The sequence below is a fragment of the Alternaria postmessia genome, assembly GCF_024291825.1.
Source record: "Alternaria postmessia strain BMP 2775 chromosome Unknown scaffold_58, whole genome shotgun sequence".
In the NCBI taxonomy this organism is placed as follows: Eukaryota; Fungi; Ascomycota; class Dothideomycetes; order Pleosporales; family Pleosporaceae; genus Alternaria; species Alternaria postmessia.
Window position 1 is genome coordinate 1 of NW_026260131.1, and position 67173 is coordinate 67173.

Below are 67173 nucleotides of genomic sequence, written 5' to 3' on the forward strand. Positions count from 1 at the left end.
CCTTCTTCTCTCTCTCTCTCTCTCTCTCTCTCTCTCTCTCTCTCTCTCTCTCTCTCTCTCTACCACGTCCAACTAACATCTCCACAGTCCTTTCTCCTCTCAACTCTCCCCTACACGACCCTTCTTCCTCCTCTCCTTCTAACCTTCGTCCTCCGCCCGTTGACTTTCGGCGCAATAAACTACCTCCCCGCTGGTCCTACACCCATCCTCTTCGCTCTCCTCGCAAACTACTACGCTGCGATTCCATATACATACCGGTATAAGATCTCGCCGTGGTCCGCGCCTACACCATCATCATCATCAACACAGTCGAATACCCAGTCCCTCTCAGCGCTCTGGTCACGCAGTCTAACGCTGACATCCAAGTCACTATCCTACCTCCCTCCCCTCCAACTTGCGCTCAGCCAATTTCCGGGCAGCTTGGTTGCGGCAGCTGTAGGGTGGGGCGTGGGCACGGCATACCGGAGGGATGTTCTGCCTGGAGCAAGCCGCTGGAGAGTTCCGGGGTGGATGGTTGGTGAGGAGAAGAAAGGGGGTTTCGAGGGGCTGAGGGCGAGGCTAGATGCTGAGAGGGAGAGGGAAGGTGGTGGAGCGGGGTTGGCGACGGGGATTCTGGCGGAAGACGGGCAGGCGAGGCAGAGGAGGACGTTGGGAGATATGGTTGCTGAGCAGTTTAGAGGGGATAGACGGGCGTAGATGGGTGACACACAAAGATGTATGGTTTACATGGAGGGTCTTTGTATACTAACAGCTTGGAATACATGTTGGCTTCACTTGTCATTGTGCGAGCTTTTAGTTCAGGGAGATGTGATGGTATTAAGTGATGTCGACGTATTCGACTAGTGATACAGGTTTTCTGCTATCCTGGCAGATGGATGTTGATGCGACAAAAGTCGCAGTCTCAAATGAACCGCCCACGCTGTTAATAGGTAAAGATAGTTCGGACAAGCCGGCATGACCTCCTTGTCGGGTATAATCCTCCGCTCTCTGATAGAACGCCGGAAAAAAAGTTAGGAGGAAAGAATCAGGGTCGTACAATCATTAGGAATTAACGGGAAAAAATATGGGAAGAAAAAAACAACAGGAGAAGGGGCAACTACTCAAGAAGCACCTTAACTTCTCCGTGAAGAAGATCCAACACTACCCCTGGTCTTTCGCAGAAAGTCGTCTTCGCTTTCTTTGACATTGAACAAGAAGTCCTTTTCGACAGGATGACTATTCAAAGCTGTCAGCGGCGTAGTCTCGCCTGGTTTCCGTCGGGAACCGCTGCTCCTCAGCGTATCGACGTAGGCATTTAGACCATTAGTTGTACGGACGGGATTGCCAGTGTCAATAGGAGGCGGAAGGGGAGCAACCGATCTCGACCTAGAATGAGGTTTAGAAGGTCGCGGTGTCTGTTGATCCCGTTGATCCTTTTGTTGTTGCTGTTGTTGTTGTTGCTGCTGAGCCAGTGCTTGAGGTAGAGTCAGACGATCTAAACTGCGCCACCATCCGTCCCTGTCTTCGCGTGGATCTACAACCGAGGTTAGATCGGTTGTGGAGGCATTGGAGACGGGAGGAGGGGAGGAATCGGAGGATATCATTTCCCACCCTGATGACATGAGGTCCGCGTTGGGGAGTGTATACATGGTGGATGGTCTGTCAGCATCGGTTGTTCGGCGGTGTGGTATGCGGCGTTGAAGGTGCTCGTCTGAATTTGTAGTACTCGCACGCTTGCTGGTGCTGCGTGAAGGGACCTGAGGGCAAGTCTCTTGCATGGACTGTTGGCGACCTGCAAAACTGGCGGAAGTGCTGGTGGTGTTTGGGACGTAACTTGATGACGGGCGGCGATCACTTGATTTCCTGCCTGACAAAGTCCTACGGGGGCGATATAAACCTCGCAGACCGTCCGGTTGGCGTTCGTGAGATTGTGGGGCAACTGTATGCGGCCGAGCTGGGGAGATCTCTGCTGCGTCCATCAGAGACCGTGAGGGCGGCTGGTAACCTTGGCGATGAGGTACGGGAGTCCTGGAGGGGGTGGCAGACCTGTCATCGGCGATGATTGTCGGAATCTCTTGTTGGTATGTAGTGGGAACCTGAGGAACTTCTGGAAGTGGGGAGGGAGACGCTTCGCGTAATGCCTTCAGAGAGACAGCAGACATACGCTCAGACAGGTCTCGAGCAGACTTCCGCCGCTCTTCGGTCAAGTCAAGAAACTTCTTTGACCGTTCTGAAGGCGTAAACGACCTTATCGATTCATGGCTCGGCTTGACTGACGGCGTGTCCTCTACCTGGCTGTAGTAATCCGAGTCGAAATGAGAAGTAGTGGGCCGTTCCTCGTCCACACTGTAGACGCTAGGCGGGTACTTTCCAGGAGTGTTGACGAGTGTGCTAGCGGGAGAATGGCTTTCTATCACCATGACGCGCTCTTTGAGCATCTTGAGTTCCTTGTCGAGTAAGGCCTTTTCCTCCTCCATCTTGATGATGCACTCGGCCGCTTCTGCAAGAGCAGTCTCGTGTTCTGTGAAGTGCGCGGCAGTCTCGCTTGCTATAGCGGTGAGCTCCACGTTGTTCATCCGCTGTTCTTCGTTGTCTTCTCGTAAGCTGGAGATTTCCTCACTCATCTTATCCAGTTTGAGTTTCAGTTGTTTGTTCTCCGCACGCAGCTCGTAGTTTTCATCCTCCAGTGGCTCAAGTCGCTCAACTTGTTCCTTTGTAGCCGTCAGTTGGTGCTGTAACTCTCTGTTGTCCTTCTTCAGCAGCTCCACCCGCATGTTGGAAGTCATTAACGACTCCTTTAGCTTCTGGATATCATTGGTGAGGTCTCGATTCGTCTTGGAGCGCGGCGTGCCAACATCGCTAGGTCTTCGTCGCCGGATGGGCGAAACGGGTGTTGTTTGCTCCTCGGTGAGGGCAAACTCGTCAAAGACATCGGGTGAGGTTTTGGGTGTGTGTATATCCAAGGGCATCGACGTTGGTGGCGGTGGCGCCTTGACTTCCTGAGGCGAAGGCGTTGGTGTGTTCTGTGCCCTCCGTGCTTCCAGCGCATGTCGTAGAAATTCTGATTTTGGCGCAACAGAGTAAGTGCTCGATCGCGAAAGCGTAGGTCTCATCTGGTCTGGCGTCGACGGCCTATAGGCAGTTCCCCGCGAAGAACTGTGTGGTGACGAAATGTTCGACATTTCGATGTAAGGTTCCGGACAAGAATTAGGCCCGGTAGAATTGCGCGTATGCTTTGTTCCTTTAAGAGAGGCAGTCGGTGGCAATACGTTGTGTACCGCGACTCGTATGCACGAACAATGATCCCCCCTAGTTTGATCGTTGGGCCGGGAGTAAGACAGGCGCCGTTGTGTAGTTGGTCGAGAAGGTTTAGGACGGCGGCGGGGTATTATATGGCGTATGTGAGAGTTGTTGATGGGAAAGAGACCTGGGTGACGTCGCGTGCGAAGATGGGTGGATAGTCGCTCGAGAGCGGGTCGTTCTTGGGGTCCATTCGCGCTATAGCAGGGAAAATGCTACCATGAGAACCGCTGCGTGATCTGTCGCGTCCTGGGTTGTCGCGGTAAAAGGGAGATGAGCGGTGAAAGTAGTAAATTTCGCGTTGCAGGTAGCGGTGAATCGCGTCAATCCTGACTTGACAGCAGGCAGGCGATGCGGGCAGCGAATTTCCAGAAAGTGGTGGTATGAAGAGCAACTCTGGCGACGCGGAGCAGAGTCGAAAATGCCAGATGTCTAGGGGATGGCGACGAACAGTCGCGTCGGGCAGCAATTAGAGATGGACGGTTGAGGGAGGGCCAGAAGGGAAGACTTGACTCGAAGAGGACAAGCGAGAAGGGGCACAGCGGGAGCCCTGGCCGGCGCGACCCAGCACAGCGGTCTGCAGGTGCCGTCAAGGCTTCCTATTTGCTGTTTCTGGTACGTGGGTGGGGGCGCCCTAGGAAGCCCCTGGCGTCGAAGAGTGCGGTTCCCGGGATTGCTGCATGAGCCCTCATGTCGTCACAAGAAACATCACGAACGAGACAATCGGGAATGCGGGGGATAGGTTCACCTTTGCCTTTGGGCGCGCTCTGCCTGTCCTTCGCCTCCAACAGGAACCACATCACACAGTGCGAACGCGCCTACGAACCCCAACGCAACGCCATGTGGCGCGTTCCCAGCCTATTTCGACTATGCTCAGTAGCGCTGCCTTCGCCGCAGGACAGTCCTGTCGCTCGTCACTCGTCGCCGAGGTGATTTGTGATGTGGCACGCGACTGTGTCCAGGCCTCCTAGTACCCGTCATGTTTCTTAATTTCTGCAAGTCGTTCAACTTAGTCGACGTGTTTCTCGCGATAACGAGTCTTGCACAGAACTGGTCCTGCAACTCGGCCTTGTCCTTGTTGCGGCGTGCATACTTCAGCTGTCAAGCTCAGGCCTCAACCTTCGCTATGCCCAAGCATTCGGGCTCCTCTCTGACAAGAGATCGCCCGGCATAATGTCGGTACTAGTGCTGTCAGTTCGGCTGTTTTTATTTTGTGTTTAGTCCAAAGTCTGAAGTTTCGCAATGTGGCAAGTAGAAGAGGGGGTGTCTTGGTCGCTCCATGGAACCACGTCTGTCTGCTGTGCATGTGTGGGGCCCAAGAAAGAATTATTGTGTGTTGTATCTTCAGATATTAAAAGTGTACAATGATGCCGGCGCCTGGGTGTGGGGTGCCGTAAAAGCCTCTGCGTGTGTTGGAAATCACTCCATCTCAACAGCGACTCCAGCCTGCCGCAGCCGATCTTCCCACTCGATGCGCAGTTTCTCCATCTCCTCCCAGCACCTCCTCCCCTTCTCCGTGAAGCGCTCTTGGCTCTCCTTGGTCAGGTCTGTCGCGTACGGATCCCTTCCCTTTCTCTTGTATTCGCCCATCTTGCCTCCCCAACCCCATCCCGTCACTTCTGTGCGGTCCACACGTTCTCGGCCCCAAACATCGGTCGCGCTTCCCCACTTGCCCACGCCTTCCTTTGCCTCCATGTTGTCCAGCGTGCTCTGACTAGCAAGTGCCAACCAGACCATTGCCGTTGCGCCCTTCTCGACATCAATCGTATGCCAGTCGCTGCCAAGCAATCGCCCAATGTAGAAGGAGATGACCATGCACCATTGAAGGATGAGGGGGAGAGGTACGATCGAGGTAGCGCAGATGCCAGGGTGAGAAACGTAGAGTCGCGGCTTCGTAGTCTTGTCCGAATCTTGGGCGTGATGGAGATATTCGTCAACAGGTTTTGTTGTTGAGGGCAGCGTAGAAGTAATGGCCAGGATATCGGTCAACCTCTTGGTGCCCTCGTACGGCATGTCTGACAGAATGCCTTGCATGTCTTGCAGGTCGAAGACATGGTCGTATGCTTCCAAGCTGCTGACCCAAATCATCCTCCCCCTTGTCTTCTCACTCTTGGGGTGTCTTGCCAACAAGGGTGCGAGGTAGTGACCGAGGAGGTAATGCCCAAAGACATTAGCACAGAAGACCTCGCCTAATGGAGGCTCTTCTTCCGTCTTCTTGTCCGCAGGTATTTGTGGGTTTTTTACTGTCCATCCAACTCCAGACATCTTGTATGTAGGCCAAGTGATGGCCGTTCTCCACTTTGTGAGGATTGCCCATATGGCACCGGGCCAATTGATGCCAGTCCATCCACCAATGCCAGCATTGCAGATGACTGCATCGAGCTTTGGTGTCGTTTCCCGGAGCTTCTTGCTCAGCTTCTGTACTGAGACCAAACTGAGAAGATCTAGTCTCTCCTGGCGGAAAGACACGCGATTCTGCAGCACCTGTGCGATGCCCGGTAGTTTTTGTTCATGGCTGCGGATGACTTTGCGAAGGTGCTGTTCTAGCTTCTCGATTGTCGCATCGCCTTTGCGTTGGTCGCGTGTGGTGATGATGAGGACGAGGGACTCGTTTTGGGGGCGAGTTTGCAGGAATTCGTCAATCAGGCGGGTTCCGATACCAAGTCCCAGGCCACTATAGGCGGGTCAATTGAGCGTCGCGCAGGCGGACAATGGGATACACGAACCTGTTGGCTCCAGTAACCACGACATAAAAGCCATTGTCGGGTGTGGGCGTGTCTTCACGGTGAGGCATCGTCGCTGATGTGAGGGATGATTCGCCTATGCACAGCGTTCCTGGTTCCTGACTCCATTTCGGAAAGGAGCGCGCATTGACCAATCACGGCATACACGACTTTCTAGCACGATTTCTGGTTGGACAACTTATGCATATCTGTTTCTGTCGTCTGAACACGCTCTTCCATCATCGTCAACTACAGACCCAGAAGCATAATGTCTGAGGGCATGTTTGTTTCTCCTTCTGGCGCTTCGTGACGGGACTACCTACCACACCGCACCATTGAAACCCAATATGCGACTAAGTCGGTCTGAAGACCGCCTAAACGGACTTGACGTTCCGAACTCACTCCACCCTCTTTAGAAACAAAACGCAACTGATCAACAGTAGTTCCAGTAGTTTCAGTAGTTCCAATAATTTACCGGTTAATGTCGACTCGAGGTCTCTTTTGGAAGTTCGGCGAACAAGGTTTGCACCGTGCGAACGCGCCAAACCAAGGACCTCGTTGCGAACCACGATGATCACGATGCACGAATAGTGTTGACTCAAAGAGGGTTGCGTCTTGAGAATCTAAACTTTGCGGTGGGGGTAAGTCGTTGGTGCATAGTCTGCCTTCCCGGACCACGATCTCGACATCTACCTTGTTGCACTCTTGCGATCGATGTGCAAGTGTTCCAGGGTTGACCGTGTAACAACCACCAAGAGATCCACAGCATGGACCTGCGAGTATGTACAAAGAGTGCTAAGACTCTTGGTTTGTGATTCGCCTACTCGATGCTTAGAAAGCTCCGCAGATCAGGTGTCCACGGACCCGGCCAAGACGCGTCGTATGTCACCGCGTACGTAGACTTCTGGTGTCGTCAGCTGGAGACCTATCAAGCTCCAGATCAACATATCCGCAAGGATGTGCTAATGTGACTGAGAACCCAGACACCAGCCGGCAAATTCTGTCGGAATGTCGCGGATATGGGATAGGGCATTGTAGAGGCTTCTCCTCATGCACACCAACCTTGCGTCAGCCCTACCGCAAGCTTCGCCGTTCTTGATTACTGTCGCCATCGGTGAATATGCCGAGACATGGCGGAGACGTGATCACCCGCCTCACAGCACGACAGTCTTTCTTACATTCGCCTCCGGCCAAACTTACGAGTCGTCCGTGACCAGGCCCTCCCTGGCGCAGGGATGGGGTCGTGGGGTATGTTTGCGGTAAGACCAGGCGATTGACATCGGCAGGTACATCTTCACATCTGATAGAGTCCTGAGCCCCATGGCAGCCCAATGCGGTGAAGCTTACAGTGTTCCATAATCCCTCCCAGCAAACTCATGCCGTGGTGAACTGACAAATCGTGCCATGCTGACCAGTCTTCGAGCTATTGGATTTAGCGGTTGTGAGGTTATACAGCATACGATCAACCTCATACGGTACCAGTAGTATGGGGAAGCGGAGGTCAAAGCATCTCACCGAAGACGGCCCGCGGTCGCAGTACGTCACTGAGCATGTTTTCGGACTCGGCTTGCGTCGGATTCCAGATTGTGGTAGCAAAAGCGATGATTCGGATTAGCAAAAAGGGTGTTGTGAACAGAAGCCGAACTTGCAATCTAGACCCAATATACTTTGCGTTTGTTTGCTGCATAGCGAGCTATCTCCACGCCATGGACATGGTAACCGATGCTAAAGCTCCGAAGCGATCCACGACTAGCTCTGCGTCGTTATGCACGTCATACCTGTAGCCTTTACCTGCGTCTCAAATCGTACTAGGAAAAGGCCAGACTTTGTGCCGTACCGTGTCCGTAGTGGGGCGGAGAAGGCTCCGCTGTTTCCATAGCGGACAATCGCTCAACGCCTTTGCGGCCGCACTACATGTCGGTGTGAAGACTCCGAGCCGGCCGAGGCTGAGCAGGACGTGTGTGTTCATTCACACCAAGACGTTTGCGGAATGTCCCGTTTGAGGAGTTCTCTTGGATGAAGAAAGTTTGTCAAGGCGGTATATCACTCAGCTGCTGATTTTCCCGCCGTTCCAAGCCCCTCCATGTACCCCAATACCCACACATGGGATCCTGACCGGGCTGATGAGGTTGAGGTTGTGACCCAGCTCTTGGGAGATATGCAGCAGCGGGCTCGTCAAACATCGGGCCAAGTGTGGTGGACGTTTACATAAGACACAGTCGGGCCGTTGAACCTGGGACTTGCAGCATGCAAAAAGGCAAAGCAGCTGACCTTGCGCTGTTTATCATTGCTGGTGACAGCCCGGGCCGTGCCGGATAGGCAACCAATTGCGGATCCTCAGGGCTCAGGCACCAGGCATGAAACATGATCCTCCTCGACTGCGTGTCACCTGTCAGGCTCGATGTGACAGTGGCAAGCCTCACTTCGCATTCCGCGTTACAGACAGAAGCTCGATACGAGGTAGGGGTCGCGGAAGTGCCGGCGCAAGTTGCAAGTGCCGGCATACGGTAAATAGAGTCTCTCCGATTCGCCGTTTGGCTAGGAGGTTCGCTCCGGCGCTTCCAGTAGTGGGCAAAGGAGAAAAAAGCCGTGATGCAGATATCAGAGACAAAAATACGATGGTGTTGTAATCAGAGGGTTATAGTATGGTGCCGATCGGCAAACCTAATTAAATATCTCATTCGTTCCGTATAATGTGCTGATCTTATTATGATTAGCCCATGCATCGTAAGCACCAGGAAGTGGCTTGCAAGGACGTTGCCGTAGGTTGACGACACACTTAGTGTGTTCGTGGAGATGGGATTCTGGGCCACTGACTGCTGCGCCCTTTTTGAAGCGCGCACCACTTTTGACTGGGGTGAGACGGCAGCAGATAACATGACCGCGCATGCATGCGGAACTCGTACCATTCCAAGCTTTGTGGCACAAACATCAATGTTAGTACAGACCGTTATATCCACTCGGGCACATTTCTGCGCCAACTCACGACATCTGGATGCCGGAACTTTATCCACGCGAATCGCTACGAGTCACATACCGTGCCCTGGTAGACCCACCTGGCGTCATTGCATCACGACCGGGTGCGTAACTGTCCGCCAACAGCCATTATCCCAAGATTGTAACGGAGCCCAACACAGGGCTTACTGGCCCTGACCCCATGCCAACTCAGAATTAGGTTTCTACTGAACGCGGGGCGGCGGGAGGTAGGCTTACAAGGCCGGAATCGCCCGTGCCGTTTGGAGTGAAGGGAAACTATGAGATTTCTTGGATGAAGCTACATAATTGGATTTCATGGGTGGCGATACAACCACAGCTGTGGTTGCTCAACAAGCTGCCTCGTGACGAGGTATGGTCCTGTCATTGCTATGTTAGTTTCAAGTTGCGTTGGGTTTGGGGTCATTGGAGCGGGATTAAAAACCGTAACCGCTGGATATCAAACTGGCAGTAGGATCGTAGTGGAGTGATGGGGGATTGACTTTCTGCTGTGCCTCATTTGCTTCGCGGCCGCTAATGTGGCACTTTTACCAGGTTACGAGTATTTGAGGACGTTTATGGCGGGCGGGATGGTGGGGAAACGTCGGCTTTGGGTACGAGTCGTGCCGCTGCATATCAACGGCTTACACTGTAACTTCACACGGCTCAGGGTGCAGTCGTTCGGTAAGCCGAGGCAGGTATACTGGTACACGGCTAGGTACTTGGTACTTCATGATCTTATTTTCGTTGCACATTGTAGCCTCACAAATTATTCCAGGGCAACAGCAACATGTTACGCCGTATTATTCCCTGCTCCTGCCTCATCATGCGGTTGGACTGTGAGTCAGTAGCGTAGATCCTCATCCTCCCGTGCAGCCTCGACCACAATTATGATTCGCTTCCAGAAGATTACCAGAGTGGACCGTAGGCGACTATCTCCTGACTCACTGTACCTGATTCTGGAAAAGGTGGTACGCATCGTCCTCTGCGTCTTGCAGAGGCAGCAAAGGCCCCACCGTCGAGTCGAATTTCGCGTACCACGTGGATGTGGAGAGCCACATCTTCTGTGTCGATGAAACTGATGTGGCGTCATTCACATAACCTCCCCACACACGCGAAGCATGTAATCGTCAGCGTTATGCGTCCGGTGATATTGACGCTCCAGCTTCCTCCTAGGGAATTTGTTGATGCAACGGGATGTCGATGTGGCCGGCTTGGTTCGCGTTATCCCTCTCGAAGACTCCGATTAATGTGATGACGGACGACCCAGTCTTCTAGTGATAACAAATCATTAGTGGACGTTGCTGACTCTTGACATCAACGAAACCTTGGGGCCTAGTAAGGAGGATCGCGACTCTGGTCGCCAGTAGCGATAGCGACATCCTTTGAACTATACATAGGCGTAGTGACTCGTACAGTTTGCGTTACCATGCAACGTAGCATGCGAACCATATATCAAGTCAGCTCGTAAGATACGGTCGCGTATACGCAGCCCGGTCGTGCCTTCGGCGAACTGAAACTCGTGATTGGCTAGACTGCATAATTAACAGAGGGTTCTTATGGTTTTACCAGTCGTCTTATTGCGTTCCAGGGACCCGGTAAGCCAGACCAATGTAGTAACCTGCATAAGTTTGTCGTAGCTGCAGGTAGCGACTTGGTGCTACGGCACGAAATAAGAAACCAAAAGGGGACATTCGGCCGACCATTATTCTGACATTTTTTCCAGTCTAACGCGCGAAATATACTCAGAACCGCGCGAACCGAACGCGAGTGCGATCCAGCATCACAAGCAGGCACTGTCCAGGTGGGTGCTCGAGAGTTTCTGAAGCTACAAAACTGAGACAGTTCGGAGAGGTCGCCGACATTGGGCCGAAGCGCTGAGATTGCCTGGATTTCGAGGATACTTTCTCGGAAGGGGGTCGGAAGGGGGCGAAGTGAACGTAGGATCATTGCGGTGAATATTCCGCGTTTTGTTTATGTTCCACGTAAGTGGCGGTTGATTTGGTGGCCGATTGCGTGTTTCGGAGTTGTGGCCGTCGGGTGAGATCTGGTGTGTCACCCACGATTTGGTTTGGCTAATGCAACCATAATATCGTGCAAACTTTGATTAGAAACTGAACCCTTTTTTTAAACCGCGAAGTCCTTTAGGGCTATCGTATTGTTGTAAATGCTGTCGGGAGTGGGATGAATCTCCGCCATCGTAGCTAGTAGCCTGTGCCGGACATTGATGACTATAATCTCGGTTAAGTACCAAAAGTCGGCGAAGCAGTGTTGGGAAGAGTGGTGAAAAATGACTTTTGAAATTGACAGTGATGATACATTCGCCTATCCAACAAAGTACGAAAAGGATTCAAATGGGTATTGTGCAGCTGTCCGCCGTGTACGCCGTGCTATATTGCAACCGTGACTATAGGGAATGATAACGAGAGCATGGTTCGTGTTATCGTCTGCAGTCGCCTTGGATGTGTTAAAATGGATCTCGTGATACATGTTGGGTCGTGGAGTTACGAACCGCAGTTCTCATTAAGTCTGTATTCTCTGGGCCATAAGTCAGTATAGGAATACGATGGATTAGAATGAGCACTTACACTGCCGTGACATTGGCCGGACACCTTACATGCGTTTGTTGGTACTTGGTACACCAGGCTTTGACGACATAGCGGACGTGAGCGCACTTGTATTGCACTTGTGTGTAGTCGCACATGATGACCGAAAAGGAAAGCTGTGAAGTGTTGTGGTCGAATGACGAGTAAGAATTCCAAGAGGATGTACAAATGCAACAATGGATGGCAGGCAAATGATTCTGTTGGTGGGTTGGTGAAATCTCCGGATTAGCATGCAGCTGCGCGACGGTCCGTTATGTTATAGTGAGCCAGACGGAGCAGCAGACAGACGTCAGTGCAGTTCAGGTACCCGTAGGAGCTATGCAAAGCTAGCCCATGTCGATAGAACCTGGTTCGTCAGTTGACATGCATCATGGTAGTGGCCGTGAATGTTCAACGTACCCGGGAGCCCGAGAGCGGTCGAGCCTTTTACACACCATAGACCTGGGTGGGGACCTTCATGTTTGAAGTGCTCTCGCTTCCAAGAACCTTGAGGGACAAAGGTAGCAGCCCAACCCGGGTGCCGAGAGGGACTACAGGGTCTTCTGGCCGTATTTGAAGAAGAATGAATGCAAGCGTGAAGGTCCTCGGTCTTGCTCTCAGGGTAGAATAGCCAGCGGGCTGCCAACGGCAGTCTCTGAGTGGTCGAAGCACTATAGCATTTAGAACTGCGCCAATCCGCCTTGTCCGTTAGTGTGCACTAAGTTCAAAGTTATCAGACGTGCACAGATCAAGTTTGATCTGCGACTACGGTTCCACGTTAAGGTGGCCCGTGGGGTGTGCAGCCGTTGGAAAATCCTTGACCGTGGCAGACACTAAGCTTCGGAGGCCAGGGGCCACCCTTCCTTCACATCCTGCAGGTCGCGAGAGAGATCAATTGTATACTAGGTGGCAATTAATGGCATCGTTTACACACTGCTAGAGCGAGGCCTTTACTGCATCGAGGCGCCTGTTTCATCCTAGGCGTGCCTTTCTCGGCAACACTTCACCGGAGCTTCCACCGATGTGTGTCCTTTATGCTTACTATCCCGCTTCCCCGGCCCCAGTCCATATCGCGAGAGCATCCGGAGGTCAAGTGTTGCGCAATCATCATATGCCGTCCCGTGTACGGTGAGCGCGGCTGCGCGACATGATCCCACCTTTAGTGGCTGCTGGTGGGGTCCTGGTCGCCGGCCTCACTTTCTGATTTCGTGAGCATAACGTTCGAGGTACATTGTCAGCAGGGCAGATTCGGGGTTGTGTTTGAGTTTCGGAGCGTCTGATGAACCCAATGCTGGTGTTATCGGGTTCCGTTTCGTCCGCATGACGCCATGTGATTGAGGTTTCTACCTGCCGCAACACTGACTCTCAAGTTCGCAACTCTTTCCACACATGCTACTCTACACCGACACCTGCTATATGTGAACGGCACAGCTCTAGCACCTCGTACGTTACCTAGGTAGGCTTCCCGCATTGACGGCCCATGTCCAGGTCGCTGTGCCATAACTGCATTGAAGAACAGCGACCAATGCCATCGCACGGGATTTCTGAGAAACGTGTGCATATGCATACACATCGACCAGGAATCTGGTAGTCTTGACCCGCGGTAAGACTGTCTAGACCGTGCTGCCCGGGCGATGGAACACTAAGTGGCTGCAAAGTGCATGTCGGCTCGAACAACGCACGGTAAGCTACAACCATAAGGGACGTGGATGCTGTTCGGTAAGGAAAAGACCTGCCGAGACTGGGAATATACCGACCTATGAAAGAGATGGGATTCTGCCGCTTCTCGGGGACGAGACCAATGCAGGGTGCCTTCTCTTATGGCGACCAAAGATGCAAACGCATGCAGAACGTACCAGGATCGCGTCCCCTGGACTGAGCAGGCCTTGTATACAATCCTTCGCTGATCGGAAAAGTTCACCGGCTGGCGCTCGCTTCAGACGCGAGCTTCTGAGAAGCCGACCCGACAACCCCCTCAACGCGAGGAACTTCGTTACAACGGACCATGACCGCATACACATGCATGATGCATCTCTCATTCTGGAGTTTTGAAGTAGATCAAAAGGTCTTCGCACCGCCCAAGTGTGGCATAGCTCCGTGTCCTCCATTTGTGGGCCAGAATATATTGGATGCCACAGTCTCCGCGTTAATGCAACCTCAACAGGAAGCGGAACCAGCAATCCGCAGTACCTGCGTTCTGGGAGTCTTGATATGCCAGTGGCTTAAACAAGGCGCCACACCTACCACTTTGTTGAGAATGTTGAGAATATTACGAACATATCATTGGCTCTTGTATCCGAAATTCTACAAGTTGTGTAGGTAATCGACTATTCGTTGGCGAGCATCACAAGCCATTCAGGCTGAACATAAGACATGGATGTTAGCATTTAATGCCACCAGAACGGTGAACTAGCTGATCAGAGACTATACCTCGAACCGTCCCTCCCCCGCGTTGCCAATCCGGTGGTAGCGCCAGAAGCAGCAGTGTGGCTATAGGACTAGGTCCCATATGTTCTATATGCTGACAACCTCTCCACAACATGATTCGGTATGACAGCGAATATCGGGTGGCACTGGCCCGAACGCTTGCCGATCACCAGATTCCTACGCGAAGATGCGTTCGTTTGAACTAGTTCATTACTCTTCATACGAGGATGCCAAGGAAAGCATCACGTCGGTTGCGGATATATAAATCTCCATAATACGCGTAGATCATGAGAACTCTCCGTTGGCTTCTCCAGCATCTAACCAACCACGACACATCTCGACGGCCTAAATAAAAAATCAAAGTCAGCACATGCCATTCTCGCAGTTGGTTCGTGGAAGCTACTTACCCTTCCCCACTTCTTAAACATCTTCTCGCCCACCTCCTTGTCGACATTTGGCTTGAAGACCATGCGATCTTTCTGGTTAATCTCCTTTAGTTCGTCAAACTCTTTCCAAACGTCGACAGCAAAGCCAGCTGCGATGGCTGCGCCCAAAGCTGTAGTTTCGCGCATGGCGGGGCGGTCGACGGGAATGCCGATAATGTTTGCTTGAGTCTGTTCCAAATGGTTATTTCAGGGCCACTTCATCGGTATCTCCCGGTGCCTTCACTTACCTGCATGCACAAGTTTGAGTTACTCATTCCACCATCGACTGCAAGCATGTTAAGCTTGTGGCCACTGTCCAGCTCCATGGCGTCTAGAATTGCCCTGGTCTGGAAGCAGGTCGCTTCCAAGGTTGCGCGAGCGATATGTCCCCGCTCAGTGAATTGCGTGATACCAAAAATGGTGCCCTTAGCATCGTCGATCCAGTAAGGAGCGAAGAGACCGCTGAAGGCTGTTACGAAGACACATCCACCGTTGTCTTCCACAGATGCCGCAAGATCACTAATCTTGTGTGAATGTGTGATGAAGCCCATGTTGTTCATGAGGAACTTGACGCCACTACCCGCAACCGCAATACTGCCTTCGAGTGCATATACGGGTTTCCGCTTTCCGCCAAAGTCGTACGCGACAGTAGCCAGAAGCCCGTGCGAAGAAATGACAGGCTTTTCTCCCACGTTGTAAAGCAAGAAGCAACCAGTGCCGTACGTGTTCTTCGCAGAACCGGGCGTAAAGCCTTGTTGACCAACCAAAGCTGACGATTGATCACCCAAGCACCCTGCAATTCGAACACCTTCCAATATACCGGAACGTAAGAATCCGAAGTCGTCTCGCGATGAAGACGGCACAATTTTTGGTAGCTTGACCTTGTTTTTATCGATTCCGAAGAAATCCAAGAGCTTGTCATCGTACTGAACGGTGTGCCTGCAATTGCATTAGCCGACTTTGTCGCTTAATTCGAAGCGAGCGGAGGTTGACATACAGGTTCATGAACATGGTTCTAGACGCATTGGTAGTGTCTGTCACGTGAATGTTTTGTTCTGGTCCTCCGTTCAGGTTATATAATATCCATGTGTCGATGGTTCCAAAGGATAATCGCTCCTCGTCGTATGCCTTGCGAACGTCTTCGTTGTGGTCAAGCAGCCACCGGAGCTTGACTGATGATGGGTAGGTCGATAGAGGAAGTCCACACATATTGCGTATGTCATCAGCGCCCTCCTTGTTCTTCAACTCACGGACCAATCCCTTGGTTCTCGTATCTGGCCTGGATTCACAAAGTCAATCGCTGCCCATTCGAATCTCGTACACACGTTTTACTTACCAAGCGATCGCATTACATAATGGCTCACCAGTATTGGTGTCCCAAACGACTATTGTTTCACGCTGGTTGGTGATACCGACAGCCTTGATGTCTTCGATTTCATGGCCGTTGTCGAGGAAGATATTCGTAGCCCGGTCAATGCATTGTTCTACCGAATGAATGATCTCTTTCGGGTCGTGTTCATGCCATCTGCGCCAATTAATTCACGTCAACAACAAGATTTCGCCTGTACTGACCCTGACTGAGGATATTGCTGGTTGAACTCGATCTGATGTTGAGCTACGGGCTCACCAAGGCCGTCGAAAATAATGAAGCGAGTACTTGTAGTTCCTTGGTCTATGGAACCAATAAAGAACTGCCTCAGTCTCCCCTCGTCCAAATTCGACTGTGGCTCTTCTGCAATTTCCTCTTTGGGGACTGGCTGCGGCTCAGTATCGTGCGCGGAAACGTCTTGTGTCGCCATGCTGAGAGATGTGCTGTTCTGTTCCACGGGTGTACCTAACCCGTTGTATTTATACGGAAGATGTCTTCCGTCCGCGGTCGGAATCGTAGAATATGCGCGACGGGTGCAGCTGTTGGTCGCGAAGTGGTGCTTTCTAAAATTCGGTACCAAGAATGGTACTGGGTATTGCGACGGTACGGAAAAATTTCTAACCAAGCCAATCAGGTCTGACAACCGATTAACTTCTTTGCGGTGTCCGCGCTGAAGGATGTCTGAACTGCGACGAGTTGAGTGCGGGTGTGCGGTGCCGCAGCAAAGCGCAAATGCCGATGGTGCTGTTCCGAGGGGGTGCTGCGAAAGTGTTTCGCGACAAAGAACACCGAGTTTGGGTGTGTATAACTTAGGATTTGAAGTCGAGGTGGTAAAAGGAGAATCGCAACAGGAACATCGTAGAAGGACGAAGGTTTCGGTGTTTAATCGGCAACGGAATCCGAGCGCGTGCCTTTCCTATGCGGTGTCTGCGGTATGACGCTCGAAGAGGGGTGGTTTTGCCTTTAAAGCGGGGGAGGGGAATAGCTCCACGACCAACAACACGACAGCAAAGATGCCCAGCCTTGTCACATGGAGCCTCAAATCTTTCAGCCTCCTCCGGAGCTCGAGAGTCAAGCCGTTGATCGGTCTTCACATCGTCGATCAGGCCAAATGCTAGCAAAACTAGACTCCTTGCCCGGCAAAGCATCCGCGCGCATGTCAGTGTGACTTCACATACAGCGGGTCGCGCGTCCAACAGATCCACATAAGAAGACGCCGTCGGTATTTCTCCAGTGGGACTCCAAGGGGTTGTGGGACACCCGCATCGAATCCACCCAGAGCCTCATGAAGCTGCCAGCGGAATCACAACATGGCGCTCCGTGCTCATATTATTGACAATATAGCTCGTCGGCTTTCCCCCGGATTTCACGACTTCTTCACCGGCCAACGAACATCCATTGTGCCAAGCTGTCGACGAAGCTCCCCCTGGTGCTGACGAGCTGACACGATGTCAGTACATGTCGTTTAACTTCGACAATGACTCGTTGTTCTACTGTGCCACAATGGATTTCCACCTGCGCAGATCAATGAATAGGATGGAGCCATGGATGGCATTCAGCGTGGCGACCACGCAAATCCGATAACAAACATAAAATCAGCATGTCATTGGACGATCATCGTGCAACACCTGCGGAGGACCACGGGCGTTCTGGACTTTAAAAAGGTTCAGGGAGAGAAGCTTCGAGACACTGTATTCTGCATCTCGGAGGTGCGGGCATCGGAAATGACCATGCGTAATGTGTGATGAGTTGGTTCGGACGTGGGATGGTTACCGGTATAAAGTTAGGCATCCGCGCCAAGTGGAGCGGAGTGGGTAGGCCTCGTAATGGCGGAAAGTCAAACTAATGTTGGGGATCGCGACGGCACGTGACGTCTACATGGGGAAGGTTCTTGGCCTCCACAACACCCGCCCCAGTTCATCCTCCAGACATGTCTATGCAGTTGCTGCCAAAAGAACTACGCCTTCAGATATGGGCGCTGGCGTACTACAACGAGCCGCCTCGCCTGGTAGCACTGGAGACCAACCCCCACGATGAGGATCATGACGAAACGCACTTTTGCCCGCGATACTCCCCTAGTCCTGCGCCAGTGACGGTAAATCTATGTCATGAGTCGCGCGAAGAAGCTCGGTACCAGGCTGTGAAAGCAAACCATATCCTGCAGGTACCGTGCAGCAATTCAGATACTGGCTGTGGCGAATTCTACTTCCGCATCGATACCGACATCCTCTTGCTACAGCTAGAAGGCACGCGTGTTAAACATTACGATGACTCGCCCGAAGTAGGACTACTGGCTCACTTCAGCCATGCAACGGGCTGTGATCCCCAAGAGCTGCAGAAGGTCGCTATTACAAAAGTTATACTGAATGGATTCAGAGACGGCAGCCTATCAAACGTCCTACGCGACTTTCCCAAGATATCGCACATGGTCATGATGCTCACCAACGAGATACTAGAGGACGATTTGGAGAAAGAGTTGTTTGTTCGCGCTGCTTCAAGGATAGTTCGCATGTACAAACTCGACTTGATGAACCTAGCTACTAGTCAAGGGAAGACGTTCAAGCCACATCCCTTCAACGTGGATTTTGCAAGGCTTCACCATGGTCGGTTGGATATAGTCTCGAAAGATGTTTGGCGTGACTGGAGCGATGGCGGAGAAGAGTGGGCAACGCTCGATAACTCTGAACCATTCTGGTAGCTTACCAATCGCAGCGCATACGATGAACAAGCTGTGCGCATACTTTCACAGATGAGATCCACAGGCAGTAGATAATGGGTCATACATGTAAGTCGAGAAATGAAACACACAAGAGCTAGGAAGATACCGGAGTAGAACAGCCACAGTCAACAATGGCCGGCACAAGCATGGAACACCCTCAACCGCGCATCTCAGCTCCTAGAGCCTGTATCGCCAAGATAATGGCGTTCAGAGCTCAATCTGACCTGTACCATCAATTGTTTTCCGGAGCCATAGCCACTATCTACCATATTACCCGACAGATTTACGCTCCGGCGATTAATCATATCAGTTGTGGGTCTACAAGAAAAAGCAAGTGAGTGCATAATCGGATAAGCATGCGGTCGACCCATCGAAGGACATCTAGGCCATCGTCCACCTCAGCCTTGAAGACTGCAATACCATTATGAGATACGAAAACAAAGGGAGAAGGCGATCATGAAGAAACGGACTGTAAATGGTTCTTCTCAAGTCTAGCTATAGCCGTTTGAACGGGACTCAGCAACGTAAAAGGTCGTACATATATCATAAATCTCAACACTATGCCTCAATCTTAACCGCAGCTCCGACCTCCCTAATCCTCCCCTCCAACCTCGGCGCAATAGCCTTTGTCCAATTAACCTGGAACTCACCACCACCAAGCTCATCACACAGCTTAGGATTGCCCTTGAGACCAGCAACACGCCACCACTTCCTCATAACCCTTCTGATCATCTCCGTCTGCTTGTCTGTGAACTGTATTGGCACACGGCTATCATACATCGGTCCGTCGTCTTCATCTTCATCGACGTCCGGGTCTTCCGAGTCGGTAGTGTCGTTCGGGCTGTTGTCGCGTTTGTTCGAATCACCCAGGACTCTGCTCACGCCTTGATCCACCGGAGGAGCATTGTTACCACGGGACTGCGTGGGGGATGTAGGAGATGGGTCGTGGAAAGCGTGACCGTGGTTCTTCTGCAGATTCGTTTGAATCGATGTGAATTTTGTGTTCATGGATTTGCCCCAGCGTTTCCATTTGCCTAGTACTTTGAGAGACATGAAGTATTGGCGGAGGATAGTGGAGATGAGAACGCCGTTTTCTTCCGAGACAAGCTCTTTGGCAACTCCGCCTTCTTCTTCGATGAGGAGGGATGTGTAGCCGTCTAGGTGTAGTTGATTAGTGGAAGCTCTTTGTGCACTGGGGATGACGTACCTTTTCCACGGCCCATGTACCCTCTCGTAGCGAGTACGTACTCTCGCTCCTCATCTACAGGTTCCTCTCCAATCGTCACATTGGAAACCCGCGAATGTGGTGGTTTGGAGTAGTCCGCTTCAAAGGTAATGTTCGATACTTGCGGGAATCTTCCTTCTAGTGCCGGGTAATTGCTGACGCCGTTTTCTAATGCTTCTCGAATTGCCTTGCCGGTGACCTTCAGTACCACGACCGGATCTTCAAACGGGAAGCAGTTGACAAGATCCCTGAGCTTCAACAAGCCAGGAGGGTAGATTTGATCTCCGCGTATCGTTCCGGCTGCCATGATACAGCACTCGGCTGAGTAGTAGTACCTCATGAGATCGCAGACAAAGTTTCCAATGTTCGACTCTCTTGTTCGTACGGTTGTGAATCGGGCGTCGAGTGGTGCGGCGGTATATCCGATAGGTTTGTCTAATCGCTTTCTAATCTCCCGTGTCTGTTCTTCTACCAGCGCCATGGCCTGGGGATCTTGAGGTATACTGCTGACAATGTCTCGCCGTATGATCTTGAAGTCCCATCCCTTGCCCTCTGGCTTCCGCCATGCCTCAACGTGAGACAGTTGTTTGAAGTCTGTGCCTGACCGCAGTACTTGTGTTCCGTTGATAAGGTTGTACGAGTAGTAGTGGTCATGTCCACCCAAGATTATATCAATCAATCCTCCTCCAACTTGCTTTGCCAGCTTGTTGTCGTTTGGCTCTCGCTGATGCGATACGCAAACGATTATCTCTGCGCCCTGCTCCTTCAGACCTGGTATGAGTTCCTTCGCAGTCTCGGAGGCACTCTTGTATATGATGTCCGGCGGTAGCGCGTTGATTGTGTCGAGCCACTCTCGTTCTGCGAGTCCGATGACGCCGACTTTGATGCCGTTGGATGCCGTGAGCATGACCGTCTTCTTCGCGTTTCCGAGGGGGACACCGTCGCCGAGGGCTGGGTCGTGGACGTTCGCGAGGAGCCATGGGAATTTGCATTTGGCTGTGAGGTAGCGATACTGCTTTACACCAAAGTCGAGGTCGTGGTTCTATGTAAGCGTTAGTTGGGCTCGGTCTCTGTAAACTACGATGTACATACTCCCACGCAAGAAACGTCTGTGCCAATGTTGTTTAGTACAGGGACCATGTGGCTTCCTGGTGGTAGTCGTCAGTCTCCTTGCATAAGCTGTGGCGATCCGGCTCACTGACCCTTTGTGATACTACTCTCAATGCTCGGGTTGAACGCATCACCCGAGAAGAAAGTCAGAAGCTTTGGTTGGTCCTTGAACCTCTCATCGTCCCTATAGTAATTTACGAGAGTTTGAAACCTCGCATATCCGCCAACAGGCTCTCTTGACCCCGCTTCAACGTGGTAAACATCATTGTAGTGTAAGAAACGTAGGTCTGGCGGGGCATTCGGCGCGCCACCTTCTGGCTCGCATATGAGCAGCTCTTCCGCTGATGGGTGGTCTGTGGGCGCCATGATGATTTCCGAATCTATATCACACTTGTACCAACTTGAGAGATAGTTGTCGTTAGAATATGGTGCTCAAGGCGCTCGTGTCGCGTGTTCGAGCGGTGAGTATGCTGCGCATCATCAATCGTAGTTAGCGTTTCAGGGTCCAGATGTATCTGGCCAATGACGATGACGCCCACTCTAAGCCGAAAGGGATCTGCAAGGGGCATTTCTGAGGCTGACGGCTGCTGACGGCTATCGTACCGCTGCCGCGTGGTATGTATGAAGGCCGCGACAACCTTGAAGCTCGCAATAACCATGTGACACAGCATCACCAAAACCTCAGCCTACCAAATACCGACCTCTCGTCGGAAATAGCCCAAAGGCAGTTCAATCGAGCTTAGTTCGCCTTAGAGTTTTTACAAGAAAACGTTCAAATGCCTGCGAATACTTCGCTATTGATATACGTACTCTGTTAAGTAGAGCCAACGCAAGTCCATATACAGTAACATTGACAGAAAAGACAAAAGAATGTGCTTCTCGATGCCATATGCCAGACGATGCAAAACGCCAGTGTCCTCCAGAGCGGATATCACTAGACCTCGTAGTCATAAAAAGAGATGCGCCGCGTAACCAAGCCTAGTAGAAACGCCGAGAAACCTACACAAAGAATCCAAAGAAATCCGCAGACCGCGGCTAGAACGCTGCTAGAGAGCATTCCAGCCATCCCAGAGATTTAACCTAGCCTTGCCCTTACCCTTCGGGCCTTGCCTAGACCCAGCCGCCGCTGGACCCGTCCCAGAACGCCTTGAACTCCTTCCTAATTCCTATTGTCTACTACTGCCTGGACGGCCCCCCTTCGCCTTGGTCTTATTGTACGTCTCCTTGCAGTCGTCACTGCAGAACCATTTCGTTCTGCCAGTAGGCGGTTTGTCAAGATTTACACAGCCAAGGTGGAACCACTCGCGGGGGCAGTCATCGTTGTCGCAGGCAATCATGTTCCCGTAGGAAACTTCGTTACAATAGCAGTATCGCGGCTCGTCGCCATCTTCCTCCGATTCGGCCTCTGGTTCGGCTTCCGCCTCGACCTCTTGGTAGTCTTGTTCTTGTGCGACGGAGCTGGCAGCGGATGATGGAGGGTTCGATTTTACGTTCGGCGTGGGCTTCAGGGCGGGAGAAGCAGTGGCGGTAGTCGATTGCGTGTTCTTCTTGTTGCCTCGTTTTGATCCGGCGCCTGTCGTGCTGTTGTTCTCTGACGACGTGGTGGAGTTTGAGTTTCCATTGTTCACGTTGCGGCTACTGCGACTTCGCGCCATGGGTGTCTCCACAAACGCGCCGACAACAGGTGTCGTATTCTTGGAGTTCCGACCGGATCTCACGGCGGCAGATATCGGTGCGGGAGCGTCAATGTCCATGCTCTCTGGCTCCGGCTGTCCCAAGTCTTCCACCTTCATGTTGGCTGTATCAAAGGGCGGTGGGATCTCTGTACTCTCCTTTGGAGTGGACGCGCCCTTTGCCGAAGCATTGTCTCGCACAACGCCAGCAGCCTGTTCCAGCTCTGTGATGGCGTTGCTGCTAGCGGCTTGTTGCGCAGAGTGCGAGGATGACGGGCGGCCTGCAGCTGTAGCCTCTTGGTCCTTGATTGACGCCACCGAATTGGCTGTGGAGTTCTTCCGTGCACGGGCAGACAGTGTTCGTTCCGATGCGCCGGCAATTGCTTTGTTGACGGGGAAGTTGGCAGCAAGGGGTGACGAAGCCATAGGGGGCGAGTACGGGGGAAGCGGGTTCTTGCGTTGCGCAGCCACGGGTGCGGCACGAGGTTTGCGTTTTGCTGCGCCGTTCTCTGGACCTGGCGTTCCCCGTGGGCTAGAACCACCCCGTACGCCGTTGCTAGTTGCTTTCAAAGCACTGCTCAGTGATCGCTCCATGGGCGGAGCTGCCGGTACCGCCGCCGCCGCAGCGGCAAGGGCCTTTTCAGTCTTCTTCCGCTTGCCATGAGGACCTGTGCCGTTGCTTGAAATGCCCAACCCAAGGCTTCTGCTGTCTGGCGCTGCTGTCTCTGCAGGCAAGGGCTTCTTCTTCTGCGGTCTCTTGGCTGGTCTGTCGTCGAAGTCGGAGTCAACCTGGTGGTGTCGACTGCGCTTGTTCGCCTGCATGGCCTCACGTCTGGCCTCGCTCTTGGCCGCAATTGAATCGACGTCATGGACATGTTGAGCGGCCGCGGCCAGGTTATTCGCCGCAGCCACCTCGCGCCTCTGCCGCTCGTGGGATGGTCCGCCCTTTTTCTTCTCCTCTTTGTCCGCATATGCCCAGTGTGTAAGGCTGCCGTATCGCGCTTCGTCGCTGATCTCGCCGTCGAGCTGGGCGAAGGAGTGGTGCATGCGCGTGAGGCCCTTGTCTTTGGTGGCTTTGGCGCCCTGGAGCACTACGAGCTTTTCGTCGAGTATGGGCAGCGTGTTCGCGATAATCATGCGGAGGCGATAGAAGAGCTGGCGCTTGGTCATGGCCGAACGTTCTTCGGGGGACATGTTGTCAGGATTGAGCTAGCAATTGTGAGTTTCTGATACTGCTATGCGCTTCCTGGAACTTACGTTGGCGTTGGCCTCAGACGCTACTGAGGCCTGTTCTATAGCAGCCAGCTGGGCCTTTGTAGTGACGGGCTGCCGGGCGATGTCGTCAAGCAGCTCCTTGAGCATCTGCTCCGGGTCATGGAGTTTGGCCTCGACTTCCTTGAACATGGAAAAATGCTTAATTATCTCCTTTGGAAACGCATCGACGGCGCCGCTAAAGTGGGTGAGGGCGGGCAGGAAGCCGGGCGCGCTGCTGGAAGCTTCGGGCGTCTGCTCCATCCCGCTCGCGTTGAGGCGGCCGGCAAAGGTGCGCGCATAGTAGTTGGTAGGTCGGACCGTAGCCCGCCCCTGCCTCGTAGAGGTTCTTGTGCCTGTGGTCGGGGGCATGGTGGCTGAGAGGGCGCTCTGTGGGTAGCAAGGCGAGGAAAGTGGCCGCGAACGCGCTCAGCCCAGGATCGAGTGGTTAGAAAGAAGTTGCGTGGTAGGAATGACGTGTGAGCGCATCTCAAGCGATAAACAGGGGTTTGCTGGCGCTTCCAGCGATTTGCCTTTTGGGTTTGGTGACGATGCGCAGAACAGGAGCTCCTCACTGCCGCAAGACGCTACAAGCGCGAAAGACGCTAAACACTGTTGACGGAATGCGCACGTGTTTTCGTTTTCCGGTTATCGGCGGTAGCTTGCCCGATAGTGACTAAGCCGCCGCCAAGCCTCACTCCTCCATCATCCTCGTCCACTTTATCCGTCCCCTTGCCCAACTCCCACACTTGTGTTGGACGCTTACGACTACCTCTCTTTCATTGTCACTCTGCTTTACGCGCCCGTCGTGTTGCATGTACAGGGTTCTTGTATATACATAATATGGTCGGCTAACTCCCAACTGGAAAGCCCTCTGGTAAACCTCCATCCCATGTCGTTCCAGATTGCAGAACTCACTCTATGATTCACTACGTGTAGACTCGATGCTTTGCATCTGGTTCCACTTCCTGAGTTCAGAGGAAATCCGGCGAGAGAAATTGCAGGTATACAGCCCCACGAACACCTTTGGTCACGAGCTACAACTCGTGCCGCATTCCCTCAAAAGTACGAGTCTCAGAAAGATGGAGAAACTAAAACCTTTGAGATTATAATTATGGGAGTATAAGCCAATCGTAGACCATGCCATAGCCGCTCGGAATGCGCCTATAGGTCCCTGCTAGTTCTTTGTGGCGTAGTAGACTGCTCTGGTCCGAGCATAGTAGTGGAGAGATTGCCGTTTCGAGCCTCATACTTGTACGGTATGCCGACATGTATATCAAAGCGGATCACTCTGGATTGATTGACTCGTGAGGGAATTTGCTCGCCAGTTCGCCACACAAGCGCCGCGCAGCTTCCTGTGACGTATCGGACTTGTTGATACCTAAACAGTAAGTACACTTACGCAAAACCAACGTCTTAGGGTACGGTGTGGAAGCTATTCTGTGTCTACCCTTTCAGAAGGAGCTCCATTCACAGGGGACAGGAATGCGAACTGTTGGTACGTACCAACGCCGGGATCGTCAACACTGGATCTCTGGACGTACACCATCGCGGCTACGTCGCTTGACAATCAGTACGGGGGGCTATGCGTTCACATGAATCATGTCGTTTGAGTCGATTGTACTTGCTTTCCTGTGTTACGTCTCGATGCTTGGTTTCTAGCTTCCAGTTTGTATTTGCATGACTTCATTCACTCTATTTCATTCCATTACCTCCCTTACCTCAGCTGCCCCTACTTCAAATTACTTAAGCAATTTTCTTCACCAATATCTGGCCCCCGTCGATACCATGAGGGCATTCCGCGGGCCTTTTCTGGGCTCACCCAGCTCCCTCTGTGCCACAGCTCATGGCCAACTCGTCCCTCAGGCTGTCTTTTACAGCGATTGTTTCATCAGCTACCCATCCATTCCATCGTTAATATACAAGTGTTGGCCTACGTGGGCCTTCACGCAGGGAATGTAACACGCGACTCGAGGGTGGCATTGGTCAAGTATGAGCAAACGAGTCTCTTGGCAGGGCATCTGGTCGACTATCGTGAGCCCACGGGTTCGCCATTGGCTCAAGCTGCCAGGCAGATGGCCGTTCGGTGAAGCTCTAGTGCTCTCGGGCCGCAGTGCGTCGCATTGTGCGACGGTAATGTGAATCAAGGACGATGGCCCATTCGTGATCCAAGGTGACGGGAAGATCCATCAGGTGGTAGCGATCAAACAGCGGAGAATGTGTCATTCCAGAGTCACCTTCACTTTTCGTCGGCCTATCACACTTGGACCGCCGCCGCACTGCGTATAAGATCTTTCGCTCACCTCTCTCGAGACTTTCTTCTCCATAACCGTACTATTGTGAGATTCAGTGCAGTCAACTCCATTCCAACTGGTGTTCTTCTCTACTTGATAACACATTTACCCCCGGACTCGCTCAACATGTCCACCGACCCCAAGACCAATATCGATGATGTCTCAGGCGCTTCCCTTACGACTGAGATCACTCAAGCCGACAAGATCCGCAATACGATGGCGTTAGATTTCGTCACTGGTCCTATCGATGCTCCTGATGGCACTTCCAAGCTTGTACCTGCGCCGCCTTCTACACCACCTGCACAGTCAACAGAAGAAGAGACTTCGTCGCCCATCGTGGACACCCCCGACACCGTCATGACCGCACCTGTAAGTACTAATGACTCTGTTTCTTCTCATTTCTTCACACCATGACAAGTCACCATGTCACTATTGGAGCAGTAAGTTGACCGATATTCGTTTGATAGAGGGAAGAGCCTGAAGCTTCTGGTGACGAAAACCTGGATGACGGCGAGGATGTACCCGACGATCAGCGCGAGTTCATCTGTATGAATGACGAGCACACGCGCTGCATGACCGGCCAGTACACCATGGACCTGTTAGTAATTTATCTTTACGAACTGTATGAGATATACACTGACTGATATCTAGGTCGCGCAAGGTCATCTCCGATCACTTCGGCCGCAACAAAGCATGCACTCGCGACGTCACCGACTGGCCCCTCTTCTGTCGCAAGCACTATCAGCGTGCGACTTACAACAAGAAGAAGTGGCAGATCCGCAAGGTTCAGCTCATCCTCCGCCAGTTCGATATGATCGAGAAGGAGTTTCCGGGCACCACATACGACATCGCGTTCAAGAAATCCGAGGAAGCCCGCCTCAACTCATACTCCCGTCAAGTCGCTGCATCCAGGGGACCCTTGGCTGCGGCGAAGAGCGTCCAGCCCAAGGAAGGCAAGCACTTCGAGGCGCCCATCGACGTTCTTCGTGAGCTGGACCAGTATGTTGGTGCTGACAAGAGCCATGACCAGGTTCAGAAGATTGTCGACATCATCCTCCAGATGCTTGAGGATAAGGAGACCGATCAGGTTCCTTCGATTGAGTTTCTCCCCAAGCTCCCTGGCAAGGCTGCTTCTCCCAAGAAGGCCCTGGCTAAGACTCGCACACCAAAGTCTCCGGCGAAATCTCCCAAGACCCCTTCTCGCACCTCCAGCAAGGGTGCGGTCAAGAAGCCTCTGCAGAAGGCTTAGATCAGTCTTGTCGACACGATAGCCAGCACCGCGACCAACGTACCCGCACACCGCTCTTCAGAGGGCTTGTCGCAGTCTGCAAAGGCAACACATCTGGCATCATAACCCTTCACTATCTTGCATTCATGGTCACGACGCGTCTAAGTTTCCTAACATTTGACTACTGTATCATTCAAATGTCGGAAACTTTGGGCGCTGTTATCAATTTTCCTGCGTTCACGACATTTTGACAACGACGAAACCTAATGACACCATCACGACTGACTTCTTCCTCCCCGCTACACGCTGTCGTCTCACGTATCAGCGTTCCAACGCAAGAGCAAGACTGTTCGTATGGATGTTGAACTCGTGTATGAAGCCCTAAGGCAACAGATCACCGGCTTGTTTTTTCGATACCCCTCATCTTTTACGACGGGTTTGCATTACAGGTAGATTTGGGGGGCGTTTTGGGGAGATCTTCTCACAGTTATGTGAAGAATCAACTCGGTATTTAGTAATGATACAACAAATCTGATAGACCTCGTCTGCCACCTTTTCGCCATCTCTGTCGCTCTTCACTACTAACATGTACGTTCCACAGACGTCGTCGACGTCGCATATGCAAGCATAACGTACCTGCATATGCATCCGCGGCACGGAGTGCGCTCGCGGCGGGAAGCGCCTGCGGGACCCTGATGCATCCATTCCACCGATATGACATGCCTGTCCGGCAGACACGTTGTGGAGACTTGTTGGTCATCGGACCTGCATGGCGTGGGTATATGGGCAGTTATTGGGGCCATTTCCTCGCTGCGGCCTGCGGCGTCTGTGCCGTGCCATTTTTGAGGCGAGAGGCGAGAGGCGTTGATCGGTGAGGGAAGCGCCGCAGGTGAGAGGACGCAGGATACTAATCGGGCCGAGGGTGTGGCACTCATGGATCACGGGTATGGGTTAGAGGGTGGCGATTTCGAGGACTATAGGTAGTTCAGTTGGTGAGGTCGCTGGGGTGGTTCATGTGTAGATATGTGCTCCGATAGTTATCGAGACATCCGTCTTGCGCAGGTGTGATATCTCACTGCGTCTCACTTTGGCCGTCGAGGTGAAGGACGTCGGCGACACCAAGATCACTGCGTTAGCTTTACGTGACCGGACCTTAGTATAAAGATACTGATGACCAGCCCATACCACACACTTGCCTCAACTACAGCTCGTGCGAAGCCCAACAACAATTCCTGCAATCCTCTACCCCACCCCCTACAAGATGAGTAACAAAAACATCGTGCCTCGTGTAAACTGGGACGGAGGCTTCCCCTGGGAGGGTTACTCCTTGCGATATGACATTACAACAGCCATTCCAGAGTACGAAAAAGATAATCCTCGCACATGGCCATTGATACGCGATGCCGTTACAACGGAATGTCGACCCACAGTTCCTCCGAAGTATTTGGCATATGATCAGACCCTCATTAAGAGTTTCAAGCGTCTTCAAGGTTCACCCAGCAGACCCAGTCGAACGAGCCAGTATTTGACGAACCTCTTCCTGTACTATCCATTCAATTACAATAGTCACGGCCAGCTACGAGAGCATCCACATATACCACCTAATGATCTCGAGCAATGGAAGGACCTTATGAAACAAGAAGTACCAACCACGGCTGAAGAGATGAAAACCGAGGATGCAATCTATAACGACCAGGGGGATGATGACGTTACCGGAACTACCTCACCTGAAGCAGCTATCCAAGAGATGATGATAATGAAGATTTTCGACGACACAGGCGCAGATCATGTGTCTGCGCAAAGGGTGATCGAGCTGGAAGGAGAACTCGAGAAGATGAGGCAGACGGTTCTGCAAGCGAACGAGAGGGCCGACAGTGAGGAAAAGAAGAGGACTGCAGTGATCGACAGGGGCAAGAAGGCTTATGAGGATCTGGTCCGTGAGAGGAAAGAATTACAGGCGTGGAGAACGAATTTCTTGAACGAGTACAACAAAATGCAGAAAAGGGCTAAGACTGCAGAAGAAGATGCTTGCAAACTCCGGGGAGATCTCGCCAGCCGCGACAACGATCTAGAAAAGGGTAAGGCAACAGTCGAGAAGCTCGAAGCTGAAGTCGAGCAAAGGAGGAAGGATATCTCGACGGCAAACCAGAGAATAGTAGGGCTGGAGAAGCAAATCTTCAAACTTTTCGAAAAAGCGAAGAAGAAGGAACAGGGTACAGATACACAGAAGAGAGCGGCGGTTGATGATGTATCGGAGGCACAGCGGAAGAAGTTGAAAGCGGAGGCCTGAGAGCCGTGGTGGCAACATGCGGGATTTATATGCGTCTGTGGCACTGGCATATACTATCCCAATTGCAAAAGGAAACCCCGGAGATAAAACGGCCATATCAAAGCCACAGGGCCACCAAACCTTGGAAGACATGGCGGTACCAAAAAAGGTTAGCTCACAGACGTCATGTTTGGAGTGGTTCTCGTCATTCCACCCCATTCACAGGGATTGCTATTCATGCATTCATACTTACATTCTATCTGCTACTCTCGGTTTTTGGCGTCCCTGCACATCCACCTCCGGGTTCAAGTCCTGTTTACGACCTCTCTTATACCTTTACGACACATCTGGTAAAAGTACATCACTTATTCGAGACTTGATGCTTTTTGGATTTCAGACACCCCACAACGTAGGTAGTATAACCCAAAAGATCACCTCCTATTCCCATCCCTAGAAAGCGTCTGTTCGTTCTCCCACAGCGACCAATACTAGGGACCAACTCCAGCCAAGAAGCTTTCTGGTAAAAACTGAGTCATGTTCGTCTTTGGCATCTAGTTTCGTTTTCGATAGCTATGCGCTATCGTGGAAATGCCGACCTTGGCTGCCCGGATCCTTCCATGGCACCAGTCTCAACACAGTAAGAATGGCGAGCGGGTGATCTTCAGACGATGATGGACAGAAGCTAAATTACCGTAGCTTGCGGCTACAAAGTTCCGTGACTCTACGCTAGAAGCAGGAAGCATGGTGCGATTCGCTGTATCTGTTCTGCCAAGGTTAAGCCCTCCGGGTTTCACAAACCCGTTGTTAGCGCGCGATCTAAACCTTGGAATGCATAAGTAAGGATGATCTCCCCACAGCCCGTTGTTCACTCCAACAAGCAAAGACCCTTAAACGTCTTTCGCGTCTGATTCTACATTCTACCTAGGTAGGAAATAAATTATTACGCTTTCCGTGAACAACTAGTAGAGGGGAACTACCACGTTTGCCGGTGACACGGTACCCATATATTTTTCGGTCTATAATCTTCTTAATGAAACGTCTACACTGAGACGATAACGAAAATCGGCATGGCTTCCTGCTTCAGACCCTCCACTAGAACAGGTTTGCTCCTGAAAATAGAGTAGATTGATAGACATCGTAACGAACATTCCTATAACATTGTGCAGGAACTTCATCTGGGAAGTGTCATAAGGTGTGTGCGGTCCGCCTCAAAAATACCGAAAGTTTGGGTTGACAGCAGACATACCCATATGTGATTCACCATGCAGCGGCGAAGTAACGTAGATGCATATTTAGGAACATGATCACGAATTAGGCATTCGAGACGAGGCCAAATCTTACCACTGTCTCGGGCAGTTGCTGCCCGGACGATCAGTGTTTGTGAGGACATCAGGCACTAGCCAGCCCTCTAACTTAGACCAAACATGGCATTACCCGCCTTGCCGTTACATATACAACTTATCCTTATCTCACGTTCAAGACTAGTCCTTGTGAGCTGGGACATTTTTTCGCCTTCACTGACAAGTTGAACTCGTCCGGGAGACTGGGATCTTTCAATCTTTTTCAATCCATCCCCGTCTTCAAACATCCAAAATGTCGACTCAGCTCGAGAACTTGAAGAGCAACCCAGCTGAAGATAATGGGCCATTGATGAGCATTGCGACATGGTGCCTTGTAGGGGTTTCTGGGGCCTTTCTGATTGTGAGGCTTATTATCCAGAAAAGCCAAAGAAGATTATGGATTGATGACCTTTTGCTTGGGCTCAGCTGGGTAAGTAAAGATTAACCGACATACACACGTGAGACTCACGGATTGCAGACCTTGCTCCTTGTTCAGGTTATTCTGAATCAACTCGCCATCAATCTAGGTTACGGAAGGCATGCGCTCGACGGTAGGACATTGCCATAGAGGCCTTATGGAGTGCACAGTTTCTAACTCTTCGCGTAGTCAACCTGTCAAATTTCAATACCATGATATACTATGGTGCTTCCGAGCTCACGATATCCATTATCGCAATTACGCTGAGCAAAATTTCCTTTGGAGTCACCTTGCTTCGATTGACCAGCGGTTGGACTAGATATTACGTATGCTTTGCTATCACAACCCTGGCGGTGTTCGCGATCCCGGCCGCTACTGTCCCCTGGACACAATGCAAGCCCATTGCTAAGACCTTTCTCGATATCCTCCCTGGCACATGTGTCGACAAGAGGCCCTCTGTAAGATACGGAAACTTCCAAGCCAGTGAGTACGACGTTCGTTGCACATGCTCTAGGAGTATGGAACTGACTTGATCCTTAGTATGGTCTGCAATGATGGATGTGTCTCTTGCCTTGCTACCCTGGAAAATTCTGTGGAACGTCCAGATGCGTACCGCAGAAAAGATAGGAGTTGGTATGGCCATGAGCTTAGGTGTCTTGTAGGTCTCCATTTTGCTTGGCTTTAGAGTTGTACTGACATGAATGAAGTGCGGGAGCTATTGCTATTGTTAGAGCCCACTATATCGAGAAATTGGCCGTGCTGGATACATCTTGTAAGGCTGCCCAAGGTCTCGTCATGATCATTATTGACAGAAACAGACGACTCGTACACTTCCATCATCTGGGCGTCAGCAGAAGCAGCTATGGCGATCGTAGCCACGTCGATACCCGTACTCCGCGTCGTTCTCAAGGGAGTGGTCAACACAGCCATCGAGGGCTACAACACGTCCGGCCGAAGCAAATCAAGAACAAATTCGAGCCAGGTATTGAGCTCAGGGGGGTGGAAGCAGTCAAGCAAGAGGCCGACCGACCTATCAGTGACCTTGTGCGGGGACGAATCACTGATGAAAAGCCACGGCAAAGGTTACTTAGAGCTGGACGATCTAATTGTTGATGAGGATACTGGCCGGGTCTCAGCCGCAACTCCAGTGTCTATATCAGAAGCGAAAGAGCAGAGAGTGCCGCAATGGCCTCTGTGAGACGAGTAGAGCGCGTCTGATGTGAAGAGCAAACCGTCAGTACCTAGGTAGGAAAGCAATGTAACATTCTTGTACGGGCAATCGTTCAGTACGCAATGCGAAGGAAGATGACGCCATTAGTGTGTGAATCGCAACTTGGAGAGCTGCCCGGGCGGAATGTGGAAGCCATATCAGTTCGTCATGTGGCCATTGACTCGTAGAGATGCCATTACTCAAAGCAGAAGTGACCTGCTGATCCTCCTAGGTCTGGTATACCTGCGAATATATCCGATGCGAGTCATTCTATCATAGGCAGAGAGGGCGAGGAAGTGGCAATTTATTTAGATGTGATTCAGGGATTCGGCCATGTGCGTCGATCTGCGGCACGAGTCGCTAGTGTCGGGAATGGCTTAGACCTGGCTCGACATCATTGATAACCTTCATCCATTAGTGCACTGCTTTTATCCGTAGTATTCAAGGCGCACAGTGAAACCGCGTTCGACTCTCCAATCATAAGAGGGCTGATGATGCGTCGATCATGGAGATTTCCATGTTAGCCTTAACCTCCTGAGCAAACAAGACCCTTAACCTCGCTCCACCTGCAGTAGCCACGACGCTAGTCAACCAGAGTTGTACGTCTACGCGCGCGAAGCCAAGTTCGTTTGCCATCAGGGAAATACATATAATCCCACACGAAACTCAGTGCTTAGGCTTGGCGATCCCAACGTCAAATCTCCCTTACTGTCACTCCTTTATCGGTATTGGATTTTCGCAATCATGAAGGCATCATTGCTTTGCAGCGCAACGCTTTTCTCTTTGGCGACCTTTGCCTTCCCGGCCAACTTGCTCAGCAATGACATTAGCGATGACACGCTCGCGGACATCGCTGTTTTGGCGGCAAAGATAAAACGAGCTGCCGAGGAGAGGCCTGATGCCAGCAATGTAAAACGTGGATTCAATGCTGATGCTCAGCGCATCAGCACCTCTGGTGACCACCAATATGTACGCCATCTTTTACGAGAGAGATCGTCTTCCAAATGCTGACCAGACCGTTCGCAGATTGCACCAGGCCCAAATGACCTCCGTGGACCTTGTCCTGGTTTAAACGCCATGGCGAACCATGGCTACATCTCCCGCTCCGGCGTGAGTTCAATCGTGGAATTGACTACGGCGTCTAACGAAGGTATGACATGATCCGATATGTTACGTGCCCTTATCTGACACCATACCAGTCTTCGGCATGGGTCTCGATCTATCCGGATTCTTGTCAGTTTATGCTGCTGTTATGGATGGAGATGTCGCGTCGGTCTCGATTGGAGGCGCGCCGAAGAGTGGGTTGTTAGGAGGAGTTACCTCCTCAATTGGTCTTCTTGGGAAGCCGCAAGGTCTGACTGGATCGCACAACCGCTTCGAATGCGATGCATCACCCACGCGATCCGACGAGTACGTTACCGGAGACCCAGCGTCAGTCAATCTGTCCCAGTTCGAGGAGCTTGTGGCCATGCCCCTCGGTCCGAACGGTATCGATCTCTCAGTCATATTCCCGTTCCGAGTCGAGCGCACCAAACAATCGATCGCTACTAACGGACACTTTTTCGCTGGCCCTCTTACACATCTTGCTGTCAACTCTGCAGCCTTCTATTTCACGTACCGTTTCTTTGCCAACCACAGTGCTGAGTACCCCGAGGGTTATCTAGGTAAGTTATGACTCTACGAGATGCATGCGAGACATACACTGACCATGTATTTCCACATCCACAGATGTCAACACACTCAAATCATTCGAGGGCATTACCGGAGAACAGGGCAACTACAAGTGGGCTTCAGGACAAGAGAGAATTCCAGAGAACTGGTATCGCCGCGCCATTGGTGACGACTATGGAATCTTAGGCCTCGACCTTGACGCTGTTGATGCAATCACGAAATACCCTGAACTGGTCAGAGTCGGTGGCAACACGGGTCAGCCGAATACTTTTGTGGGTGTTGATGTCGACGATTTGACAGGCAACGTTTTCAACGCGCAGACACTGCTCGAGGGAAACAATGCTATGTGTCTTGCATTCACCGCTGCTCAAGTAGCTTCTCCAGACATTCTGAGGGGCCTTCTCGGAAATATTGTAAAGGCTGTTCAGCACTTGACAGACGCTTTGAACCCGATACTCCAGACACTTGGATGTCCTGAGCTCGTAAAATACGATGCGACGCTATTTGACAGATTTCCTGGAGCTGGAAGTGGTCTCTAGTTGTGCCATATTAGAAGCTCGATGCAAGCAAACTATAGTTAGCGTTCAGTTGTTGCGAAACTACTTCTTAGATCAGACATTATCACACTTACTCTGTTAGACGAACGAAGACAGTCCCTTTGTTCACTTTCGTACCAAAACCTCTGTTAAGTGCACGATTCATCAACCACTCGTGTATGCTTCTCCAAATGCCTTCATCTGCTCTTAATTGCGCCCTATACAGGAGCTATTCTCAAGGACTAATAGCAGCCTGTGGTGAAGTCGGGGTGGGGTGAAGGTGAGAGGGGAGCGTTTACCGTCTCGCGGTGAGCACTCTAGACATGAGTAACGGCATGAGGAGGTCTGGAGAGACTCACCTGATAACAATCCGTCCTTTAACTCTTCTCAGCAGCAGCAGTCGCAGCAACCCACTCTCTGCTACCCTTGAGTATCCTTTAAGGTGTACAAAACATACGAATCAGCGCAGCAGAAGTGGCTGACAAGACCAGAACACAGCATGGCAGTTCTGGCAGTTCTACCGCACTACGATGGAACGTTCAGTTTCACCTCTTCAAGACTATACGAAAACATCAAGCGCGTCTTCCCTACCTACAACAACAAAGATCCGAAGACTTGGCCATATGTTACTCTATCAACGATAGAGAAACATTGTCCGTACCAGGGCTATCCAGATCTGCCGACAGGTGTCGCTTACCAACGAGAGGCGATGAAGCGATACGAAGATATGTACTCCCCCGAAGAGCGGGACGTTGCTGCCTCTGTAAATGGCTCTTTGCACCGGCGTTTTCCGTTCAATTACGACAAGCTCGACGAGCCGAAAGAGAAAATCGGGATGACTGGAGGAGAGTATCGGGCATACATGGCGACTACCCTGGTTGCGCCGTCTACACCACACACCATGCGCGAAGAGTGGGAGGATGACGTCCCAGATAGTGCAATTGATTGTGGCACTCCCCCAGATTATCATGAACAACCGGAGAGCGCATCTCCAACACTAGGCATCAGAGCTCTGAAGCGCGTCTCCTGTACAAAGAAGAAGTGTGTGGAGATCAAACGAGAGGCTGACCGGCTGCGTGGAGAGCTCTTCGACAAAGAGTCTCAGCTTGTGAGCGCGCAGGCGGATCTCAAAGAGTACGAAGCAACTGAAGGCTTGCGGAGGAGGGCTATGCACGATGCCCAGTTCGAGCTGGAGAAAGAGAAACAACGCGCTGATGATGCCGAGAAGAAATGCATGCTTCGTATGGAAACCAATCTCAGGCTACTCCGTCGCTTGAACGAGTTAGAGATGAATGCGAAGGAAACGGAGGAGTTGGACGCGTATTGTGTCCAGTTGGAAGCAGAAATCGAGGCGTTGAATAGCGGGCGAGCGACTAAGAAGCGGGGCCGTGAGCAGCTCTCGCTATCTGAGATGATGGGAGAAGGCTTTAACATGCTATTTAAGCGGACGCGATCTGAAAGTACAAAGTGAGATGGAGGATATACGTTGGAAGGGTTGCATATCGTTGACGCGGTCGCGAGAACGCGATGCACGACTGCCGCGGAGCGCCGCAGACGCGATTTCGGCAGCGCTAGCTCATTTTGGTAGCGAACACTTTCCCCGCCCTTTGCGTCATTCTCGTGAACTGTCACTTCTAGCTATAAATTCCGCTGCGTCACTCGATTAGGCAGGAATTTTGCTCTGGTGTTGCTCTGGACTGAATCGCTGACTCAGACTTGTCATACCACGCCCTATAGCCACAACCAGATGAGTACGGTTTGACAAAGGAAGAAAAGCTCGTAGTTTGCATCCACAAGATCTCACAAAGCACAGCTGTTATTGATCAACTTAGCTGAAGGCTTGCGAAGCCTCTTGTCTTTGGGCATTCAACGGTACCACAAATATGGCACTCGCAGCCACCACGCAGATTGCGGTTATACTACCTATATTCATTTTACCAATTCTCACATATCTTTACTTCAACAAGGTTGAGCAAGTAAAGAGTACCGCTGGCCCTCTGCCACCTGCGACTGAAATCACAGGCCTCTTCATACACCCGATCAAATCATGCCATGGTTTGTCTGTGAAGTCAGCGAAGCTCTTGCCAACCGGCCTCGACCTCGGTGCGCCTTCCTAATCAGCTTCCAAAGGACTGTTTTATGCTGACAGAGCCAGATCGACAGTGGATGTGGGTGAGCTACCCGAATTATGAGTTCCTAACGATCCGTCAAAACTCCAAGATGACACTCATCCGGCCGACATACGACGAGAAGACTGATACTCTTACCGTCACTGCACCAGCACCAGATTCCATTGATGAGAAGCTGGAGTTCTCCATCCCCGCTCACCCGTCGAAGGAATGGCTCGATCAGAATACCGAGGAGCACTCGGCAAAGATATGGAGTACTACGACAGGAACTCGCGTGTACTCTACTGAAATGACCGGCCCATTCAACAAATTCTTCGACAAGGAGGTGCGACTCGTCTACAAGCCCCCGGTTTCCGATGACCCCAGGCCTCTCGTATCGAACGGTGCACCAAAGGTCTTAGGCAGAGACGCATCGACTTGTTTCCCTGACCTGATGCCCGTGTTAGTCGGTAATCAAAGCAGTATCGACGAACTCAACACACGCCTCAAGGCCGCAGAGGACCTCACCATCGATGTCCGCCGATTTAGACCTAACATTCTCGTCAAAGGCGATGTCAACGCTCCCTGGGACGAAGATCGCTGGAAGACTGTCAAGATCACGCCCAAGGCTGGTGAAAACCCCATTGTCCTGGACATCACCCAGCGATGCGCGCGCTGCCAGGTACCAAACGTACATCCTGATTCGGCAGAGAAGCACAAGACGCAACCCTGGGATGCGCTGATGAAGTACCGGAGGATCGACGAGGGAATTACATACAAGCCATGCTATGGTATGCTGGCTGTGCCGAAGACGGTCGGGGATCTCAGGGTCGGAATGAAGTTCGAGGTTACGGAGGTCACAGATAAGCATCGGTATATCGCTGGCTTCTGAAAAGACGAAGTAACGATCTTCCGTCGTAACGCAAGCCGGTGTGATATAGTTGTCGCACAATTCTCCACAAATGTTGTACATCAGTTCGGATCGCCCCTTTTGTCAGCCATAATGGATCTTTGTAGAGGCTAGCTGCAAGCCGCGCCCGACCCCCTTCGGAGAGTGTACATGCAACCAACTTGGAAGCACGTTTAGTCTACCACGATTTTTCAGGAAAATGTCGCAAAAATAGTTGGATCTTCACAAACTCCACATGCGAACGCTAGCAATAATGACGAAACGCTTGATGATCTATCTGATCTGTAGCGCAAAGACAGCCGAAGCGGCTCCGCCTCTAATCCATATTAGGCTTAGCGACGCGTCACGATAGACTAGGATACACCCATCAAACCATCAATGGCTGGCTGTGTCTCCAGCTCTACTTCCCATTGAGGAATGTGATGTTACTACCAAGTCCACATTTACTATGGCTTCGTCGATTTCGAGTTCTGCACTGTTCGCGCGCGCAACATGGCTACCCAATGTTTCGAAACAGAGCACCGCAACTTGGCGGAGACTACGCGCGTTCATGATCGGACCGTGACGTCTGACGACGACTGAGACCCCGGCGTTGCGATGCAGGGACACGGAGGGGGATACAGAGGAGAGGCAGATCGTGCATCGTACCTGACATACAACGGTACGACGTATCACCGATGCCCGTTTTGAGCGAGGGAGGAACAGCCTGAGGCATTGCTCCTTCTGTTATCACACAATTCATCATGGCAGGCGATGCGATGCTGGCCATGCCAATGTCTCCTACACAGTCGACCAAGGAGTTTGGAAATGCGGCGGTACAGTGGGCTTGCACGCGTCGAGGGAGGATGATGGTCTTGACGATCACGCTTCTCACCATTCTGCTGGGATTGACTGGTATGAGGCATCATGAGGTGCGTTTGGTTCATTCCGATATCAGAGAGAGAGCGCGCGCTGAGCAGATGCGAGACGTGCCCCGCTGCAACTGACTGTCACTTTTCAGGTTCAGGCTAACTTTTCTCAGACCATATCTTCGCAATACCAGAGCTTTTCCTCCTACTATCCATGGCGACCGTACCTTCCAACTTTGCCCGATATCGTGCACTCGCCCTTCAAGACCCCCTCGAATACGACGCTGCAAATCGAGAACGGTGAGCTCGACCACGTTCCACCAAAGCTCAAGAAAACGACTGCGAACTTCCACCTCCTCATGCCATCCGAGCGCGACACAGATGGCTTCTGCAAAACGACCCTGTCTGCTATGCTTCTCAACTACCCTCCGCCGACTGCAGTTCAGCTATATACCCCATATGACTCGGACATCAAATGGGAGAGGGGCATATTGAACAGCACACTTCACTACCTGAGTAATGAGAAGCTGGTGAAGGACCAAGATTTGATACTCATCGTGGACGGCCAGCAATCATGGTTCCAGCTGCCAAGCGATGTGATAGTCACCGAATACAAGAGGCTGTTGGCAGATGCGAACATGCGGCTGCTGAAGAAGTATGGCGTTGACAAGGATGGCTACCAGAAGTTCAACCAGACAATCGTATTTGGCGCAGAGAAGATGTGCGAAAGCGACGATATGGCCTGCAAGTACGTGCCGCAGTCGATATTACCGGACAACACATACGGAACGGAGAACGGTCGTCGCATATCTGATACCCCAGCGAAGTTTATCCATTCAAAAATGGTCATGGGCCCAGCGAGCGACTTGAAGATACTGTATCAAGCTGCACTAGAGAAGTTCATGGAGGCTAGAAGTCAATCGCAGACGGTTCAGTCTGTCTTCGCGACCCTGTTCGCTGAGCAACAGCTAAGAAGAGATGCCGAGGAAGTTGCTTCGAAGCATACCAGTGCCAAGGTCAAAGACTTCATAACCGGTAGAGCAAGCAAGTCGGAAGCTGAGCGAAGACTGGAGCGAGCGAACGCCGAGCTCTCGAATACTACACGACACGAGTTTTCCATCGGATTGGACTATACCCATGCGCTCTTCCAACCTTTGGAGTACTGCGTCGAAGACGAACTCGTTCCTCTTTTGCACGATGACTCGTCCGACTTGTCGCAGTACAGTCGCTTCGACTCGAACAGCCAGTATCTTTCCCTTCCAACTGCTCTCAACGAGACCAAGCCTCCATTCTGGCGCCCAGACTTTGTCGAACACAACCCTTCTCCCAACGAGAAACCAGCATACATTGACAATCTAGAGTTTACCCTGGAACTCGATGGCCTGCCAAGCCGCAAGCTGCCCTGGGAAGGCGTTCCTCTAATACAGAACACATACTCCGGTTCCGTACCCGCCATCATTCTGAGCAGTTCTTCACCCTCTAGTGGCGAGCGTCCGCCAATCGCAAACGTTAACTGGGATAATTTGTGGTATGCAGGACATGAACGTGCAATGTTGAGAAATTATTTCCGCGCCCCTCAGTCTCCGAACGGATACCACAACCACCTCGTAGGCGGCGACCGCTACTGGGACAACCGTGGAGGACGAGGCGGTATATGGACTGAAGCCGAGCAGATCTGGTACCCCTGGGGCGAAGTCGACGGCGTATGTGGAACCTTGCCACAACTGCAACAAATTTTCCAAGACGGCAAGGGTGTGTGGTTGCACGAGATGGAGCAAGACAATGAGCAGGGCCGTCTCAACGAGCAAGACGAATTTCTGAAACAGAAAGAGGAAGCAAGACTTAAGGACATTATGGAGCTGATGAAGATGGAGAATGAGGAGAAGGAGAAGGAGGAGAAAGCGCAGAAAGAGAAGATTGACTTTGAGAGGTTGAAGGAGCTTCAGGGGACTCAAGTTGAAGGTGGGAAGCCAGTTGAGAGGAGGAAGAAAAGATGGGACATTGGGGAGGAGTGTGTGAGGTATTGTTAGTGGATTTTTCTGTTATATACCAGGTCTTCATTTCTTTTGTTTGGGCGGTTTCTTCGCTGGATGCGATTTGGAAGCATCTTCAGGCGCATATTTGGGAGGGCTTTAGAGTATGGTAACGTTGTCCTACTTACCCATATCTTTTTTTTTTCACTTCCATCAATCACCGAATCAGATTCGACTAAAGACCGGTCTCCTCTTTCGCATTCTCGTTCCTCATGGATAAAGTCAGAAATGCTCCAAGGTATGCGTTGTACAAGTCAGAGTATGTCTTGTGTCGACGGCGGGACGCGCCGTTGGGTCAACTGCTGTGTGTGGGGCCTGAACATGAGATGGGATGTGCAAAAATGTCAAAAACATACAACAGCGGGGATTCGCTAGTGGTCACCCACCTAACTACTAATCCGCCGGTACACTGCTTGTATATGGCTGAGCGGACGGGAAGCCTAATTTTCAGTGTCCTATGGTCGTATGTGAAGGGGATAGTGGTTATTGAAATTGATAAAGCCGGTACAATTTGGAGTCATTCATAAGTTCTTGGTTGGCTGGCGGCGAACTGTTACATCAGACAGACAACTACAAGAGTGACGCTCGAGCAGGTGATTGGGAATATTCTGAAGAGTTGTTGGGGTAGATGGGTAGAGCGTGTAGCGTACTATAGAGGTCCTCATGGTAGACTCAGCCAAGCTGGATGAGAGAGGCCACTCGTGGAAGTGATGTGTGCTCCTTCCCAACAAGCCTTCATTCATACTGTCGTCCTCGACCTTGTGCCCTAACAGGGGCGCATTCGCGTGTTGATCTCTGACATCAATGGAGGGTCTGAGATCTGAGGGCATGGCAGGGCAATCCACTTATTGCAACCATGGGACGGCATGAGCATATGTCACATTCCCAAACTCCATTCTTTATGTGTAATCTAAAAACATTTAGCCACCTCGACCTTATTCTCATCCTGTCATCCTAAAATCTTATCAGCAAAGCAGAATATACCAACCGTGGGAACACACTTCCACTGCGATACAATACATTGTGATTTAACAGCGTTGTGCCTGCATCTTATGATCAGCACATCGACCAAATCAATAAAATATACCAACCGTGCGAATTACCACGACACCACCGCCCACAATGTCAACCATCATCATCAAAGCCAACCAACCTGTAATCATCCTTCCTAACACCCACTACCTTGTTACCCCAGAGTTCTCCATCTCTCCCCTCCACGCTAAAGCTCTCTCCAACATCTACTCCTCCATCACCACCGACCTCTTTACCCCTCGCGACCCCGAATGGACAACAAGTCCCCTATCGCCGTCAATCTGCGCAGAACGCGGTAAGCGGCACTACCGCCGCACAAACGTCCCACGCTACCGAAGCTCAAGGGAAGTCAATATGGGCGCGCATTACACCACCGATCCCAGAGGTCTACTTCCAGGCGAGCGACTGCAGAGCAGTACGCAGGAAGAAATGTGGATACACAAAAGTTCCAGTTTATATCCTCAGTCTGGTGATTTGTTACTCGAAGGTAAAACTAAACACGCCAGAGCCGCTTCACCCCCCTTCTCCTCACGACCCATCCAAAAGAAACCGATCCTAAAAGGCGGTCTCGTACAAGAAATTAGCCTAATTTTCTACGATACCAAAGTGATGAAAGGTGACTTCCCTGCGCCTTTTTGCGACCTACCGGATCACAGGTTTGTGCAGTGGGTTGTGAGAAATATGGAGCTGTTGGGCGTGGGGGCTTGGGAGGCGGAGTGTGAGGCGATGGATGTATTGTGGAGGACCCAGGAGAAGAGGAGAGAGGAGATGCTCAGGAAGGAAATGGAGAAGAAAAGGAATGTAGAGAACGAGACTGTAGAAGAAGATGGGCAGAGGGCTAATGTCATAGAGAATGAGTACAAGGACACACATGAGATTGTGGAGATGAGGTTAAGGTTGAATGCGATTCAGATGAGGAGAATAGAGAAGCGAAAGAGGAAGATGAATGTGTTTTGGGTGTGGAGAAGCGTAAAGCAATACTACGAGGAAGTAAGGTCAGTAGAGGAACTCAATCTGCATACCACGGAATGTCGTGTCAAGAGATGGCATCTGGCGCGGATCAAGAGGTGCTTTCGTCGGAAGTAACTACGCTATCATAGTCCAACATCAGCTTAACCAACATGCTCCTACATGACCTTGGGCTGACTCTCCGCCAACTTAATCTTCCCCGCCTCATCGTAAACAATCTCCCTAATCTTCACACATCGAAGATGGTTGACCCCCTTACTCAGACTCGAATCATGGTAGAACAAATACCACTTGCCCTTGAACTCCGCGATACTATGATGCGTCGTCCATCCAATGACGGGCTCTAGGATCCTGCCTCCGTAGGTAAACGGGCCCAACGGACTATCACCCGTCGCATAACACAAGAAATGCGTATCACCAGTAGAATACGAAAAGTAGTATTTCCCATTATACTTGTGCATCCACGCGGCCTCGAAGAACCGTCTGTCGTGGTCGGCGGCTTGAATGGGGTTTCCGGATTCATCCAAAATAACGACGTCCTGGACGTTGGTGGTGAAGGAAGTCATGTCGTCTGACAGCTTGGCTACTTTTGCGCAGAGGGCATTGCCAGATTGCGCTTCCATGGTTTCATAGTCCTCGCGGATGAATTTTCCAGTCTTCCAGCATTGCAATTGGCCGCCCCAGATGCCGCCAAAGTACAGGTACGCAGAGCCGTCTTCGTCGACGAAAGACGCGGGGTCGATGCTGAAGCTGCCTTTTATGGGCTCGGCTTCTGGCTTGAATGGTCCTTCGGGTTTGTCGCCGGTGGCCACACCAACGCGGAAGATACCCTCCTTGTCGCGGGCTGGGAAGAAGAGGTAGTATTTCCCGTTCTTGCTGGCGGCATCAGGGGCCCAGAGTTGTTTTTGGACCCAGGGTATGTCATCTTGCTTGAGGGCTACGCCGTGGTCTGTAACTGGGCCACCTACTTCATCCATGCTGAAGACGTGGTAATCGTTCATGTCATATTGGTCGCCGTTGTCGTTATCTTGGATGTCTGTCTCGCGATCGTGCGAGGGGTAGACATACAGCTTGCCATTGAAGACGTGGGCTGATGGGTCGGCGGTGAAAACGTGTGTGACGATGGGTTCTTTGTCCGCCATGATGTGAAGTATTCAGTTGCTTGTATCTGGAACGATAACTGGAAAAGGCAGCAGTGTACTATGATTATATGTAGGCTTCCCCATGGGTTCTTATGTATGGAGGGGTATTCAGCCCCACGATGCACCAGGCTCTCTACATTTACCCGGCGGGACGGCTATCCTACAGCCAAGCACTTTGCAGTTGAATCCAAGAGGGTCATCCCACTTAGTGTTGCTCAATGGCGGTACAGTCTTGTCCGCGAAGGATGAAGAGAATGATGAAAGTTCGGCGTGGTGTTTAGCCGTCAATTCTTCCGCTGGACAAGCGCGTTCATTTTGGTGCTAATCTGCCTCGGGTGTGCGGGCGTCATGCGCTGCAACCGCGGGAAGTTCGCGCAAGATGCAGCCCTAGAGATCCCGGGCTATGGCAAACTGTCGGGAGGGCGTGGCGTGCAATATGGTACGCAGATGATGACTGTATCCAAAGCTTTCATTCAGTAGTATACATATTACAAGCGTTATCTATATTCCAAGATCCCCAGAAGAATACTCCTGCGCAACCATGAAGACATTCAACGACTTCAAGTGGGTATTTTATGCTCGGCCCGAAAACGCCATCATTACTACACAAGGACATGATACTTCTTCTTTCTTGCCAGCAACGGCCTCGGCTTCTTCGCACTTCTCGCTGTCAACACCTCAATACTATCATCACCACCATCCAAATTGGGTGGTGGGCTGCTACAAGCGGAAGTCCTCAGCGCACTTGAGATCCTCATACCGAGAACAGAGCTAGACGTACGCCTCCGTGGAGATGCCGCATGCTCAGGAGTCATAAACCGCGTCTCTTTGATCGTAAACCCCGTCATCTCTTCGACCATGTTCTGAACGACGTCGCGGCGTCTGTCTTCTCGTTGACAGAAGCTCTTGCTAAATCGATGTCAGCACACCCGCAGACTGGATCCAAGCAATTGAAATGACAAAGCTCAGGTCTGCAGGGTCTGGTACAGCTTCATAGTCTTGTTCCGCACATCCTCACATTGTTGCAGCGCAATAATGTGGCGTTCCTGTGCAAGCTTCCATGTCTCCATGACACTCTCGTCTTCCTCCATCTTAGCCAGATAACTTGCGAATCCAAGTTTCCTCGTTGTCTCGCCACGGTTGTGGATAAAGTTATCGTCTAGGTCCTCCATCTCATTGCTTCGCGAGGCAAAGTGACCAGTAAGGATCTTGCAGTAGTTTCGGTATGCTTTGACGTAGGTGCGCATGCGGTCGAAATAGGAATTTGCAGAGTCCAAATCTACCTTGGCTGGTGGGGCAGGTGCATAAGGTATTTCGGGATACTTGAGGTTCTTTGCAGCGTTGGCTTTGACGGGATGTGAGTTGGAAGCCTGGGATGGGAATGGGATTGCGTCTACAAGGGAGCCCATGCCAGAGAGTCCGTTAGTTTGAGGCTGGACAACCGGATTTATCATGTCTGGACCGAGACTGTTCAGTCCTCCACCAGGCGGTTTTGCGGTAGAAGCGGAAGAAGGCGCGGTAGCAGAGCCATTTGGCATGGCACCTACACCCGATGTGTTCAGCTTCGGCGACGACGGCGCCGTGCGTGTGCCTTTCTTAGCTGGCTTTGCGTTTGATGGTGGCCCGGAGTCAATGTCCATAGCATCTACGTCGCCGTTGACAGGCTCTTCAACAAAGGCTTGGTGCTTGGACCTTGACGCATCGGTCGATTCCTGCGCCTTCGAAGCTCCATTCTGTTGCACAGATGCCTTTCGTGCAGCCTTCGGCCTTTTTGTAGCCTCTGATGGCCGACGGGGCGATGTCTCCTTCGCGTCGGTATATACCCAGTTCGGGTCTTTGAACGTCTCTTGCCAGTCTTGAGGACTGAACTTGGCAGTGTGGGGCGCCATCTTTGGCGGAGCGAAGTTGATGCCAGGCGGTGGCCCCGGAGGAGGTGGAGGTATCGGCTGCCCGAATGGCGAAACTGGAGGCGGCATTGGCCGTGTGCTGAACGGGTTTCGATCCGTTGCATTTCGTTGTGATCTACCGCGGGTTGGAGAGGCTCGGCCTTTCCCGTTGGCACCTTTTTGCATGTTAGGAGCAAAGTAACTATCACTGCCTTCGAACTTGCCATGCCAGTCCGAAGGCGAGAACTTCATATTGATGCTTTCTTCACTCCTGCTTTTGAAGCTGTTGGGCATGTTCCCCGCCGCGCCGTTGCTCTGCCGTTTTGGATCAGGGGTCGCGAAATTGCTCTCTGCCCAGGTTGGAGGAGGCGGTCTTGTGTTCTGCGGCGGTGGAGGAGGAGGCGGGTCACGGTGTTTGCTCCTGCTGTTGATCATATCTGAATCTGAATCCGAATCTTCATCGCTAGAGTCCGGATATCCGTGGGCAAAAGGATTTGGCTTTGCGTTGGCTTTCTTGCCCTGTGTTCTGCGACCCGAGTCTGAGTATGCACCAGCGTCTGTCGAATGGCTTGCTCTGTTCGAATGAGTTGGTGAGTTCCGCACACTAGAGGACCTTCCGATTCCTTCAAACATGGAAGTGCGCTCGCCGGCTACATGAGAGTAGTATGGTGTGCGAACGCGGTTTGCTTCGGAGAATGGGGCATCGTCGGCTTGGCTGTCTTTTGAAGGGGTTGTAGACGTGGGTGGTGTTGGAGCCGGACGGGCATAGTTCCTATACGCTGACCGTGCCTGGCCTTCATCGACGCCTGGTGTTGAGGGGTCAAATCCTGTTTTGGAGGAAGGGACTCTTGTACTCTGACTGCGCCCGAAGGGAGTGCCGTTGGGATTGTTCTGCGGGTTGCTCTGCGAACTACTTTGAGCACTTGGGTTGTGTTGCCGAGGGTCCTCGCCCCGCGGCTGCTTCATCTTCTGCCATGCTGTAAAGACATTGGCCCGAGCCTCGGCATCTCTTGCCTTTGCGTCTGGTCGTTGCGCCGTTGGTGGCGGGCGGAAGTTCCTGTTGGTGAATCTGTCCGCACCGTTGTTGTATGTGCTGTGGTGTTGTGGTTGCGGTCGCTGTGCTTGAGGCTGAGGCTGAGGTTTCGGAGGAGGAGCACGATAGTAGGTTCCCTGAGGGGCGGTAGTAGAGTATGCGTTCCGTGGGGGCGGCGGTGGCCTCGTTCTCGTTTGGTTCGGTGTGTTACCAGGAGCTGAGGTATTGCGATGTTTCCTTCTGTCGGAGTCGTACTTTGCTCGCGAAGGTGCATCGCACAGTATCTCGTGGGCGGCCTGGATTTCTTGGAAGCGAATGACGAACTCGGCTTCGCGTCCAGGGTTTCGGTCTGGGTGGTACTGCAGCGCCAACGTCCGGAAGGCCTTGCGGATCTCGTTTTCGCTGGCGTTGGCGGGGACCTTTAGGTCGGCATAGTAGTTTCGCGAGGGATCGGCTTTGATGACCATGGCGGCGGTGTTTGCGGCGGGATTGGAGAGGTGAGGCAAGCAGGTTTTTGCACAGTGCGCCCGCCCTACTCTTGTAGGCAGCTGTAGTCGTCAAACAGCCTGGTGGGTGTCGCCCTTTCACTGCCTTGCTTGGTCGCAGGGCAGTGCTGCTCAGATGATGATGCTCGGTCGCGCGCGTGGACGTCGGGACATTGTGTATCGGAAGTGGAACAACAGTACGATGACAGCAAAAGTCTGGATACTCAGCTCGTCAGCCGCATGTCGTCAGTGTTGCAGAGAGGTGTGTGTACCCTTTGCGTCTATTGGAGCTTTGGCCGCTTGTTGCGCTGGCGTCCAGGTGCTGCATGTGTTATGGGTTGGGCTGTGTTTTGGCTCGAGAGGGGCCGCTTAGTTCTGATTACAGTCGGCCTTATCCCAGGCAACGCTTGCCACAGCCTGCTAGCAACACCCTAGCTGATCACCTTCTGGCCTCTCCAAGACTCTTTATATCGCACTTCTATTCTAGCATGCACGTTGAATGTCACAGTAGATATGGGCGCACACAGCTTGCTTTGGCATCACATCTGACGTCGATGGTGCAGCTGTCTTACCGGTACCGGTCAGCTACCCATGTGAAAGTCCATGTATCTTCTCTTGGCTACAACCAACCAAGGCATACTCGCCAGATTTGAGCTTAGTGCCGTGTCTCTTTACGGAACAGTCTCTTCACATCCGGCATACAAACACCTCATCAATATACAGAGCTTAAGTATTGTCTTCGTAAAGATCATGAATCCATGGTATTGATTTTGAAAGTCCTGACAGCTTTTATGCCGCTCGGAAGCTATGCTATGTAGCCCAGGATACCCTATTCCATTCACGCCAGCCCATACGCTGAAAACAATCGACCAGACGTTGCACCAAGCACACCACATGCTCAATGCATTTAACGGTAGCGCCAGAGGGAGAGGGTGTTGTGCCTCTTCCAGGTCTTCCTTCGGCCAGCGCTGGTGTTGTTGAACTTGTGTCCACGGCCGAGACCACGGCTCTTCTTGCCGGTGGCGGTGAGACCACGAGCCTCGCGGTGCTTGTGGACGGGCTTGACGATCCAGTTGATGCGAGGGTCGCGGCGGATGGCCTTGTGCTGGGGGTCGACGCAGATGACCTCGTAGTACTTGTAGGTGGAGTCCTGGTTGATCCAGTAGGAGTTGAGGACGCGGAGGTTGGCGCAGCGACGGCCGATACGCTCCTCAGCGGTGGACTTGAGGGAGCGCTGGTACTTGAGCTGGTTGATACCCTGGTTGGTAGGCTTTCCTGTTCAGTTGTCAGTTTTTTGTTCCCCACATCAAATCGACTGCGTGCTGCGTACCGTAGGTGGCGCCCCTAGAAACCACATGTTAGCATTCTTCCCTTCTCTCAGATTGTGAAGCACCTACTTGGGAGCCTGCCTCTTGCGACCTCCACGGCGGACGCGGATGCGGTAGATAACGTAACCCTGCTTGGCCTTGTATCCGAGACGGCGGGCCTTGTCGGGGCGCGAGGGGCGGCTTGCGCGGTGGATGACCTTAAGTTGGCGAAGCTATCGATGCACTCTCAGCAATGTTCAACGAGTACATCAATTGAGACTGAGTCTCAGGATGTTCATACCTCCCAGCACTGTCGCAATGTTAGCAGAGTTCTCTGTCCCAGCACAATTGTGGTAGAATACGTACGCGAACGCGCATCAAGAAGCGCATCATGTCCGACTGCTTCTTCTTCTGAAGTTCTTCGACATACTTGAGGGCACCCATCTTGACTGTTGGTTAGTAGATTGTCGACGCTGTCGTGCTTGAGGTTGCGAAAAGATTCGATATTGATTTCGGTTCTGTGGGCGGGTGGCCTGTGCTACACGCTAACTTGACGAGGCATCGCGCTAGACCGACATGAGTCGCCCACAAAATCGTATGGGCGACTCTCGGCAGAGCATGACACGGACCTGAGAAGATGCGAACACGATAATTGAGATTGTGTACACATTGTTCTTCAGTTACGAGCGAAGAGAAGAGGAGGACGAGAGCCATTGAGTCGGAGCCTGTACTTATTGTTGTACATGCTACGCCACTTGGGCCTAATGCGAATACCTGTGTCTGAGAGAAGTGCGCATTCGTTTTGCCCATCCACATACTACCTCGAACATTATAGCACAGCGTCACCTATGCCTAACATCCATCGCCCACGGGCAACCCCTTCACCATCCTCTTAACATCCCTCTCCGCATACCTTAAACTCTTCCTCAACTCGTAGTTAAGCTCAACCTCCTCTCCACCCTCCATCTCCACGTCCCCATCTTCATCCGTCTCACCCATTACAACATCCTCTACATCAGCACCCAGCATCTTCTTCATATTTCTCAATGCAACGCGAGCTCCCCTCCTGAGCTGCCGATCTGTATCCTCGACATCATGCTTCCAAGTGTCTGCCAGAGTTGCAGGCTGCTCGTTTCGTAATTTCGTAATCATGTCGTCTAGCCTTCGGTATTCGTTCACGAGGCCTGAGGACGCCGTCAGAATGGTGGTGACGGAGGTGTAGACTGGGTTTCCAGCGATGCGGGTGCCTTTGAAGTTTGCTGTCTCATTTTTCACGGTTTGATTCGGGGTTCGCAGGGCTTCGAGAATGGTGGCTGCGAGTTCATCGCGGTGGCGTTGCTCTTGCTTGTTGCTATAACAGCTGTTAGTAGTCGAACCAAAGACATAGTAGCTCCTGTAAATATTCGAGGCTTTGTCTTACGCTTGGAGCTTCCGCTTTGCAATCAGTCCGTTAAGCTTCTTCTGGTTCTCCACTATCGTTGCGCGGAAGTGTTGCACATCTACGCCACTGTTCTTTGGCTTCTCGAGAACGCGACTGCGTGCGAGCACCTGTTGGCTTTCGGGCGCAGGAGATGTGGCACGTCGTCGTGCCATGGTTGAAATGAGTGAGGTGGGAGGAAGGAGCTGTTGACGCCTGTAGGTCTTCACACCATTTCCAAGCTTCAGACGAAAATCGAAAATTAGTCCAGGAGGTTGTCAGGGAATGCGCAAACTACCAGACTATAAGTGTTCAGGTACAGCCTGGAGACCTTTAACAAACTTCCAGCCTTTAGAAAATTTGTGATAACTAGGCCAGGAGATCCTTAGGGTTTCTGCCAGCGGTAACATCACACTGATATCTAGGCCTGACGGATACCAACACATTCACTCATGAAAAAACACATTGGTGCCAAAGCATTCTGATTTCGCCATATGACATATATCCGACTAGACTACACGCATCATGGGGAATTTTTTGGGTAAGTGAAAGCAAGCAACCGTGGAATCATGAGATATGATGAAGAAGTGAAAAGAAAATAGCGCACAATGATCAAAAAAACCGAAAGAAAATCCCGAAACCTCTCTCATCTTAGAGTTCACCAAGATCTCCTAGTTACCGAATGACATGTTCTGCATGCCACTCAGCAGGGCAGGGTCAGTGCCAGTGGTAGGGCGACCTCCAGAAGTAGCAGTGTTGGCACCGTTGTAGGCGCCAGGGTTGCCATTACCGTGTCCACCTGATGTGCCGTAGTAGCCGCCAGGAGCACCTGAAGTGTATGAGGCGTTGCCATAGGCATTGGCGTAGCCCGCGCCAGAGGTGTACGAAGAGGGCTGCTGGACACCGAAAGACTGACCAGTATTGGATGTGTAGCTACGGGAAGCAGCGTATCCTGCGGTGGTTGTAGCAGTCCCATAGCCTCCTCCATAGGACGAAGCGTAGGTCGATGGTGGATAGTATCCTCCGCCTCCATAGTTCATGGGGCTGCCGCTTGCGGTGACGTTGGGGTAGTAGCCCGGATACATTTGCTGGCGACCCATCTGCTGTCCATGAGCCCATGTCTGCTGCATGTTGTAGGACGGCTGGGTGGGGTATGCAGGGATCTGGTGAGAGAATGCATGGAAGCCATCATCGTAGTTGCCATAGTTGCCATGGTTGCGCGCTTGACCTTGACCTGATGAACAGTTAGTGACACGATATTACAGCCAGGAGGCGAAGGTGAACTTACCGTACTGCTGCGCAGTGTGATGCGTGTTGTTGCCAAAGCCTGGGCCAACAGAGGGAGGGGCGTTTTGATTGCTGTTCTTGATGATGGCACCAGGTCCGATGGCCGAAGGGGGTGGAATTTGAGCACCGCCGGCAGGGTTGATAACGGATGCGGGATTGACAGCCGACATCCAGATGCGCACCTTGTACTGCTTGAACAGGTCGGTGACGAGCTCGTTGAAGTTGACATACGACTCAGCGTAGTAGAAGTAAGTCAACTTGTGATAATCACTGGATGTGTTAGTATGAGGTTGATGAGAACATGGAAGTGATTGACTTACGCCTGATACTCAGCGTCGAGGATCTCCATAGGCAGCTTGTGATCGGCAGCCTTCTGAGCTCCAAGTCGCTTGGCTTTAGCCTCTCCACCCTCCTTCTCACGAAGCGCAGAGATCTCGTGAGCCTGGGCAAGGCGCTTGATCATCTTGGGCTTGAACGGCTCAGGCTCACCTGAAGCAGTCACTGGAGTACGGCTCATGGGGTTGGGAAAGCCATTAGCACGCGCAAGCGCGCCCAACATACCAGAGTCGTTCTGAGTGCCGGCCAGGGAGTACTGTGAGAACATGACGAGCCAGCGGAAGTGCTCCTCGTTCGCCTCAGCCTTGAGCTTCTTAGCCTCCTCCATGGTCAAGTCGGCATGGGTGATCTGACCCAGATCGCATCCGCGGTCGCCCTCAGTAATGACAAGGTCTCCACGGCGGATCTCGAGACCGGTGTTATCGTAAAGGTAATAGATATCGGCACGCGAGCACTTGAAGGTGACAATGAACAAGCGGCGGGTGGGATTACCAATTCTCGGAGGAACGGCGTAGGGGTTGGCAGACATGGCGGGGTTGGGGACGACCGGGTCTGGGTGAGCTGCCGAGATGGCAGAGGAGTTGATGGCGCGCGATGCAGGGCCGTAGCCGGTGAAGTAGGCAGACGCGTCGAAGGGCTCGTCGTCCTTGTTGAGCGGGGTCTGGCGAGGCGACACGTACTCTTCTTCCTCTTCCTGGGTGTTGCTCAAGGTCGACAGAGGCATGGCAGAATTGTAGCTGCCGTAGTGAGCGAACGAGTGGCGACGGCCGAGGGGATCCATCTCAGCAGGTGAGATGTTGCCTGTAGTCCACTGCGGCTTCTGAGGGCTGTCGACAATCTCGACTTCGTGATCGCGGGTCAGAACACCGACGTGCTCACTGAAGCGGCGAGTAAGGCCCGGGGCAGGTCGGTTAATCGGAGGCTCAGCGTCGTCAAGCTCTTCGATGGCATACTCCCCAGCGATGTTGTATGAGGTGTTGCGCAGACCGGCAGTAGTCTGGCGGCGTTGCTGTTGCATCTGCTTGACAGGAGAGCCAGTAGAGGTAGCCCGGTTGCGAGCGCGTGCGTTCTCCATCGCGGCTTGTTTGAGTAAGGCTTGCTTCTGTTCACGTTCCCAGTAACCGGCAGGCAGACGGACTCCGTGTTCTGAGCCGTTGGACGACTCGATCTCGTCGGCTTCGTCTTCACGCAGCTGCGAAAGGCCGACAGCAGACTCACCAAGAAGGCTCGGTTTGGACGGGCGATGACGAAGATTGGCACTAGTGTTAGGATTGCGCGAGAAACGGCTGACAGGACTGTGCTCGATGTCACCTTGTCCTATGCTATAGGATTGGGATCGGACGGCCTTGCGGAAGGGATTTGGTGCTTGCTGGTTAAGCAGAAAACCAATGCCGTTGCCGTCGTCGCCTTCAATGGTTGTGGGAGAGGGAATGGGCTTGTTGTCGGTGGGGGGAAAAGCAGAGGTGGGGGAAGGAGCAATCTCGTTCTTCGAACGGTTGTTGACTAAGCCGCTGAAGCTCGGGGTATTCCAGGGGAATGATGAAGTGCTGGGCCGTGACTGTTGGGGAAGCTCGAGAGACGGCGTGGTTGGCTGCGAGCCGGCAAACGACACAGAAGGGAGCGAGAACTTCCGGTTTGGCTGTATATCCTGCAGCCAACCAGAGGAAGGACGACGAACTGCAAGGGGGTATGTACCAGGTGCATGTCGAACGGGCACTGCCACGTGCTCTCGGTCATCGTCGCTGGACGCCAAGACATCGCTATCAGGGGTTGGACGACGCAGTTGCAACTTCGACTTGTCGAGAGCCGAGCCGCCAACAGACAGACCGCCCTTGTATGTGTTGGAACTCATGATGAATGGTCTTCCTCAGATACATTAGCAACGTCCTTGAAGACATCAGAACAATTGGCAGACGAACCTTGAAGTCTAGAAGAAATGGAGATGGTCGATGAATAGGGGAGTGTCTTGATGCACACTACCTGCACACTGGAGATGTATGTGATGCACAGTGTAGATGCTTCTTCTTGTGACTAGGTGTGCAAGAAAATGTAACGTCTAGGCTGGCAGTGTGTCTATAAGTCTCCTTCACCTGTGAAGCGGAACGTGCCACGTGTTAGCGATGACATCTTTAGAAGAGGCGGTAAGGGGCGGGGTATTAAGGGTGAGGCAGGTAAAGGCAGAGGTAAAGGCAAACGGCAAAGATAGGCGGTAGAGTTGGTGAATGAGCGGGGCATATACCCACTATGCAAACATGATGTTCGCCAGGCATGCACAGGAAGAAGGACATGATAGGACGGAGATACATACCTTGACGGTAGATATTGGAGATGTGAAGCGGATCAAATTCCAGGCGTGTATACTGCCGTTGGTCTACTCACAGCTGCTTCTCAAGGCAGTTTGACGTGGCACCTTCTGAGGGGCGATAGCTGAAGCGAAGGCTGGCAATTACGCTTTATGACGCTTCAAACGCGCTCCCTGATGTCGAATGACGTTCAGAGGCGAGCAGAAGTAGATGAAGAGCGGAATGAGGTTTGTAGGGAGAGATGATGGCAAAGATGGTGAGTGGAGGAAGCAGGAAATGGTGCCGGAGGCGGGGTTTTATCAGTCAGAACTGAGAGCGGACGGTCAGCTGGTTCTATTACCGCCTTGAGACACTGGAGGAAAGAACTGTCGGTGATGCTGAAGGCAGGAGCGCCGTGCACAGATGGCTTTAGAGATTACTGTCCGCCATCGTCGTCTTAGCAAGGAACACTGGGAATAGGGGGAATATGGGTAGATAGATGACAGAAAGAAGAAACCAGAAAGCTTCATTTGCTCCCAGTAGTACTCTTTGTAGAGACGTAGGAATGAACACATGCTGCTGTCCGAGTGCTGAAGCTCAGGAGGACTCATCTGCTGCCTCCCCACCCACACACACACACCACCTGGGCACCCATCAAGAATTCGATGCACGCAGCTCTGCCCCTCGAGATACTATACAGAAGCTCTTGTGAGGCAGATGCAGCGCTCATACATATTCAGAATGGTGTGCATTGCTGTGCGTGATGTCGCTGGCGTTGGCCTACTTCCCCACAACCTCAACTCCGCCAACGCCGGAACACATCTCGACATTCTCCACAACATCACCCACCCACCAGCAGTGCGTTCACAAAGACAGCAGACGACGGGGACAGCTGCAGTAAGGACAAGAAGGAAAGTGACTCTGCTTACCTAGTTAACAGGACTTTGTCTAGAAGAATTACGCGACGCGGAGCTCGATGCTCAAAGCAGATCTATCGGGAGAAGAACGGTATACCCTACTCGAAATCGTCAGTCTCATCGCATTACACGCAGGTACACTATATTGCAGAGCCTGATGTAGGCCGCAAACCTGATACGGCGGCCAACGAGGGCGACGACAGCATTCGGGTGGCGCGAGACGCTGAGAGAAAGGCCACTTACCTGGTAGGTTCTATCCCACAATGACTCTATTCAAATAAACGGATTTGGAAGATAACTAGCACAGACTGTAAGCATCAAGCACTGCGACACCATGTCCGCGCGGGCACGCCCGTCACAGATCGGCCGTGCGGCGGAGACATACCTCAAATGTCGCAAACCAAGCGCCAAACTCTTGAACCAGTCTATCCCTAGTCTTTCTTCTCGAAGATATCGAACACGAACACGATCCGCTATGGCATCAGTCGTCGCATGTAATCACACAAGCCTAGGATCGGCAAGAAGGCACCGGGTCCTTGGAGTGTGGGGAAGCGCCACGCTGCTAAACCCAAGGCTGTCCCGCAGATCAAGGACAAACTGTTAGGAGGATGGACGTGCGACTGCTAAAGCGAGCACATGTCGCCCTCTAACCCGGACGGCAGAGGATGAGAATATAATGAGGAGGACACCTTCTGCAGAGGCCAGACTGACAGCAGGAGAGTTTCGCCTTGGCGATCGTTCGAAACGTTGGGAAGCAGACGCGGCAGACACTCTGTGTTCCGCGCGCCTTGTCAGATCAGGAGACGACTCCACCAGGCCAAGCGCGGCGAGCTTACGGCGATCTAAGGAGTTCGAGAGGTGGCTGACAGGAAAATGGGATAAAGGCGGCGAAGCAAGATGCGCATTACAGAAAGACAGACGTAAGTCTGGAGACACGCAGACATGCAACGCCTTTGAGGCTTCTGCAGCTCATGGCTGGCCAAGGGTCAGGGGCTTCTGAAAGGTCGTTGCGCAGGAAATGCGGAGACGGCCAGACCAACTATGGCTAGCCGTATATGCTTCAGGCGAACTCCTGCAAATTGCTGCGCTGTTGGGGGGTAGCGAACCTCGCCGGATAGGGCCCGGCTGCTCGAACCATCTGCCTTGGTCAAACCTCTTGTAACCATCCTTTTCTCGACACAGCTTCATCGACTTTCATCAGAACTCATCCTTCTCTGCTAGCCCAATTGCTGATCGACGATGCGTTGGGCTGCATGTTCAGGGTTTCGTCGACGAACCCCTCATTTTCGCTGTCTGGACTCGGTTGGGCCCGTCGGAAGACATCCATTCCCATCTTTTCCAGTGCTTCATGCTTGCTGCACGCCATTCTGTTTCGCTTCAAGCGCCATCAATCACACTGCATCCCCGTCAGGCTATGGCGCCCCCGGGAAAGACTTAAGCAGCACTACTGGCGCCTTCAGCCCTAGAGTGTAACAAGTCACGCGCTCTCGACGACTACCATGACCTGGATACTAAGCTCTTTAGCTGCTTGACGCACCCGCGGCATGCCCCGCCCAACGCGATGATCTTGTGGGCACTTCTGGGCATCTCCTATTCGACGCCGCGCTTGGTATTCGTATAGCAAACGATGGCTACACAACGAGCGTTCCTGGAGCTAGCTGCGAACGACGTCGCAAAGACTCCTGAGTGGTTCGCGAGACGTTTCCCATCTGCAGATGACAGGGTATTACAGTGCTGGCTGGTGCTGGGCGCACGAGGCACGGCATGCTGTTGGACAGACTCCTCTTTCGGCTTCCCATATTAGCTGCGAAGCATCCTGCCAACCCCGCATTTTGCGCACAGCAAAGCTCGGCGGGTATCTCCAGTCAACGATGCGCCCGCATGGCTGACTGTCGCCTGATGCTCTTCTCTGGACGGTTCCCTCTTCTTCGTTGGAAACTCAAATACTTTTTGATTCTGATGTGTCATAGTAAGGCGGCGTTTCAGAACATCATTGTAGCTTGAGGCACGTACACAGCATGCCTTTGCTGAACAGCATAGCTGTCAAATGGATTTCTGGAAACCCTGTCGCAGCCGAAGTTGGTGAACCTCTCCTGGATATATTAGGTCCTCGGTCCGATGTGCAGGGCATCCGATTGTCGTTGAACGGCCGAACCAGCATCTCACGCCGATAACCCACATCCCGATCAAGGCAGCATGTACCCCGGCTTTAGACTTCCATGTGGTTGTGTAAACATGCTGGATGCTTACCTGTCAAAGACGTCTCATACAACGATGCGCAGGGTACGTGCAGGTATACCAAACTCCGCGTTATTGCCGCCGTTCCAGCCTGTCACATGAGACTACCTCGATCTCGAGAACGGTGTTCGTAGTTGCACACCGTTGTGGCTCGAGGTCTCGCAGGGATATCGTTCGCAGTTATGCGCGGGGTATCATCCGGCGTCTTTGACGAATCCTGGCGTCCTTATGTCTGACAACCACTCGCGGAGGTGACTATAGTATCCGCTTTGCCGCTACTTCCGGTATCATAAGATTTTCCCATCTTCCAGTCTTCGCGCTTCAACCTGAACGGAGTCACAGCTGAAGCTTTGGTTAAGCTTTGGATTATGGGGTCTGGTGACGACTCTCTGCCAGGCTTGTCGAAGTGGTAGTCATACCCAGCCACGGTAGCGAAGATGAATATGTCTCCCAAACAGCTTGCTATATTCGTTGTGGGGTCTCGATGGTTTTGGCCATGCTCTGCGTTGTCTGGTCAGCCTTCCATGTTCATAAGGAACGCTTCTTGCGTGATCTCCTTCGCTTTGTTATGGTGTTCCGCTGTATACCAGAGAATGTATCACGGCCGCGACTACGGGAGGGTTTCCGGAGGAAGTCCGCAATATCGCCGACCTGGTAGCCCATCGTAATGCGAAGGGTTGTGTTGGATGCAAGGTCGCTGTCCTATTGGTATTCGAGTCGTGCTCGCGTAGATGGCAAGCTGAGAGCCTGTTGTCTTTTGCTTCCCATCTTGATCGTATGGCGGAGAGGGAAGGGGGATCTTCGTCGAGAACGTTGACATACTTGCGCTCTTTGCACAGCCCTTGCTTGTGCGAGAGTCCTCCGGGCCGCTGAATGTTCGCTGTTGGGGTTGCAAGTTTTATGGGCGCATGTTCAGGGCGTGATCGGTCAAGGTCAGAAAGAGCTTGCTAGGGCCGAGAGGTAGAAACTTCAGGAGCTGGAGCCATCTACACCCAAGGAAGAGGACTACAGCCTTCTGATAGCCTCGTCGTGGTTGCATTGGGGGTTGTGAGGCCCGTGTGGGTGGAGTGTTTCGAGACCGTGGGTTGAAGCTCGAGGCAACATCTCGGGCATTGTGGCCCTTGCCCGAGGAAGGACCAAGACCAACATCACAACAACATCACCACATCACACAGGACTTAAGCGAAGACATTCTAGGGGTTACAAGGCTCTTGCATGACCTCAACTTTACCTTCTATGCAGGGGTAGGAGGGGTAAGCTAAAGCGCCGTCTGTTTGATAGAGTTCCCTCTTCAGGATCCAAGGAAGGAAAGCTGGACAACATTGTGGTCAACCAGAAGGTGTGGCAACTAGCATCGCCATTCACGGAAGCAAACAGGCTGCTGTGAAGGTAATCTGAGAGCTCAATGCTCATTACATGCTCTCTGAAGCTGCCTTCTTCATTCTGGAATCTCTTCCTGGCTATCGATTTGCTTTGTCTCTTCTAAATTAGCCTTGTTCCGCCACCTTGACCACCCTTCGGCTGTCCCCACAACGATTCTTGGCCCAAAATCACAGCTAGCCCTTCTTTCTTCACGACACCACCACAGCCGCCTTCAGCGAAAGAAGGTCTTGGAGCTGCAGAACCACCACTTTCTCTGTAATACCTCCTGCTTCGTATCCTCTTCCTCTCTTGGTCGCCTTGAGTCTTCCTTCAACCTCCGCTGCCGCGCCATCCTCCCGAGTAACGATCTCCGGACCCTTCCACACCTCTACGACGGTAGCAGTCACGGCGCGCCAACAAAGAAGCTTTTCAGCTGCCTCAAGGATCTTCCGAAGCCTCTATGAGTATATCCTACCCATTGTCTGGAAATTGAGATCGGTACGAGCGGCTGCGGACAATGCCAGGGATCGCTGAAATTCACGTGACATTCATGAAAGGTAAATGTATATCGAAAGACACCCCGACTCCACACGCTCCGTGATGGAGACGACAGTGAACCTTGGCATCTACCATCATACCATAGAATTAGTACTCTTTCAACAGAGATTGATTCGACTGCATCAACGGACGAGCCGTAAGCTTGCATGTATTTCAGATACCACTGACAATCGGCTCGAGCGTAAACGCAAGGTAAGCAACACGACAAGATTATTGCGGCGGACTGTTTCCTTAACGAAATGAGGAGTGTAGTCACAATCTAGCAAGATCGTCTCTAGCCAGGTGTATTGCGCTTATATGTGCTATTGATCAGGTGTAGTATCCACCCGCTCGATATACTCCCCACCCAACGCAGCTGGACCGAGCTCCTGCCCCTACTGCCTCCCACGTGCTATACTTGAGCTTCGACAAGAAGGCGGTACAAATGTAATGCACGCGCACAGTCATGTCAGTATTACAGATACTCGAAGACTTGACTTACTCGAGCGCTCGCTGGAAGCTACATTATATCACGCCACGTTTCTTCGCTTCATAATCTTTGCGCCTCTTCCATAAACCATATTAAGTCTAGCATATAGCTACGCCTGCACCGACACCAAAGCACCTTTTCAAAACCTCTCATTGGTATGAGGAGGTGTTGACGCGCCGCGCCGCTGTCGAAGGAATGTCGAAGATCAATCAGTTCATGGTACCCTCCTGCTTTCGAAGCAGAGATGGGTAACTGAACGACCAGCCGTCAAAAGTCGCCTAGACTGAGACTCTTGTCTTTGCAATACAGATACCGGTTGGACATCAATACGTAGAGTAATCAATTATTTTTGCTTCGATTCGTCGTCTCTCAAATTGAACGTTGACGTAGACGTGCTCAACATTGAACAGCATTTATTCTACCAACCATGAGCAAGAGCGTTTAGTCGCTGCCTTTGTGAAACGTCACGAATGTGTAAATATGCGATCAGGGTCTGATGTCCAATTGCGAAAGACCGACCTGCTCAGAGTATACGTCCACCTCGTTTCAGGAAATCAGGGACCAAACGTCGAGGATCCTTGCCAGTGGTTCACAGGTCACGCAATGACATGCTTGTCACAATTAATGATTCACTACAAAATAGCTCACGATGCTCGTGCGAGGAAGATTTGCAAACGTGGTCCATCCGCATCACAGCCAGTTCGGAGTTCGCACGGTGCGCAGCGATGACGATCACGTCGTCGATCCGGGGAGCTCGCACATGCAGATCCAAACCTCACCAAAACCAACTTCAGACCTCACACTCGTGTCGTCAATGCAAACTTTGGTGCTGTCAACGGTCTGGACACAACTGCACATGTCATAGCACTCTCTCTTACGTAGAAGACTGCAGTAGCCTCCTCGGAGAAAAGTTTAGGGTGACGGTGCGGTCATGCGAGCGAAGCGCCTAGGGTCGTCAGCGTGGTTGATAGCGCTGACGGGTTATCCCTGCGCAGGCTTGCATCATCACTGTTGTTGCGCAGCAACGAAGTACACAGCCGCGTAACGATATATAATCATGTACTGTGTATATAATATTCAAAACTCACAGAAATACTATCTGCATTACAACCTGGACAACATCCAACAATTCAAATTCCATCATAAAGTCAATTTGTGATCGGCGCTAATAGCAAGGTAAGTACCGATAGTTCCGGCGTGGAAGGGACGATTGGACCCTCATACGTCACTGCCAGTTGCCCAGGGTCCTATGACGCTGCGACAGGACGACCCGCTTCCTCCCGCCCACTGCTATAATTCTCCAGCCCCAGCCCAACCTCCAAGCAGCAGATCATTCATCCACGATTTCTCGCTTCAGCCACCCGACTCATTCATCTCCACAGAGACCCTGACGCTTTGCTAGAAACGACAAACTACAGTTTGTTCGCAGCAACACAACACCCAACACCCACATCTTCATATATCCATCAACAATATGGTGTCAAGAGCAGTTTCCATGGGCCTTCGTGCCTGGCAGGTATGTCTATAGCATTCGCATCCAGAAAACTCCTACTAACACTCAATAGTTGATCTGCGCCATCCTCGTCACCGCGTTCATGGGTAACAACATTGCGCGCGCTTGGTCAGGTGTGCACTCCATCGTCAACTATTCGCTCTTTGTCGGTGTCTGGTGGTTGTTCACTTTGCTGTACTTCCTACCTACATCCTTCATCGAGAAGTTCAGCATCCCCATCGTCGACATCGCGATGGATGCGCTCAGTGTGCTCTTCGGCTTCTGCGCTGCTGTTGCTCTTCCCGCATACATTGGTGCACACAGCTGCTCGAACAGCGTAAGTCTTCTTCAAACAGCAATATAAGGAATTCATACTAATCCCACACAGGCATACACCCACTCCAACAGCGTCCTCAACAGCTCCGCAAACACCGAGCAGAACTGCCGTCAGGCCCAGGCCACTACTGCTTTCCTCTGGTTCGGATGGGCTGCATTCGTTGCTACCCTGGCCCTCAACATCATGAACGGACGCGGTAGCGGTGCCAACCTTCGCGGTGGCATCCGCCGTGGCGGCCCCGCCATGAGCCAGGTCTAGGATGCCTGCAAATCTTACTCTGACGGCTCTTGGAACACACGATCAGATGTCAGCGATGTCTGAGATTGCGAGCGTCAAGATTGAGCGTCACGACTTGGAATATGTATGATATGAAGACGGAAATACATCGTGCTTGATGCCGATGCTGGATAGGATGGAATGACTAGGCAACGGATTTTAGGATACCAGGACACGTCTACGACGACATGCGGCGTTTATCTTGATCTTTAGCGATTGTAATAATACTATAGCTAATACGATTTGAATTACGATACCCAAAACTTTACACATTATGTTGCATCTCGTGGTTGGGAAAATGTTTCGCTAAGGGTTACGTCACACCCCACCAATTCGGCACGCGTCAGCCACGCCCAGCCACAAAGCTTCAGCCATCTTTCAATGTTCAGGATGCTCTTCCCTGTGTAACGACACGCAGCCTATCAGCCGTAACATCCGCATCACGTCGTGTCTGGAGCCACGAAACAACCCGTTACCCGGCATTGCGATCGTCTTCCAAGCAACCAATAACGTATTCCTGGCTGAATGTCTCCCACAATATCCATGCCCTCGGAAGATGCGTTCAGGACGCGCCATAGGGCGTCTAGGCCCTCAACGCTTTTCCTTCTTTTCCCCTCATAACAGGCTTTGGCGTTCGTGGATCTGACAACATGCTCCTTCTGCGCCGTTCGTCGCTCCTATCTGGTCCAGTGGGAGCGTGTCGTTCGGTCCTTTGCGAAGAGCTAGCAGAGTGGCTGTTGGAGAGCTCGTCTGACGGAAAGTTTTGATGCGCTCGGTATCGCGCTCACTGATGTCGACATCGCCTGCCTTTCGCTTTGCAAAGATACCCAGCCTGCAATAACACCTACTATGAAGCCGCAAACTCTAGCTACATAGGGCTCCTTAGTAAGATTAGACCGTGTTGGCTGTGCTGGGCGTCAGCCTCGAATCCTCATATCATTGTCTACGATGAACATACAGGCCTCGAAAGCACGACCACTTCTAACTTTTGCTTCTTACACTCTCGACGCTCTTAACAAATCCCTCGAAACGCATCACATGCAACTTGGTCTCGAGTCAGCGCATCACCAGCCACCCATCTTTGGTAGCTGTAAGGGTCACGACGCCGTGACAGCAGCGTTGGCGGAGCGGATAGCGGCGCTGAGATCCTAGGTGTATCTCTTGAGAGATGTATTGCAACTGGCAAGAGAACTAAGACGACGTATGTGACGATGATGATTACAAGTATTTTGATTGGAGTAGGTAAATGATGCTTCATGTAATGTGGCTCTGCATTTCTGGAGGTTGATGGCGGCTGGAACATTGCGTCAGCATAGATGTCTAGTGTAAGGTTTGGAAATGAGCATACCGCAAAGATCCACTGTCTTGTTGGTCTCCGAACTTTTGAACCTGCCCAGTTTTGAGCCTCGAGGTCATTGAGCTGTCGATCTGTCTCAAGAATCTGCTGTTCGATCTGCTTCTCCCGATGTGGATCGAGAATCTGAACTTGCGGTACGTCGCTTCTGTTTTCAAACTGTCGCTTAGTGAATAAAAATTTGCGACAGCAATCGGAGAATACCCGGTCTTGAGCGTCCTCTATCATGTTATCATAAAAGCTGGTTTGCGAAGCGACCTCGTCCGCAACGGGTCGCTTTTCTGGTAGTTTTGAGAGCAAACTCCTGAAAACAAGACACATTTGGTTCTTGGCGAGAGAAAGATCTTCAGGCAATGGTAGCCAATCGTTCAGCTTGTCCAGGTTCTCGTGGTACACAAAACGTGTAGATGGAGATTCAGGCCTTAGGCGCTGCAGCGTCCCGTCTTGGTCAAAGATTACGGTTTCGAGGAGCACACACCCAAGCGAAAACATGTCCGAAGCCCGACCGCTGCGTTCGCGGTCTACTACCTGGAAGGACAGAAGAGATCAGAAGAAGACGATCTATGCCTGGTTGCCTGACTTACTTCTGGAGCTTTGTAGCGTAGTGTTCCTGAACCACCATGTGAACCACTTTCGCAGACATCGGAGAAGTCCCGAGCTAGCCCAAAGTCGCTAAGCCAGGGACGCCCCCGTGACAAGAGAATGTTTGAGGGTTTAATGTCCTTATGGCGAATCCTTTGACTGTGAAGATACGCCACAGCTGAAATGAGACATCCAATCTGCGAGTAAATAGGCCAAGCTTTGTGCTTTAGATATAATTTTGAGGAGGAGTATCCGAGCTGCCGAAGCCGCAGTTCCTGGTCATCAGCCGCGTTATCTTGCAGGTATGCTTCAGCATCCTCGAAGAAGGTGCCAAGGTCGCAAACCGCTACTGGGTACAACAACAGCCCAACGAATCTCTTATGGGTATATGAGCCAATGAGTCGGACCAAATGGCGATGGCTCAACTTCTTCAGGACCTCGATCTCGAGCCTGATACTCTCCTTTGAGCTTTTATAGCGTGATGATCTTTTCACAGCTACTTTGAGTCCTTGAACAGTCGTTTCATGAACAATTGCGTCAGCACCTTGTCCAAGGAAGTCTCCTGTGTTCAAGTTCGTCAACACCAAACACAAAAAAATGACATGCATGAGAGGGATGACTAAGATTGCATTGATGAAGAAGGGACTTGACTTACCAGTTTGCAACCCGATAGGCTCGTCCACACCGAAATCGACATGGCACCCTCTGCCAGTCCCAGACCAGTCATTCAGGACATTGTCAATCGATAGATCCATCACCACCTCGGAATACAACAATCTTTGAGAGATTCAGATGGATGACGCGGAAGTTGAAGTCAGGTTGAAGAATGGACGAAAAGTGAGGCGGGCTGAGTATGAGGCTGTGTAAGCTGCAGCAATTGATGCACACGCGCACCAATCAGGAAGACGACGCATGCAATGGCGAGCACTTGCTTGTTTATCGTGTTCCGCGTTCGGTCCATGCAAAACAGACGATAATTGGTCTTTCTTTATATTATCAGAAATGGTGGGTTGGTTTTACAATGCAGTTTTCGACCAACGCAGCACCCAGCACTTATACAATCTTGAAGTCTGTAATTCTGAAAACCATAGTATATCCCAAGTAAATATACATCCTGATAAAGTATGTTGAACATAAACGCCGAATACCTCGCAAATCAGATTTCCCATAGGGAACTTGAAACACGCATCCCACATGTAACGCCGATAACCCGGGTATCATACACCCAAACACCCCACCATACCACAATGCATCCTTAGCAAGCTCGCTCACCATCTACTCGCTATCATCGTCATCATCGAAGCTAGGTTCACTCGCCTCATCCGACTCTGCCTCGTCATCGCTAACCACATACTTCGCCGGCTTAGCAGCAGCCCTACGTCCCGGTCTTGCAGCAGGAGCGCGAGCAGCAGCCTTAGGTTTAGGCGTCGGTTCATCGTCGTCAGAGCCAGATAGAATGTCGTTGGCGATGGCATCCGCATCTTCCATCTCCTCATCGTCGTCGGAGTCGATGGTGATTTGCTTCTTAGCCTTGGGTGCAGGCTTAGCAGCGTCCGCGTCTTTACCGTGCTTCTTCGCATAAGCTTTCGCTGCGGGGCTCTGGGCTGCGGGCTTCTTTGCGACTGCCTTTGGTTTGGGTGCTGGTTTCGCGGCAGCGGCCTTGGGCTTTGCGGTGAGCCTGCTGGCAACTGGTTTCTTGGCTCCAAGATCAAAATCATCCTCATCAGAGCTCATGATTGTGTCGTGGACGTTGCGAGGAGGAGGGCGCTGTGGCGAAGACTGAGGCATCAGACCTTCGTAGTTGGTAGTATCGCCGTCGATCTCGATGGGGCTGCTGTTCTTCTTCGCTGCGGGTGCGGGACGGGCAGTGGTGGTGGCCTTGAACATTGGTACACCGTTCGTACCGGATCCGATGGTCTTGACCATGCTGCTAACATCGCCGAGAAGGTCATCGTCATCATCGTCGGAGTCGCTGCCCATGGTGTACTTGGGTGCCGCCTTCTTTGCGCTGCGAGCAGTACGAGGCGCGGTCGTCTTCGAGGGCACCTTCGCAGCCTCTTGGGCGACTGCAGCAAAGACATCCGAATCTTCATCGTCTGAAACTGGATCCTTCTTGATAGGCTTCGCAGCAGCAGGGCGGCCACGTTTGGCCGGTGCTGGCGCTGGTGCAGAATCTACAGAAGCTGACCTGCCATCTTCTCCACCATCAGGTTGCGGTGTCTCCTCCTTCTTCTTGACGAGATGCGCGAGCAACGTGCCTTGTTTTTGCGGCGCAGTTGAGCCAAATGCGCTGCTACTCTTAAGGGCTTCTGCCGCCGTAGGCTTCTTGACTGGTTCTGGTTGTAGATAGCTAAGCAATCCCTCCTTCTTCGGTTTTGCCTTCTTCTTAACCGGGCCAAAGTCGGATCCGGAGTCGTCTGAGTCACTGCCATCTGCCTTTCTCTTCTTCTTTCCCTTGCCCTTACCAGCACCAATACCAAGCTTCTGAGACGGGCGGCGTGTGACGGCAGCGATCTTCTTCTTACGTTTGACCTCTTCCTCCAGCTGAACGTTCCATTCGTCCATGAAGGCGTCGAGATCAACGTTCCAGATGTCCTTGGGTGACATTTTGATGAGGGTGTCGATCTCGTGTTGCTTCTCGCCAATCTGCTTCAGAAGCTTCTCGACGCGTTCCTGAGTAAGAGACCAAATGGCCATCTAGAAGATGTTAGTTTTAGTGTTGTGGAAAGGATTGGTAGCACTTACACCCAGCAGATAGTCGTAGTCATTGGCATTCACCTCCACCTCAGTCTCCTCTGACTCATCATCTTCCTGGACATCCTCGACCTCGCCAGCAGCCTTAGCATCTTCAACCTTAGGAAAGGGGGCGAAACCAAGCTTCTTGAGCTCTTGGACGAGCACAGCCTTCTTCTTCTTTGAGACAGTAAGCTTTCCATCGATGATCATTTGGATGAATCTGGCCTGGTTCGTCATCTTCAGGTGCTCCTTCTCCATGACCTGGAGCTGGTGCTGCTTTCGCTTCTCATAGTATCGCAGACGGACGTGGTAGAACTCCTCGATGATATCGAGAACGCTTGCATACTTGTGAATGCGTCCATGTGCATCGAAAGCGACGAGATTGCTCGTGGACTGGGGCTTGAAAAGTTTGAACATTTCTTCCAGACCCTTGGCGAGAGCCTGTGCCATGTACTTGTCTTCCATCTTGATGATGAAGTGAACGCGGTCTGGGGTGTTGTAGTCAATGTAATCCTTAATGTAAGAAGGACCCTTCTCAGCCTTGATGATCTCCTCAAGCTTCTCTTTGAAGTCTTGTGTCCAGTAGCGAACCGGCAGTTCAGTAATCTCAACCTCGTTGTCGCCAGTCTGTCGGACAACTCCAGTGAACTGGTAACGATCGGGACCAAGCACTGTCGTTGTACCAGTGAAGCCCTTGTACCAGGGAACCATAGGAGCCATGTCCTCCTTGGTCGCGCCTGGCGCCATACGGCGTCTGATGTTCTCAATGATGTCCATGGGGTTGAAGTTAGGAATTTCTGAACTCCAACCAGTACCAATACCGCTCGAACCGTTGATGAGAATCGTGGGCAGAATCGGGACAAACATCTCGGGCTCGATCTTGTGACCATCCGACTCGCCGTACTTCAGCAATTGGTCATCGTGGGCGTGGAAGATTCGTCGTGCGAATGGTGATAGGCGTGTGTAAATATACCTGGCGCTGGCAGCATCGGCACCACCCTTGAGACGCGAACCGAAGTTACCACTGGGTTCGAGGTAGTTGATGTTGTTGG

At 52.0% G+C, this 67173-nt stretch overlaps 22 protein-coding genes across 22 annotated transcripts in view; 11 read left to right on the top strand and 11 right to left on the bottom strand.

Annotated features, from left to right (window-relative positions):
• Positions 1–87: 87 nt before the first annotated feature.
• Positions 88–696, top strand: J4E82_007879 (uncharacterized protein; the record flags this gene model as incomplete). Its single annotated transcript, XM_051734120.1, has 1 exon — positions 88–696. A coding segment is annotated over one exon (609 nt), but the record flags the coding sequence as incomplete, so codon positions are not given.
• Positions 697–1112: 416 nt separating this feature from the next.
• On the bottom strand, positions 1113–3161 carry J4E82_007880 (uncharacterized protein; the record flags this gene model as incomplete). The annotated part of the gene is made up of 1 exon (XM_051734121.1): positions 1113–3161. The coding sequence occupies one exon, from the start codon at positions 3159–3161 to the stop codon at positions 1113–1115; it is 2049 nt and encodes a 682-aa protein (XP_051586061.1).
• A 1537-nt stretch (positions 3162–4698) lies between these two features.
• J4E82_007881 (uncharacterized protein) lies at positions 4699–6073 on the bottom strand (the record flags this gene model as incomplete). Its single annotated transcript, XM_051734122.1, has 2 exons — positions 4699–5953; positions 6006–6073. 2 exons carry the CDS (start codon positions 6071–6073, stop codon positions 4699–4701), a joined length of 1323 nt encoding a protein of 440 aa, XP_051586062.1.
• Positions 6074–14272: 8199 nt separating this feature from the next.
• On the bottom strand, positions 14273–16211 carry J4E82_007882 (uncharacterized protein; the record flags this gene model as incomplete). Its single annotated transcript, XM_051734123.1, has 6 exons — positions 14273–14332; positions 14395–14601; positions 14661–15351; positions 15410–15691; positions 15749–15937; positions 15985–16211. 6 exons carry the CDS (start codon positions 16209–16211, stop codon positions 14273–14275), a joined length of 1656 nt encoding a protein of 551 aa, XP_051586063.1.
• A 1506-nt stretch (positions 16212–17717) lies between these two features.
• Positions 17718–18479, top strand: J4E82_007883 (uncharacterized protein; the record flags this gene model as incomplete). Its single annotated transcript, XM_051734124.1, has 1 exon — positions 17718–18479. One exon carries the CDS (start codon positions 17718–17720, stop codon positions 18477–18479), a length of 762 nt encoding a protein of 253 aa, XP_051586064.1.
• Positions 18480–19058: 579 nt separating this feature from the next.
• On the bottom strand, positions 19059–21201 carry J4E82_007884 (uncharacterized protein; the record flags this gene model as incomplete). Its single annotated transcript, XM_051734125.1, has 4 exons — positions 19059–19657; positions 19708–20767; positions 20818–20873; positions 20928–21201. The coding sequence occupies 4 exons, from the start codon at positions 21199–21201 to the stop codon at positions 19059–19061; spliced, it is 1989 nt and encodes a 662-aa protein (XP_051586065.1).
• Positions 21202–22001: 800 nt separating this feature from the next.
• J4E82_007885 (uncharacterized protein) lies at positions 22002–24131 on the bottom strand (the record flags this gene model as incomplete). Its single annotated transcript, XM_051734126.1, has 2 exons — positions 22002–23717; positions 23766–24131. 2 exons carry the CDS (start codon positions 24129–24131, stop codon positions 22002–22004), a joined length of 2082 nt encoding a protein of 693 aa, XP_051586066.1.
• Positions 24132–26179: 2048 nt separating this feature from the next.
• J4E82_007886 (uncharacterized protein) lies at positions 26180–27302 on the top strand (the record flags this gene model as incomplete). Its single annotated transcript, XM_051734127.1, has 3 exons — positions 26180–26422; positions 26521–26651; positions 26705–27302. 3 exons carry the CDS (start codon positions 26180–26182, stop codon positions 27300–27302), a joined length of 972 nt encoding a protein of 323 aa, XP_051586067.1.
• Positions 27303–28542: 1240 nt separating this feature from the next.
• Positions 28543–29571, top strand: J4E82_007887 (uncharacterized protein; the record flags this gene model as incomplete). The annotated part of the gene is made up of 1 exon (XM_051734128.1): positions 28543–29571. The coding sequence occupies one exon, from the start codon at positions 28543–28545 to the stop codon at positions 29569–29571; it is 1029 nt and encodes a 342-aa protein (XP_051586068.1).
• Positions 29572–31143: 1572 nt separating this feature from the next.
• Positions 31144–32506, top strand: J4E82_007888 (uncharacterized protein; the record flags this gene model as incomplete). The annotated part of the gene is made up of 6 exons (XM_051734129.1): positions 31144–31320; positions 31369–31441; positions 31498–31791; positions 31849–31966; positions 32016–32080; positions 32127–32506. 6 exons carry the CDS (start codon positions 31144–31146, stop codon positions 32504–32506), a joined length of 1107 nt encoding a protein of 368 aa, XP_051586069.1.
• Positions 32507–33262: 756 nt separating this feature from the next.
• J4E82_007889 (uncharacterized protein) lies at positions 33263–34728 on the top strand (the record flags this gene model as incomplete). The annotated part of the gene is made up of 4 exons (XM_051734130.1): positions 33263–33487; positions 33545–33668; positions 33718–34182; positions 34247–34728. 4 exons carry the CDS (start codon positions 33263–33265, stop codon positions 34726–34728), a joined length of 1296 nt encoding a protein of 431 aa, XP_051586070.1.
• A 496-nt stretch (positions 34729–35224) lies between these two features.
• J4E82_007890 (uncharacterized protein) lies at positions 35225–36196 on the top strand (the record flags this gene model as incomplete). The annotated part of the gene is made up of 1 exon (XM_051734131.1): positions 35225–36196. The coding sequence occupies one exon, from the start codon at positions 35225–35227 to the stop codon at positions 36194–36196; it is 972 nt and encodes a 323-aa protein (XP_051586071.1).
• Positions 36197–36608: 412 nt separating this feature from the next.
• On the top strand, positions 36609–37725 carry J4E82_007891 (uncharacterized protein; the record flags this gene model as incomplete). Its single annotated transcript, XM_051734132.1, has 2 exons — positions 36609–36828; positions 36881–37725. 2 exons carry the CDS (start codon positions 36609–36611, stop codon positions 37723–37725), a joined length of 1065 nt encoding a protein of 354 aa, XP_051586072.1.
• A 761-nt stretch (positions 37726–38486) lies between these two features.
• J4E82_007892 (uncharacterized protein) lies at positions 38487–40621 on the top strand (the record flags this gene model as incomplete). The annotated part of the gene is made up of 2 exons (XM_051734133.1): positions 38487–38654; positions 38765–40621. The coding sequence occupies 2 exons, from the start codon at positions 38487–38489 to the stop codon at positions 40619–40621; spliced, it is 2025 nt and encodes a 674-aa protein (XP_051586073.1).
• A 1125-nt stretch (positions 40622–41746) lies between these two features.
• J4E82_007893 (uncharacterized protein) lies at positions 41747–42742 on the top strand (the record flags this gene model as incomplete). The annotated part of the gene is made up of 1 exon (XM_051734134.1): positions 41747–42742. One exon carries the CDS (start codon positions 41747–41749, stop codon positions 42740–42742), a length of 996 nt encoding a protein of 331 aa, XP_051586074.1.
• Positions 42743–42783: 41 nt separating this feature from the next.
• J4E82_007894 (uncharacterized protein) lies at positions 42784–43767 on the bottom strand (the record flags this gene model as incomplete). The annotated part of the gene is made up of 1 exon (XM_051734135.1): positions 42784–43767. The coding sequence occupies one exon, from the start codon at positions 43765–43767 to the stop codon at positions 42784–42786; it is 984 nt and encodes a 327-aa protein (XP_051586075.1).
• Positions 43768–44732: 965 nt separating this feature from the next.
• Positions 44733–47153, bottom strand: J4E82_007895 (uncharacterized protein; the record flags this gene model as incomplete). Its single annotated transcript, XM_051734136.1, has 1 exon — positions 44733–47153. One exon carries the CDS (start codon positions 47151–47153, stop codon positions 44733–44735), a length of 2421 nt encoding a protein of 806 aa, XP_051586076.1.
• A 925-nt stretch (positions 47154–48078) lies between these two features.
• RPL15 (60S ribosomal protein L15) lies at positions 48079–48922 on the bottom strand (the record flags this gene model as incomplete). The annotated part of the gene is made up of 4 exons (XM_051734137.1): positions 48079–48446; positions 48502–48515; positions 48569–48711; positions 48845–48922. 4 exons carry the CDS (start codon positions 48920–48922, stop codon positions 48079–48081), a joined length of 603 nt encoding a protein of 200 aa, XP_051586077.1.
• Positions 48923–49330: 408 nt separating this feature from the next.
• On the bottom strand, positions 49331–50071 carry J4E82_007897 (uncharacterized protein; the record flags this gene model as incomplete). Its single annotated transcript, XM_051734138.1, has 2 exons — positions 49331–49829; positions 49899–50071. 2 exons carry the CDS (start codon positions 50069–50071, stop codon positions 49331–49333), a joined length of 672 nt encoding a protein of 223 aa, XP_051586078.1.
• Positions 50072–50566: 495 nt separating this feature from the next.
• J4E82_007898 (uncharacterized protein) lies at positions 50567–53370 on the bottom strand (the record flags this gene model as incomplete). The annotated part of the gene is made up of 3 exons (XM_051734139.1): positions 50567–51129; positions 51184–51452; positions 51503–53370. The coding sequence occupies 3 exons, from the start codon at positions 53368–53370 to the stop codon at positions 50567–50569; spliced, it is 2700 nt and encodes an 899-aa protein (XP_051586079.1).
• Positions 53371–60818: 7448 nt separating this feature from the next.
• Positions 60819–61431, top strand: J4E82_007899 (uncharacterized protein; the record flags this gene model as incomplete). Its single annotated transcript, XM_051734140.1, has 3 exons — positions 60819–60860; positions 60910–61173; positions 61225–61431. The coding sequence occupies 3 exons, from the start codon at positions 60819–60821 to the stop codon at positions 61429–61431; spliced, it is 513 nt and encodes a 170-aa protein (XP_051586080.1).
• Positions 61432–64660: 3229 nt separating this feature from the next.
• Positions 64661–67173, bottom strand: part of TOP2 (DNA topoisomerase 2) — a gene marked incomplete at both ends in the record, with an annotated part of 5280 nt that continues 2767 nt past the window's right edge. Inside the window, 2 exons of the mRNA XM_051734141.1 lie at positions 64661–66082; positions 66131–67173. The exon at positions 66131–67173 is cut by the window's right edge and continues 1927 nt beyond it. Of these exons, the coding sequence (XP_051586081.1) occupies positions 64661–66082; positions 66131–67173 (2465 nt within the window). The remainder of the gene's footprint in view (positions 66083–66130) is intronic.